Below are 72,089 nucleotides of genomic sequence, written 5' to 3'. Positions count from 1 at the left end.
GTCACAAACCAACCCTGATTTCATTAGTCAGCTAAATGCTTTCTATACTTTGATATTCATCATAACACATCAAGAAAATTTAGGATTTTTAGGCATTAACTGCTTGTAGGTTCAACTCTAGTCAACATACCTGTTTGGGTTAAAGTAGGTTTTAAAGTAAGGACTTTGACTAATTTACTGTGTAATTGTACATTTTGTTTATTTTCAGCTATTCAGATGTGAACTTGTTTATGTATTAGACGTTTGACGTTTTGTACTATACTACTGCCCAACCTTTATAAACATCTGACCCTCCATACTCTGAAACAACACTGATCATATTATTACCTCAATAGCAGTTAGTTGTTCAGGTCCTGGCATAACAAAGCACCTCCACATCATCAACACCATGTTTTAATGTTAGTATTATACTTCTTCTACATTTTTAAACTTGAATTACCCTTCATTTATGTTATATTATTTAGTTAGACAAGTCAAATAACAAAAGCATTATGAGCTAGATTCTAACGTCACATGACTCCTCTGAGATGACCTGTCAGTGTCAGTAGGTGGCAGCATTTCGCTAATCCGAAAAAAACATCAAAGCACTACAAATATACACTGATCAGCCATAACATTAAAACCACCTCCTTGTTTCTACACTCACATATAGAAGCACTTTGTAGTTCTACAATTACTGACTGTTGTCCATCTGTTTCTCTGCATGCTTTGTTAGCCCCCTTTCATGCTGTTCTTCAATGGTCAGGACTCTCCCAGGACCATGACAGAGCAGGTATTATTTGGGTGGTGGATCATTCTCAGCACTGCAGTGACAATGACATGGTGGTGGTGTGTTAGTGTGTGTTGTGCTGGTATGAGTGGATAAGACACAGCAGCGCTGCTGGAGTTTTTAAACACCTCACTGTCACTGCTGGACTGAGAATAGTCTACAACCAAAAATATATCCAGCCACCTGTGCCCCATAGGCAGCATCCTGTGACCACTGATGAAGGTCTAGAAGATGATCAACTCAAACAGCAGCAATAGATGAGCGATCATCTCTGACTTTACATCTACAAGGTGGACCAACTAGGTAGGAGTGTCTAATAGAGTGGACAGTGAATGTATATTAGAGATGATAGTCACATAGAATGAAAAACAAGTAAAGACCTCCACTGTTTTTCTTAATCCTTACATCAAAAAACATGCCTACCCACAAACAATTATTAGCGAAATATCCCACACATGGAAGATTTAGCATAATGTGCTTTATTACAAATTATGATTTGCATTGCAAATTATGTTAAACTTATTACAAGTTCTAATTACATAATATTTAAAAGTTTTACATCAATACACTGTATTGTAAAGATTCCAAATAAAACAGTAATTAAATGAATGTTACAACATTCCTAGTTGTTATTCTATAACAATATACAAACCCAATTCCATTAAAGCTGTAACCTGAATTTACAGTGAATTGAAAACAAAAACTATCAACCATCCTAATTTGACACCTACAACACATTTGGGAAAATGTCTAACATGTGATGCTGTCAGGTTGTGTTTAAAAAGGAGAATTAACAAAATGTGTTTACGAACAAGGCTAGGTCAAAGATTGCTTACTGTGTTTTTATAAAAAAATTTCTCTTGTCCCAAAAAATCTGGAACTGGGGTTGTATATTTATTCTACATTTCATCTAGACAAGTCTTTCTTTACTGACTACAAAACTGGACGAAATGACCAACGGAGTAGGAATAAGAAACCACTCAGAAACACATCAATGTACCATAAAAATGTCTTATTAAGGTTTGCTTTTGGGTCATGAGGTTAAAGAGAATCAAGTCCTGTGTAAAACATGTTAATTCTCAACCATATTAATTATGTTCTCTGTAGTTTTAGGCTACTATTTACAAATATGTTGACCTGTTTGTGAATGCCACTATAAAACATGACTGTACTTTACTGTGTAATAAAACATTAGTTTTGTGCATTTATTTTCTGCAAATTTCACAAATGGTTTAAAGAAGCAGAGGAAGTTGTTTTCCTAGCCAGTGAAAATAATGACCTTTACTGATGCCACTTTTTCTACCAGAGTTTCTTGCAACTGAGTCACTGCTGTTTAAAAACAGAGTGCCCCTATTAAACAACAACTACCAATCTGGGAGGGTGACATACTTCATCCGAGACACAAGAAGTCAACCACTGATTTTCTTGGAGCCACATCCATGGAAAAATACTGCACAGATTAACACACTGTCAATGGAAGACTGGAATGTCACTCCCAGTGACATTCCAGCAGGGAATATTATTTTCACTAAGCTTCTGATTGACAGAAATCACAATGAGGCAGTGAAAAACAAGCCTCTTTTAACATTTTACATGCCTCAAATCACAAAGAAAACAAATCACAAGGAAAACAGTCACAAAACATTCATACAAAACAAATCTTGGACCAGTGGAGGCATGTTGGTGCTGTACAGCAACACGGTTCAGAATGTTTTGATTGTCACATTTGTTCCATCTGTGTGAATGCTTTTATGTTCACATGCATTTTTCCATACAGCCTAGTTTTTATCAACCTCCAAAAAACATGCAGCATGTAAAGTAGCTGTCTGATAATGAAGCTCTTGTTCTTCGGACTCCTCCTCTGTACTAGGGACACTACTGTATTAAAATACATTATTTGAGTCTCTTGACTGATCAGATGAAAAACTATTTTTTGTTGGTCTTATATAGTTGTCCAGTTGCAAATTACAGTTCATATTTTTGACCACAATTTGTGTTTTTAACTTTAACAGATGTAAAGTTATTATTACAAAACATACTCTATGTACTTAATTTGGCTTAAAATTTACTCATATTGGCCATTAAAGGTCTTAACTTACAAAGCCTGCTTTGCAGATTGCATATCTTTAAGAGACAATGTTAAAGAATGCTAATAAGTTAGTTGACAAGATGATGATTTACAACGTACAATTTTTTATTAAGAAGTACAAATAGTGTTTTTACTAATGAAAACTTAATAATATGCCCCATACTCTCTGCATCTTTCTCTACGTTATTTGTCAGTTTTTATTTTCAGAAAGAAGTCAGTACCACTTCACTAACTGTCATAACATAACACTGACATAACCATGTCATAAACATCTCACGTATGATGTCTTACACCACCCTGAGTTGCCATGACAATATTAATATGATTAACCTTTGTTACAATTCTCCAGCAGCCACATCATCATGATAAAGAGAAATTTAAAGGAGCCAGAACTCCTACTGCTGTTATTTTGGCAAGTGGTAGGAAACCAATGCAGACAGGCAAAGAACAGTAAACAGAGACTGGGGAAATCCCTGCCAACATGACAGCTTACATCACAAATAACTTTTGCTTAGTGCCTTCTTATAATGCATAATTCCATAAATGTTACAAATGCTCTGATCTCATAAAGCAACTCACACATCATTTAAAGATTATAATTATGACAGTTGGATGTGCTGTTGTAATGATAGAAATGCTGACTAGAGCTCCACTAGTGATTATTATCATTACTTAAGATGCTGTTCTCCTGTCATGAGTAGGCATTAAAGACAAAACACCTACCAATCATATGCTAAGTACATATGCTAACTCTAATCTGTCATGGCAGCAAATAGTAGGATTGCCCCTAGATGTGAGTGAGGAAATGGGTGTGATAAAATGCCTTTATTTGTCATATATACATATACACATGCTTGTACATATTCCAGCTTGTTTGGAAGTCAGGGTCAGAGTGCAGGGGCAGCCATTGCACTGGACAGGGATAAGGGCCTTGCTCAAGGGCCCAACAGTGGCTGCATAGCAGAGTTAGAATTTGAACCCACAACCTTTCAATTGATAGCCCAAATTACTAACTACTAGGCTACTACAGTCCCTTGTGATGCCATGTGATGGACTGGGTGCCATTAGGCTAAAGCTAGAAATAAACAATTGCTGTATAACATTATTATGATTTAAGTCAACATATCTTTAATGCTTTAAGGGTAATGGATGATCTTAACATATCTTATGACAGTTATTATAAAATTAATATAAAACTTAATATAAATTGTAAATAGTGTTGCATGGTGATAAACAAAGTTCTGACATAATGCAAAACAAGGCAGCTTTAAAATTATTCTTTCCTAATTTACCCAAGTGCCCAGCACAACAAACAACATAACACAAGAATGCTTTTGGTATTTTGGTATGTCTGAACACATTGTGGGCAAGTATTGTGCAATATTAATATCACAAATAGACCTTTGTGGTACAGTAACAAGGCCAAGAGACATCCCAAACACGGCTGGGTTAGTTTACAAAATCAGATAGTACCTAATATGTTAAAAAGGTTAAAAACATGGCTAACTGAATGACAAAAATCTAGAGCAATATGAACACTAGATAAAATCCTTTAAACCAAAAGGGTTTTATTTGTGGTAGGGACCTCCAAGTGTGTTTCAACATGTCCACTGGATGATGAAGCCTGTACAAAGGTGTACAATGGGATTATGATCAAGGCTCTGTTCAGGCCACTAAAAACGCTCGACCTACTGTTTGGAAGCCACAAATTTGGAAGCATAACTTCCTACGACAACCCCCCCCCCATTTTCTCCCCTAATCTAGTCGTATCCAATTTCCCTGGATGCGTTACACTTCACCTCTACCGATACAACCCTCCACTGCTGACTAAGGAGCTTCGCAAACTGACACAAACCCCCTCCGACACGTGAGCAGTACCGACTGCCTCTTTTCACCTGCATGAGGCAAGTTCACATGCAAATCAGCGGCCAAGACTTGTACACCTGTTAGTAGTGAGTGTAAAACACCTAAACAGGCTGTATTTTATATTAATGCAAGTGAACACAAAAACAAATTTGCTATACTTAAAAAATAATTGAAAACAATTTTTAAATTATGATCACCTGCATTTAGGATACTTCTGACTGTCACATCAAGACGTTTTTGTGGGTCTGTCTTTTTCACACTTATATAGCTTAGCTGTTCTTAAGCTATGTCTGATAAAGAAAAACTGCATTATAGAGGAGTAGCAAACTGTGATCTGCTGTGCCTTATCACTGTTTAGCATTTTTATCTGAAACTTTGATGAAGCATCATAATAATTTAATTCATAAAATCATTTATTTTTAGCCTCCAAATAAAATCAAAATGTCACTTTGTAATAAAAGTGAATATAACCTGTTATGACAACATGGCATCATCTCTTATGACAATTATGGCATGGTTATGAAGTGGTATAGTTTGAAGTTTAAAGTAATTTGTTATCTGTTCATTTGGCAGTACAAGGAACACTAGATTTTTGTGCCTTGTATTCTAGCTGCCCAGTTACAGTTCATGTTGACCTGGCGGTTATGTGGGTGGAAAAAGGAAACAAAACACTTTAAAAATGCTGAATGCTGCTCAGACTTTTGACTTCTTTCTTCTTCCTTCCTCTTTGTTGAAATCTGTTAGTTTTTTTAGGCTAGTCATTTCAGAAATGCTTTTATGAGTTCTTTTTTGAAGTTAGTTTGTTGTCCTTTGATCCTAAAAGCTAGCACCAATGCGCCACTTGCAATGCAATCCCTTTCTTCTTTCAAGTAGTCTCAATAATGTAGGTCTTCTGTGCTTAGATTTCTATCCCTTTAACTCCAATTCTAATCTAACTGTGTTTATAGCTACTGATGCATTACTGGCCATTCGAGAGAAGCCCAAAGGGCTATGTAAAAGTGCACTTGTATGAAATCTATGGTTTAGTCCTGTGTGCTTCAACAACATCTTCCCATCGGTGTAGAGTAAAATGCATTAAGAGCTTTGAGTTGTACAGGGTTTACCTCTGTCACGGAAGCTCATTGGAAGGAGTGCAGAGAACACGTAACCTCTAAAAAACAACAACAAGTTTAGATGTTATTAACCATTATAACTAGCAATAAAGAAATCCAGTCAGGAATAAAATGTACCTGTTTCAATGATCCACTAGTGGTGAGAAGAGCATAGATCATCCAAAGAGGAACCAATAGAGTTGAAGAAAGAGTGAACCACCAACCAATAGCGTAGCCCCACCAGGGGTATTCAATTGTATTGTTAAACTTCAGTGGCGTGAACTTCACCAGAGAAAAAACAAACGTGCCCTAAAGAGAAAGGTAGAATATATCTCAATAAAATCTCAATTCTACAAACTAAACTGAGTTTTAAATATTTAGTAGCATACGTATTGCTAAAACAGTGACTAAATTGTCAACCCAGACTTTCAGTTCTACAGGTACTCACTGTGCAGACTAGTGGAGTGATGTACTTCCAGCAATACTTTATTAAGCACACTGGCCGATAGCCAATCATGTCCTCGATATTATCATACAAGCGGTTTGCACCTAAGAAGAAGAAAAAGTCATTATTGATTAGTATGTTCAGTTGACATAAGCATAATTTATGTTTATGTGATTAATAATCAGTTCAAGCTGAAGAAAAACAGCCCCAAAGCATAATGCTGTCACCACCATGCTTCACTGTGGAAATTAACCTTACATGGGGTTAATCACTTACATTTACATTACATTTACGGCATTTTGCAGACACTTTTATCCAAAGTGACTTACAATACTGTGACAGTATACAGTCTAAGCAATTAAAGTTTAAGGGCCTTGCTCAAGGGCCCAACAGTAACAGCCGGCAGTGGAGGGACTTGAACCAGTGAATCTGATTACTAGTCTAGTACCTTGACCGCTAGGCTACACCTGCCACTTTAATTGAGGCAGATGTATACGAATTAAAATTTAATATGAGTTTGAAGGTGGTTGGTTAATTCTGAACACAACCACATCCCTGATTATTAGAGGGTGTGCACACTTATGCAACCTTATTATTTATTTTTTTTCCCTCTAAATGATTTCAGGTTTTTTTGGAATTGAATTGCATCTGAATTTATTTATTTTGGTCATTTTTTTTTTTTTTTTTTTTTTTTTTTTTTTTTACATCATTACATCATTTTTATTCATTGTATATCTATGGTTGCCAAAACAGCTCTGCATTAAAGGATTAAGGCACACCCATTGGAGACCTGGGTGTTACATTATGTGCAAAGCCATGTGATTTAGCACCTTTTCTGCCCTACTAGAGCCTTTCTAATAAGCTGCATCTTATTGTGAATGGGGTTCTCTGAACCGCGTATGCCTCGGTGCATAATAGAAGCTGTCGAATTGCTAAAATAGGAATGCTTTCATGTATTGGGCTAGGCCCCCTAGCTAAAGTGATGCCAGATTTAAATGCTTCATAAACAAGCTTGTGGAATGCTTTATCTGGTTATAACATGTTGCTGATTAGGGCCTGACCTGATTAGGGCTTATGCAGTTGAACAGAAGTTAATCATGACAGCAAACTTAATAGGTTGCTGTGACAGCAAATGAGGAACAAGCTTCTCCTTTTACTTCTACATAATATTATCGTCATCATTAATGTTTTACAAACAAATGCTAGACAACAATTTTTCTGCATTATGGACAAAACCACCATGGTGAACAGGTACTATCTAGTTTACAGGTCAAAAGTTTTAGTCTTACACTTATACAATCCCCCAAAGAAAGCTAGGCTTTAGTCTTTTTCAGTTAAATGGTACAACAATTGAAAAAAAGAAAATAAATGACATATGCTTGTAGAGTAGCAGGATGTTTTGTTAATACTGCCATGTCACAATTCTACCTCTACATAATATTGCTGATCTTTAAACCTACTGCTAGTTTGTATGACTCATTGTTAACTTACAACATGATTAAAACACTGGGAACTTAATAACAACCCTTTGCTTTAGTGCTGTGATGATGTTCAAACCCCATCCAGAGATTCAAGTGTTCAAGGTGTGTTGCGACCAGGGTGAAAACTAAAGAGCCATCACAAAAGCTGTGTGAGGAGATCGTTTTATTGTACCAAAAAGGCACTGGGAATTCCAAGACCTTAAAGACTACTAGAGAGACCACTGGGAGTTTTATATGGGAGTTTCAATAGCGCAGAAGCAAACCTGCTTAATCGTAAAATAAAGAGGACAATTTTGTAGAGACCTTAGCATTCTCATCAGGACAGAGATTAAAAAAAGCCCCCATGTTACTGCAAAAGAATGTCAGTATGACCTATGAAAGCTGCAAGAAATGTGTCAGTGGCACAGAAAGGGTCGACTTGAATAAACCAGGAGGAATTTAGATAATTTTGACTAATTTTGAGCATATTAATATAGTGGTGTAAAAAAGCAAATCATAGAAAAATAAATCAGAAGCTGCTGTTACACAGGTGTCACTGTCAACAATCAAGACTAAAAATAGGAACAAAGGCATCTTTCTTACAAAGCTGCCTCCAATGTTACAAATAAGTAACATTCTTTACAATTTATTTGGACACAAACAAGTAAAGCAATGAATAAAACCCCAAAACTGACCTCAATCATAAAACTGTAAATGTCTCATGTACTTACCATACACCCACCCTATACACACTGACTGCAAAATGGCAAACAGAAGAAGTGCCATCCCACTGCATGAATAGTAATCAAACAACTGAAAGATATACAAGCCGCCCTGTAGAACAAAAAACAACAGTAAGAATATGAGGTCCTAGCTCAGGAATTACAGTTTTTGAAAACTACTTTAGATTATGTAACATTTCTGAAATTGTTTTAAAGTACAGAAACAAGTGCTAACACTCACATGTTGACCTTAGTATCTACACACATATTTTAAGACTACATTTAGAATTTTTAGTTTTTAGTAATTGTTCAGTGTGAGCAGATTATTTTTTTCTGCAACAGAAACTTAACATTTTACAAAGATAATATAATGTGCAAGTTGTGAAGCAGTGAAGGTTTAAAAAAAAAGCATAATCACCTCAGTTACCATGACCAGGCCAATGAGGAAACTCACAATACAGATGAACAGCAGAAACACTTTACGGCGATGACCAAAGAGAAAGAAAGAAGGATACATGTCAGTTATGGCTGTCATCAGTCCCTCCAAACACACAAACTGTAAAGAAGAGTACAGGAAACAAGATATAGGTATAATAATAATAATATAATATAATAATAGTAAGTTGTATCGTTAAACATTTGCTATGCTCAAATATAATGTGTATATTTTCCAATCACAATACCTATAAAAATAATTACACTATAATTATAAAAATCAAAAATTAGGCGCCCAGGTGGCGCAGCAGGATATTCCGCTAGCACACCAGTGCTGAGATTCTAAACTCGGCGTCGCCATCAGTCGGCTGGGCGCCATCTAGCGGGCAGTGCCTGCAGCAAACACGTCTTTACTGCTAATTTAGTCTTTTCTCTGCCATATCCAAACTGTCGTAATTATGTAGTAAAAATGATTTACTAAATAATTTTTATGATATGTAAGTAATACATTTGCAGACTCATTTAGTAATGAATTTACCTGAAATAACAGGTTCTTTACTACTGTTAACATTATGATATGGAAATTGTGTCTTTACTGTTTGAGCTATGTAAATACAGTTTTCTGGAGTCAAACCTTTTACGTGGCTAAATAACATAAAACACCAAAATTAAGAATTTTTTTTACTAAAATTAAACTTAATGTCTCCTATATGATTTTCACAGCCAGATCACTAAACTATTACACACACTAAAGTCATGTAATTATAAATATTAATAAAGTAATACACTGCATTTGCACTGACCTCACTGTCCAGGCCCAGCAAAATGATCATAAGGAAGAAACAAATGGCCCAAAGTTGTGGAACAGGCATCATTGAGACTGCTCTGGGGTATGCAATAAAAGCCAAACCTGGACCTGTTAAAACATGCAATATTGTATTGAATGATGCATCAGATTTAGTGTATATCTGTTCTGGTTGAAACTTGACTAATAGGGTAAATCTCTAGTCACCTGATTCTGCCACTGTTGAGATGTCTGCCCCTTGTTCATAGGCCATGAAACCCAGCACTGAGAAAATGGCAAAGCCAGCCACAAAGCTTGTCCCACTGTTTAATAGGCACAGATACACACAGTCTCTGCAGAGAAGAGGGTAAAATAGTATTGAATCCTGCATATTCAATGCAAACTGTGTTGTTTATTTCATTGTTGTAAAGCATGGCAGAAGTACTTTGAGAATACACGTGCACTGTGAATATATATCAGTTTGGTGTACTCACTTATAACAGTTGTTGTTGTACTTATTGTAGCTCCCCAGAGCAGTAAGGCAGCCAATGCAGAGTGCGTAGGAGTAAAAAATCTGTGTTCCAGCATCCATCCACACCTACATGAGAGAAAGAAAGAGTTCTCAGTTCTCACTGTGAATTGAAGAGCAATAAACTGTCTAGTGATCCAAATACATTATAGTGATCCAAACAACCAGTTATGTTCAATTACAATAGCAGTAAAACTTGTTTTTGCACATAAAATATGGTCTGATATTGATTCAAGTCCTAATAACAGATAAATTCCAACTACACCCATAACACCCAATCAGTTGTACTTTACTTTTTTATAGAACATATATTGCAGAAATCTCTAGAACTGTTTGTTTATATTTTCACTCTAGCAAGAGTACTGAAAAAAAGAAACTAACTTTTATTGCCATGTACTTATACTGAGCAATACCAATTTGTATATCTCTCTCTTTATTAAAAAAACTGCTGCAGATACTGAATAAACAAACATGTTCTGTACAAACATAAGACAAAATCTATGTATGAGGAAAAAAGGCATGTGTAACAGGGTAGAAAAGGCATTAGGGATTTAGGCTGGATTGCTGCCCTTTAAGACATCTTGCAATCATTGAAGATAGAATTAATTACTAGTTTATTATACAATGAAGTAGTAAGGCCTTACAAAAAAACTGAAAAAGGCTGGATGCTGCAACAAGACACTAAACAAAACACACAAGTGAACAACAACAGAAGAGTTTAACTGTGAACGGGTCTCTAGTGAATGCAATGCTACACAGAGGTTTTAATATTACCCAATTTGTAACTTTTTAACCCCATACTTTGTACTTTGGAGTAAATTTTTGGAAAAATCAGAGGCTGGCTGTTTATCATTGGAGCCACACATGTTAGTGTTTGTGTGCAGTGAAGTTGTGAAATGGAATTAAAGAGCCACTGGCTTTTCTCTATAATGGAACTGAAACAAGAGAAACTGTTTTTTCAAATGTATTTTTCCTACATCATAGGATATACTCCTGATATTTATGTATTATTTATAATAGGAAGAAAGATAAATTATTGACTCATAGACCTTAAATAAGAAAAATGTCTGTGTTTTTGAAGGGCCAAGTTCAGACATTAAACCAACTGAGATGCAGCAGGCTATTAAAAAAACTCTAAAACCTCAGAAAGAGATATTTATGTAAGAAATCCCAGAGTGGTCCAAAATCCTAAATAATACCCCTAACTAACACCTTATTGCTGCTAAAAAGGTTCTACCAGTTATGACATACGTCTATGAAATACTACTTTTAAGTAGGGTGGCACGGTGGCTTAGTGGGTAGCACTGTCGCCTCACAGCAAGAAGGTCCTGGGTTCGATCCCCAGGTGGGGCGGTCCGGGTCCTTTCTGCGTGGAGTTTGCATGTTCTCCCTGTGTCTGCGTGGGTTTACTTCGGGTGCTCCAGTTTCCTCCCACAGTCCAAAGACATGCAAGTGATGTGAATTGGAGATACTAAATTGTCCAAGACTGTGTTCGATATAACCTTGTGAACTGATGAACCTTGTGTAATGACTAACTACCGTTTCTGTCGTGAATGTAACCAAAGTGTAAAACATGACGTTAAAATCCTAATAAACAAACATTTAAGTAACTTTTCACCTATAAATTTGAATGAATATTGAAAGTGTTACATAAAGACAGGAAAGGTATTATTTTGTGTTTTCAGGCAGAATGTACTTGTCTATTAGAATGTCTTCAATAAAAGTCCTGTCTACACATTTCTACCTGTGGGTCTGTAAGCCGTGAAGGATCTGGGTAAAGGTAAAAAATGATGCCGTCTGCAGCCCCAGGCAGGGTCAGTCCGCGCACCAGCAGAATCGCCAACATCACATAAGGAAAGGTAGCAGTAAAATAAACCACCTGTAAAACAAAAAGCTCTTTCATTGTCAAATCCAAGAAAAACAGCTTGATATGAAATGGTAAAACAAGACCTTTAGCAGTTACATAATCCATCATTAATCCTTTCAATGGCATAAAGTTCACACCTTGCCTGTGGATTTCACTCCCTTCCACACACAGAAGTAGCAGATGATCCAGGCCAGGAGAAGACACAGAGCCAGCTCCCACCTAACATTGCCCATCTCATATACACTGCCTGTGATATTTAGCACTCTCCTCCTGGAAAACACATGACAGTTTTGGTCAGGTGTGATCGGGCACACATAATAATCAAATATTTTTGTGAATTTCCAAGAAAAGAAAACTCACTCCCAGAACTCTCTGACAGGTGAAGTGACATTCTCTGGCATGCTTAAGTTCTTGTCCAACCTGTCAAATTCAACACAGGTTTCTGTATAGGAGAAAGGGTTATTGTATATATTTGTTTTGTAATACATTAATTGCAAATCTTTACTTTTACTAGTTAAAACATGTGATATATAGCCACATGTCTGATCCTTATTCATGTAATATATAATAATCTTTTAGCACTGCAAGTTGTATATGGTTGCAGGGTGCCCATTCCTAAGTGCATCAGCACTGTAATTTCTTCTATTTTCCAAGGGCCATGCATATATACAATTTGATCAAAGCATGGTCAAACAAGGATAAAAAGAAGAGCAAACGTAGACTCATTTTACAGGACATATTAGAGCAATATAATTAAATGGGATAACTCTGAATGTTGGAGAAGCCATTAGCCCGAAGGTTCAAATATTCTCAGCACAATAATGCACAATCGTTTTACATTTAAAGAAAACATGACATGATATGAATGGATAATATGAATAAGATGAACATATGCCCATTGAGTTTACAAACTTGTAATTGTATGTTACTTCTATCACAAACCTGTGTTCCAGGGATTACTGCAGCTAGCCCATGGTAGCTCAGACGTAAATGAGGAAAAGAGATAGAAGAATGCCCAGGCAAGAATAATTATATAGTAGATGCTGGAATACAAAACAACCACCTGAGACCCATAGCCCAGTCCTACAGAAGAAAATAAAACAATCTTGACGTCAGGTCAAATTTCTAACACATGTAACTATATAAATTAAACCAAAATTTAATTTCTTTCCTTGAAAGGCAAGAAATATAGTATCAAGAAGATATAATATATCTACTTCTGTAAAGAAATTGGCTTAAAAATTGAACAAACCAACAGTCCATTTAGCAATTAGCTGCTTTCTCACCCTAGCAATTAGCTGCTATTCCATAACCAATTTCATGTATACTGCTAGCCCAAACATTGCTGCAGTTCTGCATGTGATCTAGTGAAATTAAATTACTTAAATTAATTAAAGTGAAATTATACTTACAAAATTCTGATACTTATAGTCAGTATAAATACTGTAATACACTCTTATACTTACAGTTTTTTGCTTCAGTTTATACAATAATCTGTTTACAAGTATGCTTCTAACTATCAATATTACTAACAATAGTAAAAAGAAGCCTATATTGTGGGATTTTAGGATTAGGATTTGACTAGTATGGTACTTAAGGTGCAGTAAGGTGATAAAGTGCAATAGTAGCTTCATTTGAGATAAAAGTGCCGGTTAAATGCCATAAATTGTAAATGGTGACACACCAGATACAGAGGGTGCGGAACAGTGCCAGGATCCTGGTAACTGTGTTTTGACAGCTCCCTGTGTACAACTGGGATTCCTCCAGGTACCCTGATTTCTTTAATTCTCTGAAAACATTTCAGTAGCTGCAATGGCTACTCTAAATTGTTCATATGTGTGACTAAGTGTGTAAGAGTCCAGAGTGTATTGAGCAGTGTTTTTGGTTATACACTAACCGGACACAATGTGACCCTAATCAGGATGAAGGGGTTATTAAAAAGAAATGAATAAACATGCAATTAAAATGTAGACAATTCTGTGTTGAGCAGTAACATCAATATCAGTAACTGAGAATACTGTACATTTTCCAGTGCTGAGGTTAAATGTGTGTGTCTGCCATCAAGTCACCATTATAGGTGACTGGGTAAAGTCAGGATGTATGTTTAATACATGTGGTGTTCATTAATAATTAACTTGTAATACATCAATTATCAATAGATCAGACTGACTAAAAACAGCTGTTTACTTTTCTTTTTGTAAACATTTTAATGTTTTTAGTACAGACTTAAGTGTACAAGTGTCCAAAGGGTAAAAGCTTACCTTGAAACAGAGGGCAGATTCTTCTCCAACAGGTGATGCTACCCTGACTGGTGTACTGACCCAAAGATATCTCCAGAAGGAACAGTGGAATGCCACAGGCAAACAGGAAAACCAGATATGGAATAAAGAACACCCCTGAAGGACAAAGTAATAATTTTAGACCCATTTAAAACACAAATGATTTAAGGTGACAATTTATTTTATCCATACAGCTAACTCTGAGTACATTAACAAAGTACTGCTTAGTATTATACACTAAAGAATCAACCGTTTCTATTCCGTAATCCATACTTTATTTTATTTAAAATGTATTCTGTACACTTACCTCCTCCATTTTTGTAACACAGGTATGGAAACCTCCACACATTTCCTAGGCCGATGATCTGTCCAGCAACAGCCAAGAGAAATTCAATTTTACTTGACCACTGGCCTCTTTCCTTTTGTGTACTGGGCTTCTTGATAACTCCTGAGTCTGAATAAGACAATTTGAACTGCACCTCTGGAACATAATGCATCTCCATATCACTGTGAAAAGGTACAATTGTTTCACTGTCTGTACTTTATATGAAAACCTAACACAGAGTAGAAAATCACTCTGGGACTCAGGTCCCAGCATACGTAGTATGTTACTGGCTGTTTCAGATTTCTGAACCATTTGTTGCAAAGTGGGTCATTTTAGTTGTTGAGTTACCTTTATTTCTTTTGCTTCGAAATACCAGGCCAAAGTTCAAGTAACATTGTAAAAATATAGTTCCAGCTGCTACATTACACGTATAGGTAACATTAACTTTAGTCTGCATGAATTCAGTGCATGCTGGGTAAGGGTGAACAAAGCACGTGTCTATTTTAGCACCTCTTGACACCACACTCTGAAAGCCCAGCTTGTTATTTCCACTAGGTCTCAGAAAAAAAATCTTTGACACTGGACCTAAAAATTTCCATAAAATGTTGTTTACGTAATGTAGCTCTTTAGCGGCACATGTTGCTTGCCAACCGAATTCCTCAGTGCCCTGGAAGTCTGTGGTTTTAGAGATGCATCCAAGGCTGCATATTTTGGACTCCAATTCAGTTGTTTGCCATTTTAGTGCATAACCACAGACGACACATTAACTGAGGAAAAATACTGTGTTATTGTGGCTATTAAGTGAGTTCATAATGGTGACTAAATGATAACAATAATAAAGCCAGAACAGATGCTGAATTTTCTGACATCAAACTGGGTGATTAATCCAAACATGACTTTTTTGTCATGTTTACCAATTATCAGTAAACCAGTTAATACTTTACATCCCTAGCTAATCTGTCAGCTAAGCTGTCAAAACCATTTGGTAGTTTACTGAAGATTAATTTATATCCGTACAATTATCCAGTATCCAAGTAGTACCCAATTGCCACATTTAACATTCTGTGTCTGTATCCTTCCAGTAAAACGTATACCTGTGTGTTTGGTTAATGAACATTATATCTTCCCTTTTGTACATTATGTCTACGCCTTTATCTAGGGTATGCTGATATACTCAAGGTCAGTATGATATTCATGATGCATACTTAACTCATTAATATTCCACAATACACCATAAATTGTTTTTTGAACTCACTTGATACATGCTGATGAGATCAAACCTGAAGGCAGAGCCAACTGATCGAGAAAATGTTATAATTTACAACATCTAAAAAATGTATTACAAATTATCACAAGGTATTAGTTTAAGCTTGGTCTATTTTATGCACACACACACACCATGTTAGCATAAACTACACACAGATCAGCCATAACATTAAAACCACCTCCCTGATTTACACTCACTGTCCTTTTTATCAGCTCCACTTACCATATAGAAGCACTTTGAAGTTCTACAATTACTGACTGTAGTCCATCTCTTTCTCTACATATCTTTTTTAGCCTGCTTTCACCCTGTTCTGCAATGGTCAGGACCCCCACAGAACCACCACAGAGCAGGTATTATTTAGGTGGTGGATCATTCTCAGCACTGCAGTGACACTGACATGGTGGTGGTGTGTTAGTGTGTGTTGTGCTGGTATGAGTGGATCAGACACAGCAGCGCTGCTGGAGTTTTTTTTAAATATCGTGTCCACTCACTGTCCACTCTATTAGACACTCCCACCTAGTTGGTCCAGCTTGTAGATGTAAAGTCAGAGACGATCGCTTATCTATTGCTGCTGTTTGAGTTGGTCATCCTCTAGACATTCATCAGCGGTCACAGGACGCTGTTGGCTGGATATATTTGGTTGGTGGACTATTCTCAGTCCAGTGAAAGTGAGGTGTTTAAAAACTCCACCAGCGCTGCTGTGTCTTATCCACTCATACCAGCACAACACACACTAACACACCATCACCATGTCAGTGTCATTGTAGTGCTGAGAATGGAAAGTGAGTGTAGAAACAAGGAGGGGGTTTTAATGTTATGGCTGATCGATGTATGTGTACACTTGTGTGTTAATCCCCCTTTAAGCCTTTTGTGGAAGCACTCCTGTGAGTTGCTGTGGATAAGAGCATCCACTGAATGCCAAAAATGTAAATGTTAATGTTTTATCAGTTCGCTTTCTGATCGCAGTATGCTATTAGCTTTATTTTTTGGATGAAGAACTATTTTCTTTACAGCACTGACAACGAGTGTGACATGGCAGCTGGTAAAGTTGTGTGGCAGCTGACCCAGGTTAAGAGTTGTGTGCTTCTGTGTTGCCATTTTTGGCAAGTTATCATCCCATGTTAGCAGCTTTATTTTCCTTTTGTTTGCCAGCATTTCCCCCCATGGTTTTTTACCACTGCTCATGGTCATGGTGGATCGGATTTCTCCTGAATCACTGTGCAGTATGCACAGTGAATAAAAGGGTGTCAGTTACCCCCACCACACCTCCCAGACTTAACCAATCATGTCTTTATGAATCACATGTTCAACAGCACTGATGGATTCGAACCCTGTAATTTACTGTGTCACCCAAGTACCCTATTCCATTAGTGTGATGTAAAACTAAAATGGTTTAATTACAATTTTATTAACTTCTTAAACACAACCAGGGTCTCAGGGTTCAGCCAACCTGAAACACGGTACAAGTAAATTGCACAATATCACACACTCAAACATTCACTAGACCTATTTTAAACTGCCTATAGCCTACGTTGGATATATATTTGATTTGCCCACCACAAAAGTGCAAAGGTCAATAGATCAATAGATGGTGACTATGAAAGATTCTGATTCAGTTTTTGATGCAGATCATGATACATTTAGCCATCCTTGCTATAAGTGTCAAAATATTATTATAACCTGTATCAAGGGGGTCAAATTTTTTTAACACAAGGGGGTCTAAGAGAAAACCATAGGACTATATAGTTCAGTATCCTATCTTATTTAACAGACCAAGTAAGGCTTGTTGTGTATAAAATATTATAAATGCAAATGTTTAAAGGCCTGCTCCCTCCAGAAACTAATTTTACCCTTTTTGTATTACTATACTGTACACCGATCAGCCATATCATTAAAACCACCTCCTTGTTTCTACACACATTGTCCATTTTATCAGCTCCACTTATCATATAGAAGCACTTTGTAGTTCTACAATTACTGAATGTAGTCCATCTGTTTCTCTGCATGCAGCAATAGATGAGCGATCGTCTCTGACTTTACATCTACAAGGTGGACCAACTAGGCAAGAGTGTCTAATACAGTGGACAGTGAGTGGACACGGTGATTAAAAACTCCTGTACCTGATCCACTCATACCAGCACAACACACACTAACACACCACCATCATGTCAGTGTCACTGCAGTGCTGAGAATGATCCACCACCTAAATAATACCTGCTCTGTAGTGGTCCTGACTATTAAAGAACAGGGTGAAAGCAGGCTAAAAAGGTATGTAGAGATAGATGGACTACAGTCAGTAATTGTTGAACTACAAAATGCTTTTATATGGTAAGTGGAGCTGATAAAATGGACAGTGAGTGTAGAAACAATGAGGACAATAAGACAATGACATTAAGACAAGAATTTTACATAGTCGATATAATTGTATTCAGTATATTGATATTATAGCTTTATATCGCCAGAAATGGGAAACATGGTGACCCATTATTATTTTATTCAAATTTCACAAAGCGGGAACAGGGTTTTGGTTTGTTACCGTGAGGAATACTGGGCATATTAATCAAATATTTAAATCAGTATATATGCACACACAGAGATATAATACTACATTTAATTCACCTTATCACAACAATGAGTAATTCACAATGAATAACTATATCTATCTAGGCTAAACAGCTCCAATAGCGGAAGAAGCAGTGAGGAACTACACTTCCTTGTGCCCTTTAGCCTACATTTAGCCGCACAGACACACACTACAATAGTCTGTCTATTTACTTCCCAAACTTAGAATGATTCTAGTTTCCTGCTCATGAAGAACTACCAAAAATAACTGCGAGCACTTACAGACACAAAGCGACAGAATAATGAGAACTACCTGATGGAGGCAGTCGTTCAGAAGTTTATGGAGCCGCTCTTGGAGTTTGAATGCGCATTAAAACTGTGTCAATTATTATAAGACGCGCTTTAGTTTCCAGTTGTATTTATAACGTCGTTAGCCGGCGGTCAGTTTTTTTCCGCTCTGACCCCTTACCGAAACCATTGCCAAGTGTGAACGAGTATGCGCACTAACACGTGTGCTTATTTAAACATGTATGAATAATAGGGTGAAAGGGGGCGGAGCTAACGCGGTCCGTGACACACACACGCGCACACTCACTCACGCGCGCGCATGAATGCTTTCTCTCTTCAGCAGACTAAAGCGGCGTTATAACAACTTATTTACTGTTTATATAACAACATATATATATATATATATTTATATATATATATATATATATACAGGGGTTGGACAAAATAACTGAAACACCTGTCATTTTAGTGTGGTAGGTTTCATGGCTAAATTGGACCAGTCTGGTGGCCAATCTTCATTAATTGCACATTGCACCAATAAGAGCAGAGTGTGAAGGTTCAATTAGCAGGGTAAGAGCACAGTTTTGCTCAAAATATTGCAATGCACACAACATTATGGGTGACATACCAGAGTTCAAAAGAGGACAAATTGTTGGTGCACGTCTTGCTGGCGCATCTGTGACCAAGACAGCAAGTCTTTGTGATGTATCAAGAGCCACGGTATACAGGGTAATGTCAGCATACCACCAAGAAGGACAAACCACATCCAACAGGATTAACTGTGGACGCAAGAGGAAGCTGTCTGAAAGGGATGTTCGGGTGCTAACCCGGACTGTATTTAAAAAACATAAAACCACATCTGCTCAAATCGAGGCAGAATTAAATGTGCACCTCAACTCTCCTGTTTCCACCAGAACTGTCCGTCGGGAGCTCCACAGGGTCAATATACACGGCCGGGCTGCTATAGCCAAACCTTTGGTCACTCGTGCCAATGCCAAACATCGGTTTCAATGGTGCAAGGAGCGCAAATCTTGGGCTGTGCACAAGGTGAAACATGTATTGTTCTCTGAAGAGTCCACCTTTACTGTTTTCCCCACATCTGGGAGAGTTACGGTGTGTAGAAACCCCAAAGAAGCGTACCACCCAGACTGTTGCATGCCCAGAGTGAAGCATGGGGGTGGATCAGTGATGGTTTGGGCTGCCATATCATGGCATTCCCTTGGCCCAATACTTGTGCTAGATGGGCGCGTCACTGCCAAGGACTACCGAACCATTCTGGAGGACCATGTGCATCCAATGGCGGTGCCGTGTATCAGGATGACAATGCACCAATACACACAGCAAGACTGGTGAAAGATTGGTTTGATGAACATGAAAGTGAAGTTGAACATCTCCCATGGCCTGCACAGTCACCAGATCTAAATATTATTGAGCCACTTTGGGGTGTTTTGGAGAAGCGAGTCAGGAAACGTTTTCCTCCACCAGCATCACGTAGTGACCTGGCCACTATCCTGCAAGAAGAATGGCTTAAAATCCCTCTGACCACTGTGCAGGACTTGTATATGTCATTTCCAAGACGAATTGACGCTGTATTGGCCGCAAAAGGAGGCCCTACACCATACTAATAAATTATTGTGGTCTAAAACCAGGTGTTTCAGTTATTTTGTCCAACCCCTGTATATATATATATATATATATATATATATATATATATATATATATAATATATGTGTATTATAACACCTTCTGTACTGCGAGATCTACAGAACACCTACTGAAGCAGCATTATAATAATGTCTGTTATAATACGAGACCTACAGAACAACCACTGAAGCAGCATTTTAACAACTTCTTCACTGTTTATATAACAATATATATAATATATGTGTATTATAACACCTTCTGTACTGTGAGATCCACAGAACACCTACTGAAGCAGCATTATTACAACCTCTGTACTGAGAGCTCTACAAGCAGCATTATAACAACCTCTGTACTGTGAAATCTACAGAACAACTACTGAATCAGCATTATAACCACCTCTGTACTGAGAGACCTACAGAACAACTCCCGCAGCAGCATTATATGAACCTCTGTACTGACATATCTACAGGACAACTACTGAAGCAGCATTATAACAACCCATGCTATAATGCGAGATCTACTGAAACTACTGAAGGAGCATTATAACCACATTTGTCATAATGCAAGATCCACAGAACAACTACTGAAGCAGCATTATAACAACGTATGTTATAATGCAAGATCTACAGAGCAACTACTGAAGCAGCATTAGAACACTTTCTGTACTGCAAGATCCACAGAACAACTACTGAAACAGCATTATAACACTTTCTGTACTGCAAGATCCACAGAACTACTGAAGCAACATTATAACAACCTCTGTACTGCTGGATCTACTGAACAACTAGTGACGCAGCATTATAACAACCTATGTTATAATGTGAGATCTACATAGCAACTAATGAAGCAGCATTATAACAACCTCTGTACTGCTGGATCTGCTGAACACCTACTAAAGCAGCATTATAACAACCTCTGTACTGTGAGATCTACAGAACACATACTGAAGCAGCATTATAACAACCTCTGTACTGCAAGATCCACAGAACAACTACTGAAGCAGCATTATATCACCTTCTGTACTGCAAGATCCACAGAACTACTGAAGCAGCATTATAACAACCTCTGTACTGCTGGATATACAGAACACCTACTGAAGCAGCATTATAACAACTTCTGTACTGCTAGATCAACAGAACACATACTGAAGCAGCATTATAGCCACATGTCATAATGCAAGATCCACAGAACAACTACTGAAGCAGCATTATAACAATGTCTGTACTGAGAGATCTACAGAACACCTACTGAAGCAGCATTATAACAACCTCAGTACTGCAAGAGCCACAGAACACATACTGAAGCAGCATTATAACCACATGTCATAATGCAAGATCCACAGAACAACTACTGAAGCAGCATTATAACAATGTCTGTACTGAGAGATCTACAGAACACCTACTGAAGCAGCATTATAACAACCTCAGTATTGCAAGAGCCACAGAACACATACTGAAGCAGCATTATAACCACATGTCATAATGCAAGATCCACAGAACAACTACTGAAGCAGCATTATAACAATGTCTGTACTGAGAGATCTACAGAACAACTACTAAAGCAGCATTATAACAACTTCTGTACTGTGAGGTCTACAGAACACATACAAAAGCAGCATTATAACAACCTCTGTACTGCAAGATCCACAGAACAACTACTGAAACAGCATTATAAGGTAACCAAAAGGTACTGGTCTAGTAGCCGAAAGGTCGCTGGTTCAAACCCCACCACAGCCAGGTTGCTGCTGTTGGGCCCTTGAGCAAGGCCCTTAACCCTCAGTTGCTCAGACTATAAACTGTCACACTACTGTAAGTCGCTTTGTATAAAGGCGTCTGCCAAATGCTGCAACCTCTGTACTGCTGGATCTACTGAACAACTAGTGAAGCAGCATTATAACAACCTATGTTATAATGTGAGATCTACATAGAAACTAATGAAGCAGCATTATAACAACGTCTGTACTGCGATATCCACAGAACAACTACTAAAGCAGCATTATAACAACCTCTGTACTGCGAGATTTACAGAACAACTACTGAAGTAGCATTATAACCACCTATGTTATAATGCGAGATCTACAGAACACCTACTGAAGCAGTATTATAACCACCTGTCATAATGCGAGATCTACAGAACACCTACTGAAACAGCATTATAACAACCTCTGTTATAATGTGAGATCTACAGAACAACTACTGAGGCAGCATTGTAACCACCTATGTACTGAGAGATCTACAGAACAGCTACTGAAGCAGCATTATAACAACCCAAAATCGACAGAGCAACTACCGAAGCAGCACTGATATGACGTCAAGCATCACAACTACCCACCCAACAATTAAAAAATCTAAACAGTCATTTTAAGCATCTTAACCCTAAAAGCATCTTAACCCTTAAAAGAGTTCATTAGATGAAATGCTTACAGCACCAAAATGGCATGATGCCAGAAACAAAAGTCATTGCAATGGTAAGATATCTGGCAAATGGAAAAATGCAATAATGCAGCAGTGATGACTTGGCTCTGTCATAACCCTCCATCAGCAGAGTGATAATGCAAACAACTATATGCACCTATTATTATTATTTTTATTATTATTATTATTAATATGATTATTATTATAATTATTATACAATTAACCATAATACCTTTATAGTTATTCACCAACACATGAGTTCATCTTAAAGCATTTTAAATTATTCATTTTATATTGTGTTGCTATTTAAAATGCTATTTTTTGATAGAGTAGGTGGTACTTGTAGATAAGTGTTTACATCAACACTTTCAAAGCAAGTACGGACATGTAAACCTTTCTTGTTTAGCTAGCCCCATGAGTACTAGCAAATATGAAATAAGGCCCTAAATAAAAGTACAGCAATTAAAAAATTGAGAATCGTATCCAAATACAAACTAAGTCGGAACAAGCTGGCTTTTATGAGCACTGGCTATGCCAAGTAAAGTAGAGCTGATCTTTCTAACAGAATGTTAAAAGTACAATTATTAAATCATTCATTCTTCTGATTGCCTCTAGAACTGCATCATTTGTTAGTGGAACACAATGTGTGCTGTAAATAAGCAGCACAGTACAACCTTCCTTACCACAATTTAAACAGTGATTGACCACACACACACACACACACACACACACACACACACACACACACACACGTGGTGGTAAATTCAGTTCATTTTATGGACTCGAGTCATTCAGTAATGTGATCCAGTCAGTAGAGTCACTGACATTCCGATTGCGATTGATTTACTGCATGAAAATGCATCCAAATATCACTTGTCTTGCGTGCACTCATCTTCTGTAAATAAATCCTTCTCTCTTAATTCTCTTGGCACCTCACACTTCTCTTTTCAGTGGAATCTTGATCATGCGGGAGAGGGGGGTGGACTCACCTACCAATCAGATGGATATATTAATGGGTCAAGGGTTTAAATTTACCATAGGGGCTGTGATACTCCTTAAGTGGTACAGTACTAAAGCCTGTAAGCATTTGCATTTCAATAATAATATAACTATATTTTGTTGTTTTTTTGCTTACAAGAAAATATGCTGTATTACTAATCTATATCTTGACCACTGATAATAATAATAATAATAAGAAGAACAATAATAGCATGTGCATAAAATCAGCCACATAACGAACACCAGTGTGTTTAACCACTTGTTTATTGGAATATTTCACTTATTACTTAGATTCACGGATTGGAGTAAAGTCGGTTCAGCCAAATCATTTGAGTCCATGGTGTTTCGGTGAACCTCCTCACTCGCCTTGTGTACTTAGCAGCAGCCAGTCAGAGGAGTCATGGGATTCAGGTTAATTGAGATTTCGGACTTGTGATTCCTGATTCAGTACAAAGATTCGCATCATTAACCCAGGTGATTCAGGGACCGCCCAGCTCTAACCCTGTTATAATAGATAGACAGCTCATTATATTTTGTAGTTATGTTCCTTTAAATAGTTCTTATTCAATTGTCCACATACTTTTGGTCAGTGTATTTATACCGATCAGCCATAACATTAAAACCACCTCCTCGTTTTTACACACATTGTCCATTATATTGGCTTCATTTACCATATAGGAGCACTTTGTAGTTTTACAATTACTGACTGTAGTCCATCTGTTTCTGTACATATTTTTTTAGCCTGCTTTTACACTGTTCTTCAATGGTCAGGACTCTCCCAGGACCACTACAGAGTAGGTATTATTTGGGTGGTGGGTCATTCTCAGCACTGCAGTGACACTGACATGGTGGTGGTGTGTTAGTGTGTGTTGTGCTGGTATGAGTGGATCAGACACAGCAATGCTGATGGAGTATTTAAACACCTCACTGTCACTGCTGGACTGAGAATAGTCCACCATTCAAAAACATCCAGCCAACAGCGCCCCATAGGCAGCGTCCTGTGACCACTGATGAAGGTCTCTGACTTTACATATACAAGGTGAACCAACTACATAGGAGTGTCTAATAGAGTGGACAGTGAGTGGACACAGTATTTAAAAACTCCAGCAGTGCTGCTGTGTCTGATCCACTCAAACCAGCACAACACACACTAACACACCACCACCATGTCAGTGTCACTGCAGTGCTGAGAATCATCCACCACCTAAATAATACCTGCTCTGTAGTGGTCCTGTGGGGGTCCTGACCATTGAAGAACAGGGTGAAAGCAGGCTTAAAAAGTATGCAGAGAAACAGATGGACTACAGTCAATAATTGTAGAACTACAAAGTGCTCGTATATGGTAAGTGGAGACAGAATAACTGAATTACTGATAAACATGTGTTGCATATTTGATAAGGCATGTGTTGCATATCTCTGAGACATTTGAAACATAAGGAATGGATGATAGGGATACATTTGTAGTGAAATACATGGATGAAAGTGTGTAAAAAAGAACCAATATTTTTGACATCAGTGTGTAAAGCATAAGCATACAAATAAATTGCCATAGACCAACACTATTTGTTCTCTTCACTAGTTAAGAAGCATAAGGAAAAAAATAAAAAAGTCAAGGTAAAGAGCAGGTTTTTTTGATAGATTTTTAAACTGTTTATTAAATTGTATTTTAGTGTTTTTATATTATATTATTGTTTTATATTATATATCTTCAGTGTGTGTCAAAAACAACCCCATTATTTTACATTAGCCTAAAATATATGCAGTTCCACGGGACCATGGAACGCATTAACAGGCTTCCCATACATCCTTATGGGAAAAAATACCTTAAAACTCAACGTCTTTGAAACTTAACGCCACTCCCAGAACCAATTGAAGTTGAGTTTCAAGGTACTTCTGTATTTGGCAAATTAAGATGTTAATAAAGCGCCATTTCAACAAATATGCAATTAAAGTCAAAGACTTTATTGTAGTCGGGGTTACACTGGATTTGGCACTGCCTGGAAACACAAGACAGAAACCAAACTACTATATACAGAAAGTGAGCAAAGGTGAGGATTGAACTCAGGTCCTCAGGTGCCCAGTTTTTAAATGAAAGCCCTTGGGCTCCTTAAACACAACCTACTTACTGATATCATAAAAAAGTTTAACGTTTTCGTAGCTGAAACCTTCCCTTTGCTAGTCCATACATAATTAGGCCATATTAGGAAATGGTTCAGTATATATATATATATATATATATACAGTGTATCACAAAAGTGAGTACACCCCTCACATTTCTGCAAATATTTCATTATATCTTTTCATGGGACAACACTATAGACATGAAACTTGGATATAACTTAGAGTAGTCAGTGTACAACTTGTATAGCAGTGTAGATTTACTGTCTTCTGAAAATAACTCAACACACAGCCATTAATGTCTAAATAGCTGGCAACATAAGTGAGTACACCCCACAGTGAACATGTCCAAATTGTGCCCAAATGTGTCGTTGTCCCTCCCTGGTGTCATGTGTCAAGGTCCCAGGGGTAAATGGGGAGCAGGGCTGTTAAATTTGGTGTTTTGGGTACAATTCTCTCATACTGGCCACTGGATATTCAACATGGCACCTCATGGCAAAGAACTCTCTGAGGATGTGAGAAATAGAATTGTTGCTCTCCACAAAGATGGCCTGGGCTATAAGAAGATTGCTAACACCGTGAAACTGAGCTACAGCATGGTGGCCAAGGTCATACAGCGGTTTTCCAGGACAGGTTCCACTCGGAACAGGCTTCGCCAGGGTCGACCAAAGAAGTTGAGTCCACGTGTTCGGCGTCATATCCAGAAGTTGGCTTTAAAAAATAGACACATGAGTGCTGCCAGCATTGCTGCAGAGGTTGAAGACGTGGGAGGTCAGCCTGTCAGTGCTCAGACCATACGCCGCACACTGCATCAACTCGGTCTGCATGGTCGTCATCCCAGAAGGAAGCTGACGCACAAGAAAGGCAGCAAACAGTTTGCTGAAAACAAGCAGTCCAAGAACATGGATTACTGGAATGCCCTGTGGTCTGACGAGACCAAGATAAACTTGTTTGGCTCAGATGGTGTCCAGCATGTGTGGCGGCGCCCTGGTGAGAAGTACCAAGACAACTGTATCTTGCCTACAGTCAAGCATGGTGGTGGTAGCATCATGGTCTTGGGCTGCATGAGTGTTGCTGGCACTGCGGAGCTGCAGTTCATTGAGGGAAACATGAATTCCAACATGTACTGTGACATTCTGAAACAGAGCATGATCCCCTCCCTTCGAAAACTGGGCCTCATGGCAGTTTTCCAACAGGATAACGACCCCAAACACAACCTCCAAGATGACAACTGCCTTGCTGAGGAAGCTGAAGGTAAAGGTGATGGACTAAACCCAATTGAGCACCTGTGGCGCATCCTCAAGTGGAAGGTGGAGGAGTTCAAGGTGTCTAACATCCACCAGCTCCGTGATGTCATCATGGAGGAGTGGAAGAGGATACCAGTAGCAACCTGTGCAGCTCTGGTGAATTCCATGCCCAGGAGGGTTAAGGCAGTGCTGGATAATAATGGTGGTCACACAAAATATTGACACTTTGGGCACAATTTGGACATGTTCACTGTGGGGTGTACTCACTTATGTTGCCAGCCATTTAGACATTAATGGCTGTGTGTCGAGTTATTTTCTGAAGACAGTAAATCTACACTGCTATACAAGCTGTATACTGACTACTCTAAGTTATATCCAAGTTTCATGTCTATAGTGTTGTCCCATGAAAAGATAATAAAATATTGGCAGAAATGTGAGGGGTGTACTCACTTTTGTGATACACTGTATATATATATTATTATTTTTTTTTTTTACACCAGGGGGAGCAAGAGGAACACTAATGGCATTAGCTTACTCCATAAAAAAACATAGGGCTTAAAAAGGTGCTGAAAACAGGACTTTAAAACTTATCAGCTGTAATTTTTTATCTACTTATAATTTCACAATGAACATAATTTCACACCCGACTAATAATGGCCAGTTTGTGTTGGAGGGTGAAGGTTAGATTGAAGAAGCGCGCCCTCTGCTGGCGGTAAAAAACCTTCAGGCCGTCCATAAATTCTGAGAGAACTTCATAATAGTGTTTCTGAGAGACCAATTTTAAATGACAGTAAAATTGACCAATCAATTCCTCCCTCTAAATGGGCAGGGTTTATAACGAATTTCGCCAATATTAGTGTAATAAATATCGAATTGTGAAAAAATATCTGCCTAAACCAACTGTTCAAGAAATTAAATAATTGCGTACAAAAAGAAGCTAAACAACAAATGAGTGGCTCATACCATGCACCATTCTGCTTTACTACATTGATGGACTGAAAAACTACGATGGTGTATAGGGCCACCGTAAAAAATCTTTTTAAGTTTTGATTTCAAAAATATAATCAAGTAATATTCTATTCCAAGAATAAAGTTGAAGTGATTATTAGAATAAAGCTGAAATTATGAATGACTTGTAATTATCTGTACTATTATGTGTATTGTGTGTACTACTATGTGGACTATTATGTGTATTGTGGGTACTACTATGTGGACTATTATGTGTATTGTGGGTACTACTATGTGGACTATTATGTGTATTGTGGGTACTACTATGTGGACTATTATGTGTATTGTGTGTACTACTATGTGGACTATTATGTGTATTGTGTGTACTACTATGTGGACTATTATGTGTATTGTGTGTACTACTATGTGGACTATTATGTGTACTATTATGTGTATCACCAAAGCAAATTCCTCGTATGTGTAACATATCTGGCGAAATAAAGTGATTCCGATTCTGATTTTGAGATTAAAGGTCAAAATTATTGTGAGAATAAAGTCGAAATAGTATGGCCAAAGAGTGTGCAGCCATCATAGGCTTGTAAGTTCAGAGAAGCACCGGTCTCAGTACCTGGATCGTACCTTACTTTTGTGTGGTTGTTTGTATTGTATGCTTCCATCCACATGATATGATGACATGACGACTAAACCAGTCGATGCAACCATTTATAGCAATGCCATATGGCTTTAGTTTATCGTACGAGTACATAAGACTCGGTTGAAGTACTGGCGACGACGCAGACGCCGAGCACACCGGTGGCGCACATTCTTCTAAATAAACACAGTTTATTGCAAAGCCGTTTCAGCTCCCTTATGCTAATAACAAACTGGTGCTGATGTGCCAGGAGATTGGGGATTTCTTTATTTGTGAAACCGATATGAAAGTATAACTTTACCAAATCATGAACATCCCTCATTTTAACACAAGGAGGTTGCTATGGCCATAATATTTCGACTTTAATTTCGAAATTATTTCGACTTTAATCTCAAAATCATTTTGACTTTAATCTCGTAATCATTGTGACTTTATTCTCAAAATCAAAACTTATACAACTTTATTCTTGAAATTATTTTGACTTTATTCTTGTAATCGAAACTGAAAAATGGGCACTGAACTAGTAATCAAAAGGTTGCTGGTTCAAGCCTCACCACTGCCAGGTTGCTGCTGATGGGCCCTTGAGCAAGGCCCTTAACCCTCAATTGCTCTGATTGTATACTGATTGTATACTGTACTGTAAGGCGTCTGCTAAATGCAGAAAATGTAATGTAAATGAAACTTTTTTTTTTCTAAAGTGGCCCTGATACTCCGTCGTAAAAAAATCCATCTTATTGGTTATTTATCTTTGTTATTTCTCTTGAACCTCTATTTAACTGACAAAAATACAAAGAAATTACTTTTAATGTTTTGGCTGGCCAACTTGATTGTATTTTGTAAATATGAAAAAAATGGATCAGATGCAAGCAAAGTTTAAAGCCCTGTGATGGACTGGCACTCTTTCCAGGGTGTTCCTGCCTTGCACCATGAGTTTCCTCTGCTGTGACTATGAGCAGATAAAGTGGTTGATAAAAAAAAAGTAATGAAAGTAATTAAAACTTGATTGTTCTTTGTAAATATAAACAACACTTCAATTTGATCCCTGTAACACACTTAAAAAAGTTGGGACGGGGCGAAAATGAGAAAAAAATGATAGAATATTCAAGTTACACCATTTAGAAACATTCCACAATAAGCAGGTAAACTGGTAACAGGTTAGGGTGTTATGATTGGATAAAAAGTAAGATCAAACAAAGGTTTAGTGTTTTCAAACAAAATGGGCTGTGGCTCACCACTATGTTCTAAACTTCTTGAAGTAATTGTCAATAAGATTATAAAATTTCTCAGTACAAGAATGCAAATAATTTAAGTTTTTCACTGTTTACTGTATATAAAATTGTGAAAAAATTGGGATTTTATAGAAATAGTCGATTGTATAAGACAAGGCTGACAAGACCTTAGACAGCATTGCATAAGAGTACATAAGGGTGGGGAGACCATGAGAAAACAGTCATCACTGTACACAGTCTGGAACTCTATTACGCAGAAAAAGCCATAAATCAATTCTATGAGTGAAACAAATAAGCGTCATGTTCTCAGTGCCAAAGACTGTTATCATCAAAAGCTGCAAAAGCCAGCATCTGTCATTGGATTGGTGTGCATCAGTGTCCACAGCATGGGTGACTTGCAAATATGTGAAGGTACCGCTGAGGCAGATGCATATAAAGGAATTTTAGTGAAGGTGCTTTTTAGTTTTGAGTTTAATACAAGTAAGCAAACATCTTTAACAAATAGTATTTCATACAAACAGCTGTGTGGCATCACAATTTGATGCTGCCTGAATGGACACTGCAAGTGTTTTAATTGCTATTTAATGTATTTGATGATTTCCGTTCATATATTTTTTGAATGGCATAAGAAACGTTTATTATGCTAGCACAACTACAGACCTAGTATTACACCTGTAGTTAAAGTTTTTGCATTAAAGAAGATAATCTAAAGCATTTAATAACATTGTCATACTGTGGAACCAGAACATGCAGTATTATTTTATTCTCTCTTAGGTTTTTGCTTGTCCCCTTTGTAATGTACACATGTAAAAATACCTTTTCTTCTCTTTGCAGGAAGATGACGATGTACGCTATTCCAGAGGAGCAGATGAAGCTGTCCCATCCAGACTCAGAAAAACTTCATAAAGATCCCAGTGCTCAAAATGAGAGGGACCAGTGGTCAAGTAAAATGGATTTTTTCTTGGCTGTTGCCGGACAAATCATTGGACTTGGAAATATGTGGAGGTTTCCGTACCTGTGTTATAAGAATGGAGGAGGTAAGTGCACAGATACAAGCAAAATTTGTTACAAATATGTTTATGACATGTGGATCATTACATAACTATTTATGTCATAAGTCATATTATTATGTTAGCTTTCTCAGAACCCAGCAACTTTACCTTTCATTTTTTTCTACGAAAATATGTTATAGTAAAAAAGCTCACTAAAATAATTACTTTTGGGCCCTACTGCAGGCACCCATTCCACATTATAAAATCAGACCTTTTATATTGGTTAAAGTAACAGTAACAATAATAATTTAGGGCAGATGGGATGCCTTTATTTGTCATTTATACATAGACATGTGTACAGTACAATGAAATAGTTTTTCTGTATATTCCACATTCTTTGGAAGTAGCTTTAATATAAGTATAAACTGGTGTTAATAATAAAGTAGCTACAATTTATGAAGTCATCAAGTTTAGTAAAACCTTGTAATGTGAATTACGGGAGCTTAATTTGGCAACAGGCCACTTTAATGTTTACCCTAATTTTTGGCATGTTACCAGCTTATTTATTATTTCCTTATAACTGATTGTCAATAGTTATTACCTAAATAAATTGTATTTAAGGGATAAAATCAGTTATTTCCATTCTCCTTAGCATTCAAACTGCAGGTTTTTACCATTTAAGAGAAAGACATTTGTTTTTACTTCTTAAAACTACTTTAAATATATCTTAAATATAAACTATATATAGTTTACCATTTTATACCAATATTTGTTGTTAGCAGAAATTCTTACAAAATACAACACAACCATCCCTGCAAAAAAGAACATTGTTTATTTAGTCTTTATGTAAAATATGCAGTATTTCACAAAATATGTAATCTGTACGTTAATTTTAAATAGTCATAATATAAAAATATACATAAAGGATAATAACCAGTTAGTAGACTTCTTAGATTTCATTAGATTGTGATGTTGCTAGAACAACTAATCCATTCCATGACTAAGTCTAAAATGATTTAGGAGAGAAATGAATGGGTTTTCTTTTCTCCAGGGGTGTTCCTAATTCCATATCTGGTGTTCTTGTTTGCCTGTGGCATTCCACTGTTCTTCCTGGAGGTATCCTTGGGTCAATACACCAGTCAGGGTGGCATCACCTGTTGGAGAAAGATATGTCCACTGTTTCAAGGTAAAATGTTACTGTTTATCTAAATAAACTGAACCTGGTAAAGAATTAATGACATTATATGTTATCTAGTTTTTATATTAAATACTAACTGGAAGCTATTGCATCTGTTTGTTTTTGTAAGATATATAAATGTATGATATGTAAATTGACTCGATTGTCTTCTTTCCATACAACCCTAATAAGCTATAGTTTTGTTTTGTGTTTCTGTGCAATCATACACTCCTTTATCAGTGGGCAGTTTTATACAGTATGTCTCAATAGTACCAGTGCCACATACTAGCATGTCAGAACCACTGCTGAAATTACGATTTCTATAATAATTAAATAATTCCACTTCACTTAGTTCCAGAACCTGAAATGTATTGTTCTCATTGTATAATATTCTCATGTCTTGGTGGTTAATTAAATTAATCTCACACTGAACATTTGAAAAAATTACTATTACAGCAATTTAAGTAAACATATAAAAGATAACTAAACAAGTTTATTTAACTGAAGCAAATAATCATTTATATTGCAATGTTGGGGTTATTGGGAACACACCCACCAGACTGTGAGTAGGCCTACTCAGGGAATAATACCTCTTGACCACGGTGGCTAAGTAGGTAGCACCGTCGCCTCACAGCAAAAAGGTCCTGGGTTCGATCAAGTCCAGGACCTTTCCGTGTGGAGTTTGCATGTTCTCCCTGTGTCCACGTGGGTTTCCTCCGGGGGCTCGGGTTTCCTCCCACAGTCCAAAGACATGCAAGTGAGGTGAATTGGAGATACTAAATTGTCCAAGACTGTGTTTGATATAACCTTATGAACTGATGAACCTTGTGTAATGAGTAACTACCGTTCATGTCCTGAATGTAACCAAAGTATAAAATATGATGTTAAAATCCTAATAAACAAACAAACAAACAAGAGGCTTGACTCATATGATTGCATTTGGTTGCTTGTGAATGGTTTGGTTCTATGGCTGATATACTACATGTGCAGTAAACCTGTCTGCTTAAAAGAGTTATCAAATAAAAAATAACCTAAAAGAGGTATCTCCAATTCACCTCACTTGCATGTCTTTGGACTGTGGGAGGAAACCGGAGCTCCCGGAGGAAACCCATGCAGACACGGGGAGAACATGCAAACTCCACACAGAAAGGACCCGGACCGCCCCTCCTGGGGATCTAACCCAGGACCTTCTTGCTGTGAGGTTACAGTGCTACCCACCGAGCCACAATGCCACCCTAATCTTTATTAAAGGGTGATACCAAGAGAAGACCCAAAGTTTCGGTGATTTGAAGCAGTGCTATCATATTCCTGGCAATGGATTTTCCAGTCTGATCAACTATTATAAAAAGACTTGTTGTTTTGCTGGTAAATGGAAGGTTGCTTTTGTTGTTTTTTATTGATATTGTTTCTATTTTTTTATTTCTACTATTTTTGGTCTGTTAATGAACCACATTGTTGTTTTGTATTGTTTTGTTTTCTGTTCCAAATGTGGAAATACATAATTCTAGAGCATTCTGTAAGCTTAGGTGAAGGATGGAAGTTAGGTTAAATGTTGTAACGTTTTGGTTTGTTTTTGCACTTCTCCTACAGGGCTGGGCTTCGGTGCTCAGGTGGTTGTGTTCTATTCTAGCATCTACTATATTATAATTCTTGCCTGGGCATTCTTCTATCTCTTCTCTTCATTTAGCTCTGAGCTGCCCTGGGCTAGTTGTAGTAATCCCTGGAACACAGGTGTGTTACAATAATTACATATATCACATGTTCTTTCATGCCTGGTCATTTGCTGTATTAGAACATAATTGTTTAGCATTTTTTCTCTTTTACAGAAACTTGTGTTGAGTTTGCCAGTACAGATAAAAACTTAAGTACACTGCACAATGCAACATCACCGGTCTTAGAGTTTTGGGAGTGAGCCATTTAATTTCTGATGCTACAGTTAAACATATTATTACATGTTAAAAAGTACACTAGCTAAAACCTGCTGTGTGTTTTAGGAGAAGAGTGCTAAATATCACTGGTAGTACAAATGAGTTGGGAAATGTAAGGTGGGAGCTGGCTCTGTGTCTCATTCTGGCCTGGATCATCTGCTATTTCTCTATCTGGAATGGAGTGAAGTCTTCTGGAAAGGTTTGAGCTTTAGTAGATTACTGATGACTTTAAATGCTTTAACAGTTAATGCCAAGTGATTTTCCTAATCTTGATTGTTAAAAACTATTTTTCCTTATAGGTGGTTTATTTCACTGCTACCTTTCCTTATATAATGCTGGTGGTACTGCTGGTGCGTGGACTCACGCTTCCTGGAGCAATTGATGGCATCAAATTTTACCTCTATCCAGAGCCTTCACGTCTATTGGATCCGGAGGTAAAAATATAAAGACATATTAGACCACGTTACACATTGAGATTTTAAAACAACCTATGAAGAATTTCCAGATTTCCAGACCAAATAGCGGGAGACCAAATGATAAGTACATGAGTAAAGAAAATTATTTTATGTTTTAAGTGCATCAAACAGCATCATAAAAATCAAATAATGTGGCACAGCGAGATATTCCTCTAGCACACCAGCGCAGAGATTCTGAACACCCCGGTTTGAATCCTGGGTCTGCTACCAGTCAGCTGGGCACAGTTGACAGTGCCTGCAGCAGACACAAATTGAGGAAATGACTGGACTAACTGATTGGGGTCTTCAATCGCTGTACAAGGACCTTCATCAGCGGATAGAGGCGTCTGTGCAGAAGCACAGGAGTAAAAGAAGGGGTCCGCTAGGACTGTGCACACGTTGAAAGGGAAGGGAGCAGCAATATACTCCTCTTGAACACAATCAGGGATCCACATCAGCAGAAGACAAACTGACTATGCTAAAGCTGGAGAAAAAGCATAAAAACAAAATTTAATAGGGGTCAAAGCTTACTGACATAAGTAGACAACATCTTTGAGGATAGTTAGTTCTTATTCCAAAATTGGAGTCTCAGAATAATCCATAATACTGTAAACTGTAGTACTGTTTTTTCTTGCTTTGCCTTTAATAAACATCTAAGAGTGAACCTTTGTCTGACGATTTTCTTTATCCCCTAAAAACCTGGAAAACATTTTTGATGAACTGACAAATTCCTACTACATCCATTCAGAATTTGTTGACTTTTCAGAAAGATGTGGGGCCCTATTCCTAATTAATTCCATTATAATTCATTTTAATCATATCATTATGTGTAAAGCTGTGTTGTATATAATTTTTTGAGGGGTAGAAACACCTTTTTCAAACAACTTTTTTTGTTTTTTGGCTGCTCTGTCAATAAGTTCTGAAAGTGCTTTTTATTTCATGGCATGCAGGTTTGGCTGGACGCTGGAACACAAATACTTTTTTCTTTCTCTGTCTGCATTGGGTGCCTTATTTCTCTAGGAAGCTACAACAAGTACAACAACAACTGTTACAGGTGAGTGAACAACATATGTTTAAGTCGTAATTGTATTGGGGTGGGTTGTGCCTTGCGAGTGAAGCAAAAGGTAAAGCCCCCCACCTGCAAGTATAGAAAATGAATCCAAGTGCAGGATGTTTGACCACAGTAGAGCAATACTTTGACTAAAAAGCCACTAACAAAAAGGGCACAGTCACAAATAAATAAGGTGCCCAAAATACCAAAGTAACAAATGAAATGTCAAAGTATGTGACAGGAAAGTATAGAAGGCAGCAACAGATGTGTTAAAAAATGTGGGGTAAATCTTTTTGGGTAAATCATACAAATCATAATTGTTATAACAAAAATACATGTTTATTGTAAAGCTATACACATTAACGTTAGATAACATCAGCTGTGTAAGAAACTGATTTTTACTTTTTCAGGAAAATGTTGCCCTAAAATGCCATCAGAGTAATTCAGCTATATCCAGCTAATTGTAAATCATAGTTCTTGATGGTTAAAAATTATGATTTTTGGTAGTTTTAATTTACATAAAAACACTGTTTCTTTTTATACAATTATCTGACAATTTTGTGGAACGGTGCACTTTGAATTACCAGCGTTTCTATAACATTGTCACAAAAATGAGGTGCTTATTGATAACATGTTGGCTACTTTACTTTGCAGAGACTGTGTTTACCTGTGCCTGCTGAACAGTGGGACAAGCTTTGTGGCTGGATTTGCCATCTTCTCAGTGCTGGGTTTCATAGCTTATGAACAGGGGGCAGACATCGCAACAGTGGCAGAATTAGGTGACCTAACATCTAAATTCTCAGTCAATTTGCTTAAACTGCAGTATTACACAAGAGTACAAAAGTACAAAGAAAATATCTCCAGCTTCCACTTTTCACAGACCAATGTAATTGTATTTTGTGAATATAAATACATTTAGAATTTGCTTCCAACAAGAGACGCAAAAAAAGTTGGGATGAATTGATGTTTTCCAATTGTTGTTTTCCAAATGTTAATCACCCTTAAACCACAAATTTGAATCATTTGGAAACTGAGACACACTGATACACACTTTGCCCTGTCACATTTTAACCGTCTCACATGCAAATTTTGAATTTGTTTATATTTACAAATTATAATTAAGTTGGTCAGTGACATTAAAACTTATTTTTTTGTTCATTTGTCAGTTGAATAAAGTTTCAATAAGTAAAGAAAAAATTACAGATTTTTATTTTTAAAGCATTTTACAAAATGTTCCAACTTTTTTTTACAGGTCCAGGATTAGTCTTTGTTGTCTACCCCAGAGCAGTCGTTATGATGCCTTTTTCACAACTTTGGGCTGTTTGTTTCTTTGTCATGGTCATTTTGCTGGGCTTGGACACTGAGGTCAGTGTAAAATTGTTACTCACCATAGAAATGTCAACCGTATAAATTTCTTCTGTGTTTAATGTAAATTCTCTCCCATGGTTCCAATTGTAGTTTGTGGGTTTGGAGTCGCTGATGACAAGTATAACAGACATGTTTCCCTCATTCTTCAATTCTGCTCGTCGACGCAAACTACTACTGCTTTTCATCTCTGTTGTCTGCTTTTTCATCGGTCTGGTTATGGTAACTGAGGTAATTACAGTTTCTTCATCTCCAATGATTTACATTTTATCACTTTTATTATATTTTTACCAAAGGTATTTCAAAAGGTATGCAATTAAATTTTTCACTTCTGGTTTTGTTCTGCAGGGTGGAATGTATATCTTTCAGTTGTTTGATTACTATTCTGGCAGTGGAATAACAATTCTTATATTCGGCCTTCTAGAATCAGTGTGTATTGGGTGGGTGTATGGTAAGTACTTACATTATATGCTTACACATTAAAGAAAGCTGTCTATACTTTAAGTACTACTTATACTGTAGATTGGCATATTCTGTAAATACTGTAAATCACTTTATTCATCCCAGAAGGAAATTCATAAAACTTATTGTTGTAGTGCTAATAACAAAAAAACATTTACTGATTTTACTACTCCTATTCTAGAAACCTTTTATTATTATATTGTGGCGCCGGCGTCAGGGCCGCAAGTGAGCTGCCTTTGGCAGTTCATTCAGTGGTTTAGGGACAGACACCCATTCATACACACATACATTCATACAACAGACAAACATATAAGCTACTTACCCAACCCTCACCGCAGCCACCCCACTCCCAACAACGGGATACACGGCTACGGTGAGCTTAGACACCACTGCTGCAAGGCTTTCTGGGTAAAGCCTGTGCCGACGCTACACTGCCCCCTCCCTAATGGTCAACCGTCCCGGTGACCTACTCACCAGCGTCCACTGGGTGGCTCCTTGGCCAGACCGCACCCCATTACACTGCCGAGCCGCTCTTCCACCCACTGCTGGACCGGGCACCCTGCCCCTACAGCCACCTGGGCTAGCGCACTCAGACAGACCGGACATATTGGCCCACTGTACCACCAGAGCCACCCAAATGCCACAATCCCACTTCTGACACCAATATGGCGCCGGCGAGTAGGAAGGATAGCGTCAGGGCCGCAAGTGAGCTGCCTTTGGCAGTTCATTCAGTGGTTTAGGGACAGACACCCATTCATACACACATGCATTCATACAACAGACAAACATATAAGCTACTTACCCAACCCTCACCGCAGCCACCCCACTCCCAACAACGGGATACACGGCTACGGTGAGCTTAGACACCACTGCCGCAAGGCTTTCTGGGTAAAGCCTGTGCCGACGCTACAATATTTTACTCTGAGCCCATGCATTGATTTTGCAAAAATGGGTAATAAAGTATATTAAATGAGGTTTAATAATAAATGAGGAAATAGTAAGTCTTTTTCCCTACTGGATGTCGACTTACTTATTTCAAGCTACCCCTTAAAAGCCACAGAAAAAGCGCATCACACTGGAGAGCCCAGTCCTGAATATTAGTGCCCTGATCTGAACACATGAAACACACACACACACACACACGCACACACACGCACACACACGATCACACACGCACACACACCTGACTAGAAATAAATGTGACTAACATTACTTTTTAACGGGTATATGGTGTTAATGATAACTGGTTATCTTTTTATTTTAGGTGCAGACCGCTTGTATGATAACATTGAGGACATGATTGGTTATCGTCCAATGTGCTTTATAAAGTATTGCTGGAAGTATGTAACTCCACTGGTCTGCATGGTGAGTTCATGTTTAATGGTAAAACACGCTAGCACACCAGAGCTGACATTTCTTATTTGTCGGTTCGAAACTCAGCTCTGCTACTGGCAGGCTGGGCACCTACACGAACAAGGATTGGCTGTTGTTCAAGGAAGGAACCTCAAAACTGATGCAATTATGACCTCTGCTGGCTGATTGATGGCGGTTGCACAGAGACGGGGGATAATGTGTTGATCAGCGTGTGGCTCTCCGTACACAATGCTGATCTGCATATAAACTCGCCTCGTTCAGGTGAAAAGATAATGCAGTCAGGTAATTTGATACGACTAGATTGGGAGGAAAATTGGGAAAAATGCAAAAAAAACACAAAAAAACAATTAGTAAAACAAACCATCAAACGAACAAGCAAGAAAACAAAAACCTACGTACTCACTAACATATTAGTTCCTTAATATTTATTTTTATACAATATATTCTATTTAGGAATTCTCCTCTTTTCTTTCCCTAACTGCTGCAGACCCTACCCTGACCAGAGGGTCATACCTAACACACGTCCCCTCAAACACATGCAGTTGTCAAATGCTTGTTTTACCCTGCCAGAAATAAGTACAGCTACCCTAACACATTTCTGTATTCTGTACTTTTTAGGGCACATTTGTCTTCTCTCTGGTGAAGTTCACTCCACTGAAGTTTAACAATACACTTGAATACCCCTGGTGGGGCTATACTGTTGGTTGGTGGTTCACTCTCTCTTCAACCCTGCTTATTCCTCTTTGGATGATCTACGCTCTCCTCACTTCTAGCGGCTCACTAAAACAGGTACGTTTTATTCCTGACTAAGCTGTAATAAATAGCTTTTTGATAGTAAAAATACAAAACTCAAACCAATTGTAGATTGTAACATTTAACTTTTTTTACTTTCCATAGAGATTATGTCTTCTCTGCACACCAGCAAGTGACCTTCCTTTGGACTTTAACACAGGAAAACATCATGCAACTGAAAAGTACATTGACCTCATTGCACTAAAGACAGAAAAATACATAAATGAAGCACAAACGTGTGTCTAATTTAAAGTACTTCAAAACTGTACATTTCTACTTTTAAAATAAATTAAATACTGTTTATTGTACAAACTCTGTAATGTTGGTGTATGATATAATAAATGAATATTTACATTTTCCAAAGTAGTCTTTTATTCTTAGTACTTTTTTGTTTTTATTCGGTGCAGCAGGAGATTTGTAAGAGTAGCTCCACTTATCTTCTACACTGCAAAAAATGTGGAGTATTATTTACTTAAAAAAACTTTTTCCACGTAAAAACTGCTAGTAAATTTAACAAACCATATATTCAAGTAAAGGTTACTCACAATTCTATCTGGATTTCACTAGAAATTCTTCAGTAAAGGTTACTTTGCAACACCCTGCATCAAGTATATTTTAATAGCTGCATCTTAGTAGATTTTACTTAAACAATGCAGCACTATATTAAAACATGGCTTTTAAAATGCTATATTATAAAATGCCAAATATTTTTACATTATGGAATTCATTTAATTCAACATCGATGATTACCATATACAAAAGCCACTATAACATTGACAGACAACATTTTTTGTCAAACATTTTTAATTGTTTTGCTCAATTAATGGAAATGCATTTTCACTTAAACAGTTCAGTGGACAAAATGTCTTCTAAACAGTGTGTTTGCAAAGTCTCACTTGCTACACAAAAGTAAAAACTGTAAATGGAAAACAAACTATAAAAGTGTCACAGTGTAAGGACAAAATCAATATCAATAACAATCAAACTTTTTTCTACAATCTTGCAGCAAAAATAAAAAATAAAAATAGATGCAAGTAAAAGTGCAAGAGAAACACTCACTCCAGGTGGACTGTAGTTCATTATAAAGTTTATGTAGACCTCAGAATGTTATGTTACATTTTATGATTCAATTTTACTTTCTCAAGGTTTGCTCAAAGGTCGCCTAATAATGTGAATTTATATTTGAAAGACCCGGGACTACAGCCTCATAGCCATTTATCTTTAAGTGGCAAAAATGGGCTTTCGTAATCATGCACAAAATAACTATTTGAGAACCAACATTTTTAGTCCATGTACATTAAACGGAACATGTTATCACTATTAACATAACTACATAACATTAATTCCGCGATACTAACGGACGCTAATTTGGTGCCAAGAGTGTAGAAAGTTAAACAACATTTTAAATATTAATAAATGGCATGGTAATATATTTTCTTAAAACAGTCCCCTTTGGCCAAAGTATGTCCCAGACAACCAAAAAACGTCCAAAAAATGCACTCTGTGTGTGGAACATGTCCGGACCTGCCAGGCAATCGCAATGCGCATGCGTAGAACGTATAGTAATGTTTACTAATAGTTTTCAGTTTTGCTTCACTTCAATCCAAGAAATAATAAAACAGTAAATTTTACTTTGGTATTTAGAATAAAATTTACGAATGTATTTGATGACAAATAGTTACAAAGAAACACCAAGCAACACACTGAATTATATGTGAATTTCTTAAGTAGCAAGGCTGTGCTAGTATATTCTTGTAGAAAGTACTTCAAAAATCTTCACTCTATTTATACAAAGTCAAAAAATCATTTTTTTGCAGTGTACCATTTCTGATGCTAAAATCATTTTTACATTGTGAATGTCTTTCATGGGTTAAATGATTTTTGGTAAGTTTTCATGACTTTAATATTAACACATTTTTAAACAAATTTGTCACTCCATACAAATATATATTGTGCAATATTTTTCAATATAAAAAACAAACTAATTTTGCACTGAAAATATAAGGATGAATTATTTATTTAACATTCTAAAAGCACATTGAAAGTCTAAACTGGCTTTTCTTTGCCACTGGTTTCACTTCTCCCCCTCCAACTCCACTAATTACCTCACCAAAAAAATCTAACTTTTGTTTTCAGAGACTGCTCAAACTAGTCATGCTTTAAAAAATATTGGGTTGTTTTGTAAAATGCAATAAAAACAAAAATCTGGGATTCATTCATTCTCTTGAACCTTCATTTAACTGACAAAAAGTGCAAACAAATGTTTTTTTTGTAATGTGCACACCTACAAACCTTTGTGTGAACCTACAACCTAAATCGGGTATAAATCAGGGCAATGAAATAAAACAATCCTAATGGATTTACAATGTTAGGACCATAGTGGCCCCGCACAAACCTTGAACCTTCCTAAACTTGGCTGTCTGGCCAAACTGGGCATATAGACAAGAAAGTCTTTGGCAGAAAAGTAAAAAAGGAGCTTAAATGTACTGAGTTGAGATGGGATATCATGTTTTACTGACAGTAGAGTAATAAGTATATAAATAAGCCTAGTAGTATAAAGTAGGCTGTGATGGATTGGCCTGTCCGGGGTGTATTGCTGCACTTGGAACCAGAAATTCTGGGGAAACTGGACTACTCGTGATTCTGAACAGGAGGTAAAACATAAAAATGAAATGAAAAAAAGACCAAACAACAAACAAAAACTAACAGTTTAGTTTAGATGTTTTTATAGTGGCGATTCGGTTTACCTGACGAGCTCCACCAATGTAAACAGCACACCATTTTGTTCTGTAACGTGATCTGTTGGCTCTGGGCTGTGGGGCTTGAAAACAGAGTCAGAGGAAACATAAATAAGTTGTTGTAATGAGAACGGGTTGTAATAAACCAATTATGATGATCTGTTTACTTAGACAAACCGAACCATATGGGTAACATGCTAATTGTGGAGTTTGTGGTTTATTCACCATGACTGTGTTGTTAAGTGTAATTGGGGACCCTGCCCCATTTCGTGCATGTATACAGCCTCGAGTAGTGGTTTTCTGTACCTGTTCTTCCGCCCACTGATTCACATCAGCAAACGAGTCAGTTCTTTTTAATAAAAAGAGCGAAATGATTCCTTCTGTCTTGACTCAGTTTGTGTCAATGCTACAACAGCTTACATATTTAAGAGGCTATCAAAAAAAAGATAAACTAATACTTGCACAATGCTGAACTTTTGCTCACAGAATTCATTATTTCTCTGTGAATTTTAAAAATATCCTGACTGTTTTTAAGAAAAGTAACATCAAACATAACCTTTCATACTTAACATTAGCTCACATTAAAATGCTATTAAGAGAAAACTCATGGTTTCCATGGTTTAAATTATGGAGAGGATTGGGAATGGGGGATCTAACCCTCCTAATTAATACTTGGACCCCACAAAAAGAAGTAAGAACAAAGGTTGGGGCTGGTCATTAGTTGGCTAAACTGTAAATTCAGGCAGGCTTAGAAACTAGCTGATGTTCGTATACATCAATATGCAGTTGACACAATCTAATTCAGAAACTTACAAAGCAAATAAAGGTATTAACATTAACAGCTACTTAAGTAAATACACTTACCTAAAGGCTTGTATACACTACAGAACTGAACTGTCAACCCAGCGCACGCACGCACGCACACACACACACACACACACACATTTTTTTTTTTTAATCCTTCTGCATATTTGCACAGTTTTGCACACACATTAAAATTTTATTGCATTTACCACAACTACTGCACTCTTGTACATGCCTGGGGAAAAATTGTGGAACATTTTGAACTCCCAGATAGTGTTAATTTAAGTTTCATACAAAACATTTAAATGTTTTGAATTTATCTTTGCATACAAAAACTGATTTTTCCTATTTCAGATATTGGCATGGTCCCTTGGGTGCATTTTTTAGTTCTTGGTAAGTTGCTGACGAATAATATGTTGTAAGTACCATTAGAAGGAATTTTGGGTTTGACCCAATTTTTCCCCAAGGGTGTATTTCTGTTCTGCTTTTTTCCAAATGTTTCTGTGGATGTGTTGCTGCTAAATACTGTACTACTGATGTAAATGTTGTAGCCATTTTAGAATTTCCAAGATGCACTGCTGCTTGCTCAGGTAGCTCAGGGGGTGTGGTCCTCACAGTAGGCCGCGGGCTACCATCTAAAATGGGGAAAGAAAATGTAAAGAGTGTTTAGTGAAGGTGTGTTTTGTTCCCTGCTTTTTGTTTCCTTGTAGGACAGTTGCAGCCTAGCAGTTAAGGTACTGGACTAGTAATCAAAAGGTCGTTTTTGTTGCTGTTGGGCCCTTGAGCAAGGCCCTTAACCCTCAGTTGTACAGTACTGTAAGTCACTTTGGATAAAAGCATCTGAAAATGTTGTTCTTTAATGTAATTGTTTTGTGTGTATGTGTTTGAATCGTCATCCTTGACAGAGGTTTCCTGTCTTTTCTCCACCCACTGATTCTGTACTCATCGCTGACTGTGTTAATGACACATGGTGTCAGAAGTGGGATCACTCCATGTAGCTGGATGAATTTATTTGCAAGTTCAACCAGCTGCTTTGACGACAGCATGAGATTAAAAGGCAGCTGAAGATCAATGATGGCATCCCGAGCATTACAGCTGCCCAACCCTGCCTGACGCAGCCAGTGTTGCATGCTCAAGTTTCATGTATTTTGTCCCTCGTTTCTTGTACTTTTATGTGTGTGAATCCTACAAGGTGCAGTTTTAGCTGGTAACATGGCATTACGGATGGACGGCAGAGACCGAGCAGCAATGCTAGAGGGAGAGGGGCGACGTGCTATTTCATGTGCTGGTGGAAGGGCAACCAATTTGAAAAAAAGTGCTGTAGACTAATTAATTAATAACAAAGTTATTTACATTTAGGCCATTTAGCAAATTTTCTTTATTAAAAAGTGATGTACAACTGTGACCGAATACAAGGCAAGCAATTAAGGGTTAAGGGCCTTGATCAGGTCACCTGCTCCTACAAAAGGACAACATTCCAAAACATACAGTATAGGCCCAGAGGTATGTGCTAGTGATGGTGGTGATGGGGGGATCATAGTTGATAATTGCCTTGATAAAAACCATGCAAGTATGATATTTATATTTAATCCATAAACCATTTCATAAACCAATACAATCATAATCATCATAATGGACACGTTATGCACAATAATTGCACACAGAACACACATACACACACACATACCCACCCACTGAATTTTTGTAAAAATTGCTCTGCACACTTCACACTTTTGCACACAAACAGGAACATACATTTTTATGTTAACTCTTCTGTATATTTGCACGCTTTTGCACAAACAATAAAAATTTTCATGGTATTTACGACAAAGAACATGTTTGGGTTATAACCCAACCCAACAAACATGAGTTGTAAATATTTTACCCTTATAGTCCACATATGTTGAATGTCAGCCTGTGCTAGCATTAACACATTTTGTAATAATATGAAAATTAATGTATAAAAAAATACAACAATTAAAGAAAAAACAGGATGTTTTCACTCTTTTAACTTTGCATAGCTTAATATTTCTTGACCAAATATTAATTCCATTTGGCCAAAAGTACATGAACCCTTTTTCCAATGTAAAGATGTTTCAGCCACACAATTACTTACAAGTGTATAATTTCAACTATAAATAATAAATTATATGCTACTAACTTCATGGTTAGTCATGGTTTCACAATCAAATGTCCAACAAGTTCATGGTGAGGAGTTTATACATGTTTGTTCATGTAGTGTACCATTTTAATATTAATCCGTTTTTCTTCTACTTGAACACAACTTGAACACAACTACTTGAACAACAGGACATTTTGTATAATGTACATTATAAATTGGAAAATAGCTTTTGTAAACATGAATATATTTGGTGGTATATAAATAAAAAAATAAGTAATAAAAACTGGATATATACAACATTTTCCACTACTAATTATGATTTTGTTGCAGTTTTGCATTCAGTTACTGTTCATATACTACAGTTTAAGTACTTCTGCTACAGAATCAACAACCGGAAGTTTGCTGCTGATCAATTTGGTTGATGATTTTGTGGTCAGGTTAAACAAAGATTGAGAATGTATTTCATAGTGAAAGTCAAGGGCAGTCTATTTCTATTCATGTAGATTTACTAACTGCTTCTTTCTGTTTAGGGATGAAGTGGTTCCAGCACCAGGAACACATCTTTGTCCATGTGGACAGCAACAAACATGAGTTGGTTATTCAAGTTTTTGAACAATTGGCAGTTACAGAAAAAAAAACTCCCTACTCATGACCTAAATATCCTCTCCAAGTTTATGTAATCTTTTGACCTTTTAAACACATAGCTTTACCTGCTAATTTAAAATCAAAAGGTTTTAATATTCTTACGTTTAGCACCTCGAATAAAATAATCAGGATCAATTTAAATTGGGCCCCTGGGCAATTACATAATAAATAAATTAGGCTTTAAATGAGGCTCTTGACTCCCTAATTGTTTCATTTTGCAAATGTTTCATCTTGACTCCCTAAATGTTTTATTTTGCACTGGTGCTTCTAACAAACAGTCGTGTTCAGATTCAGTCTACCTTTCAGAAAACAAGGAAGAAAAACATTTCCAAAAATCTCAGGTACAGTTTGATTATGTTTTTTTCCTCTTTATTGTAACGTAGGTAAAAAGGGAGTGTTGCAAGTAGTCACTATTTCAGTCAGATTTCTGCTCAAAGGATGAAACAGGATAAAACTACAGATTAAAATTGTATCACGTGGAATGATTGATATACAGAATGTGTGGATCTGGTTAGAAAACTACAAAGAGGTGAAGAAATGTTTGTCCTAGGTGTGGGATTCATTTTTATATGGTATTATATGTTGTATCCATATATGTTAACATATATATTTAATTTATATATACAGTATGCTGCATGCTAACATATATTTTTTCTTATTTTCAGGCATTCATGTATATGTTTTATATTTAAATGTTGTGTAATATCCACATATATTAAGGATATACATGAAAACAGCTTAATTTAGTGAAAAGTTCCAGATCTTGCAACAATGCTGTTGATAAAAATTTAATTCATCCAATAAAACACATTTAATGCTTCTACACGTTTTTTATTTCATTCAACATCTTTTAAACTAATCTCAACAAGCTCTTCAAAATCTGCTTGAACTTTGTAGACTTCAGAGCAATATTGATCGAGTTGGCACGACTTATATTTGTTTAGTTTAAATTTGGGCAAAGAGGCATGCTGCAACACAAGCACCGAAACCCTGTTTTGAGTTGACTTTGTAATAGATAGATAACATTTACCTTTTTCCCCTTGATCGACTGTGGGTTTAGCATCATCCAGAAACAAAATAATTGGAAAAATAAGAAATTATTTTAGGTGGCCAATGACAAAGGGTAGATGCTGTTTGTACCATTTTACGTTTGTAGATGCTGCACAGCAACATTGATTCTGAGAATACAGGTGTAATTCTCACCTCCAGTTACTATCTGTACAGAAGGATTTTCTCTCTACATCCTTATTAGTTTGCTCAGTCTTCCAGTTTTCATCTGAGTGTGTAAATAAATGTGTGAAGGTTTGTTCACCTGCAAGGGACTGCAGGACAATCAAAGTTTATTTCCACCTACATGGCAATAGATTAAGAAAAGTTTTCTGTTTCGTCACAACTGGATGTGTAGGAACTTCAGTGATAGTGAATTGTAACATTAATTGCAGGTCAGGCGGGTCTCTTCTAACATCAGAGCCAATGCATACAAATGCTTGTTTGACTGAATAGGCACAATTTCCCAAACACACTCCAAAATCTTGTGAAATCCCGTCACAGAAAAATGGAGGTTTTTATAACCGTAAAGATGGGCCAAATCCATATCAATGTTCATAGTCTTTAAATAGGATGGAAAGAAAATAAAGCATTAAAAGGCAAGTAATACACTAGTGATAGGGCAATAGAGTTAAAGAGCATGAAAAAAATGTCCCAGGTGTTCCTATAGGTACACAGGAGAGTACAGGTTGTGATAGATTTGTTACATCAGTCATGATAAACAGTTCATGTTCTGTAAATATGCAGTGCGTGCAATTACAATTTGGTTAAGAAGGGCGATGGCCCTGGTAAAGAAGAGGTATCACTGCCTAGAGGTATGAGATAGATAGGGTGGAAGGGGGAACAAACTGAGACAGGGGTTTTTGTACATTAGCTAATTATCCTTGTAAGAGTTATTTGGCCAGCAACTGCTATACCAAACTCTAATGCAGTATGTCAGGATACTTTCCATGGTAAAGCAATAGAAGGTCACCTTACCAAGCATAGCAAAGAGAATAGGGTAAAGCAAAACGTAATATTTCTAATAATTTAAGAGTTTTGAAAGTCATTAAGCTTGGTACTTTCATCAGACACAATAGAAAAAAGGTAAAGAAACAAACCTGAATAAAATTAATTACATTTGATTTACCACAATTAACCTAACACTTAATTATGCCAAAACCTAATTAAGTGTTGTTTAATGATAGATGATTTTTTTTTCATTATTTAAAACTTAAATAGCACTGGAATAACACCAAAGTAAGCTGTGAATGGTACAGAGAGGTGGTAATAATCACATAAAATTTTTTTAATGAGATGCCAGTTTAATAAATGCACTAATACCCAAAGCATCAGCTAAATGTCATGAATGTAAATGTAAAAAAAGGTTAAAAATTAAAATTCCTCTTCATCTTTTTTTATCAGAGGCCTGAAGGTTTTATGTTAAAACCCACTGATATTTGATTTGTAACTGTTCATAATTTCCTCCAGTATGTTCCAGCTTAGTAGAAAAACAGCTTGGTATCATCAGATCATAAAGTTTTTCAAATGCTTTTGACAGATTTGATGCAGGTTTTGATATGTGTAACCAGACTTGGATGTTTTTTCTTTCTTTCCACACTACCCCACAGCCCAGTCAACCCCAAATCAAAAAAAGTTGGGACAGCATGGAAAATGGTCTGCAACACCTCCCAGAAAGTTGGAACAGTAAAGCATTTACCACGGTGTAATGAGGCCATTCCTTCTCACAACACTTAAAAGACATTTTGGCACTAAGTATTACAAACAAGTGTTTTAGGTGTTATTTTGTTCCTTCCTGCAACAGTTATCATTGTCACATTTTTGTTTCGAAATTCTTTACACATTCTCTACAGGGGACACATTAGGGCTGCAGGCAGGTTAGTCCAGTATCTGTACCCTCTTGTTCGGTAGCCATGCCTTTGTAATGTGTGCAGCATGTGGTTTTGCATCGTCTTGTTGAAAACTTCATGGACGTCCCTGGAAAAGATGACGTCTTAAAAGCAGCATATGTTGCTCTAAGATCTCAATGTACTTTTCTGCATTAATGCTGCCATCACAGAAGTGTAAATGACCTTCGCCAAAAGCACTGATACAGCTCCATACCATGACAGACCCTGGCTTTTGGACTTGTTGCTGATAACGGTCCTTTTCATCTTTGGTCCAGGACATATGGTGTCTATTTCTTTTAAAAATGATGAGAAATACTGTTTCTCTGACCATAGTCCATGACAGATGCCAGATGCCTCGACGCCTTGACGTCTCTTCTGGAAATGGTTACCACAAGGCTTCTTTTTTAAAACAATTTTAAGTGCCATTTGTGAATGTCTATGCTCCTTAAAGACTCATCCTTTCCAGCTATTTATGTACCAAATCATTATTAGATCATTATTTAGTTTTTTATTTAGATTTTTTAACCTCATTACTAGCCATAAACAGTTATCCAGAAATCCAAGAATGGACATATATTAACAAATAAAAATTAAGCTGAGCAGACAAAACATGAAATATCTTGGGTTCACACTGTCTGTAATCAAATACAAGTCAATGTGAATGTAAGAAACACTGCAGGGTTTTTTTAATATAAATGTAAATTTTTTTTAGGGTTGTATTTACTGCTGGCTACAGGGAAAATGTAAACCACGATTTAATGCTTTGCCTGGTTTCTACACAGATACATAGTTTGCATGCTATTTGACATTTGAACAGACTTATTTTCATGTGCCTCTTTGTAGGAAAATGATGATGAATGCTGATACAGAAGTGCAGCCAACGCTTCCACAGCCAGACTCAGAAAAACTTGCTAAAGATGTTAATGTTCAAAATGAGAGAGGCCAATGGTCGAGTAAAAAGGAATTTATTTTGGCTGTTGCCGGGGAAATCATTGGTCTGGGAAATATGTGGAGGTTTCCATACCTGTGTTATAAGAATGGAGGTGGTAAGTGCACATATTCAAGAAAAGTTTGTAACAAATGAACTTATTAGATGCCATTACATACATACAATAAATCATGTTAACTGTTAGCTTTCCGGGCGGCACTGTGGCTGTAGCACTGTCGCCTCACAGCAAGAAGGTCCTGGGTTTGATCCCCAGGCGGGGGTCCTTTCTGTGTGGGGTTTGCATGTTCTCCCAGTGTCTGCGTAGGTTTCCTCCGGTTGCTCCAGTTTTCTCCCACAGTCCAAAAACATGAAGTCAGGTTAATTGGAGACACTGAATTGCCCTATAAGTGAATGTATGTGTGCGTGTGTATGTGGGTCTGCCCTGTGATAGACTGGCGCCTTGTCCAGGATGTTACTGTGTGCCTTGTCCCCGTCGAAAAGCTGGGATAGGCTCCAGCAACAACCCCCCCCCCCCCACCCCCCCACCCACCCACCCGCGCGACCTTGATTGGATAAGAGGTTAAGAAAGTAAGTGTTGGCTTTCCCAAACCCAGCAACTTTGCCTTACTGAAGGCCTTAATTTGAGCTTTTGAGACCTTTGTGCACATAATGAAATTGGGTGTTTTAAATGAAACAAGACATCTGCACCATGAAATAGTCCTAATACTTTTATTTTATTTGCTTTTAATGGAGCCCTGGGGGTACACAAAATCCTTTAATGTGAAATACAGATTCTCTTAAAATCCGCAATATATATATATCAGTGGCGGCTGCTGGTCTTTCAAAGAGGGGAAACTTAATGTCGGCTTACATTATAAAATTTGTCAATTTATTTATATATAAATCAGGACATTTTCCTTTTAAAGAAAATGTCCTGAAATGGGATGCAGTTTGTCTTTCGACTTCACTCGCAAAATCCGCGATGGGACTGAAGCTTTAAGTGATAGCCGTCAATCAAAACGGGATCCAGCCTTTCGACTGATCCTCCAATCATCTTGCAGAAACTCACATATACAGTGTATCACAAAAGTGAGTACACCCCTCACATTTCTGCAAATATTTTATTATATCTTTTCATGGGACAACACTATAGAAATAAAACTTGGATATAACTTAGAGTAGTCAGTGTACAACTTGTATAGCAGTGTAGATAGTCTTCTGAAAATAACTCAACACACAGCCATTAATGTCTAAATGGCTGGCAACATAAGTGAGTACACCCCACAGTGAACATGTCCAAATTGTGCCCAAAGTGTCAATATTTTGTGTGACCACCATTATTATCCAGCACTGCCTTAACCCTCCTGGGCATGGAATTCACCAAAGCTGCACAGGTTGCTACTGGAATCCTCTTCCACTCCTCCATGATGACATCACGGAGCTGGTGGATGTTAGACACCTTGAACTCCTCCACCTTCCACTTGAGGATGCGCCACAGGTGCTCAATTGGGTTTAGTCCATCACCTTTACCTTCAGCTTCCTCAGCAAGGCAGTTGTCATCTTGGAGGTTGTGTTTGGGGTCGTTATCCTGTTGGAAAACTGCCATGAGGCCCAGTTTTCGAAGGGAGGGGATCATGCTCTGTTTCAGAATGTCACAATACATGTTAAAATTCATGTTTCCCTCAATGAACTGCAGCTCTCCAGTGCCAGCAACACTCATGCAGCCCAAGACCATGATGCTACCACCACCATGCTTGACTGTAGGCAAGATACAGTTGTCTTGGTACTTCTCACCAGGGCGCCGCCACACATGCTGGACACCATCTGAGCCAAACAAGTTTATCTTGGTCTCGTCAGACCACAGGGCATTCCAGTAATCCATGTTCTTGGACTGCTTGTCTTTAGCAAACTGTTTGCGGGCTTTTTTGTGCGTCAGCTTCCTTCTGGGATGACGACCATGCAAACCGAGTTGATGCAGTGTGCGGCGTATGGTCTGAGCACTGACAGGCTGACCTCCCACGTCTTCAACCTCTGCAGCAATTCTGGCAGCACTCATGTGTCTATTTTTTAAAGCCAACCTCTGGATATGACGCCGAACACGTGGACTCAACTTCTTTGGTCGACGCTGGCGAAGCCTGTTCCGAGTGGAACCTGTCCTGGAAAACCGCTGTATGACCTTGGCCACCATGCTGTAGCTCAGTTTCAGGGTGTTAGCAATCTTCTTATAGCCCAGGCCATCTTTGTGGAGAGCAACAATTCTATTTCTCACATCCTCAGAGAGTTCTTTGCCATGAGGTGCCATGTTGAATATCCAGTGGCCAGTATGAGAGAATTGTACCAAAAACACCAAATTTAACAGCCCTGCTCCCCATTTACACCTGGGACCTTGACACATGACACCAGGGAGGGACAACGACACATTTGGGCACAATTTGGACATGTTCACTGTGGGGTGTACTCACTTATGTTGCCAGCTATTTAGACATTAATGGCTGTGTGTTGAGTTATTTTCAGAAGACAGTAAATCTACACTGCTATACAAGCTGTACACTGACTACTCTAAGTTATATCTAAGTTTCATGTCTATAGTGTTGTCCCATGAAAAGATATAATGAAATATTTGCAGAAATGTGAGGGGTGTACTCACTTTTGTGATACACTGTATATATTATATAAATATATATATATATATATATATATATATATATATATATATATATATATATATACAGGGGTTGGACAAAATAACTGAAACACCTGTCATTTTAGTGTGGGAGGTTTCATGGCTAAATTGGACCAGTCTGGTGGCCAATCTTCATTAATTGCACATTGCACCAGTAAGAGCAGAGTGTGAAGGTTCAATTAGCAGGGTAAGAGCACAGTTTTGCTCAAAATATTGCAATGCACACAACATTATGGGTGACATACCAGAGTTCAAAAGAGGACAAATTGTTGGTGCACGTCTTGCTGGCGCATCTGTGACCAAGACAGCAAGTCTTTGTGATGTATCAAGAGCCACGGTATCCAGGGTAATGTCAGCATACCACCAAGAAGGACAAACCACATCCAACAGGATTAACTGTGGACGCAAGAGGAAGCTGTCTGAAAGGGATGTTCGGGTGCTAACCCGGATTGTATCCAAAAAACATAAAACCACGGCTGCCCAAATCACGGCAGAATTAAATGTGCACCTCGACTCTCCTGTTTCCACCAGAACTGTCCGTCGGGAGCTCCACAGGGTCAATATACACGGCCAGGCTGCTATAGCCAAACCTTTGGTCACTCGTGCCAATGCCAAACGTCGGTTTCAATGTTGCAAGGAGCGCAAATCTTGGGCTGTGGACAATGTGAAACATGTATTGTTCTCTGATGAGTCCACCTTTACTGTTTTCCCCACATCCGGGAGAGTTACGGTGTGGAGAAGCCCCAAAGAAGCGTACCACCCAGACTGTTGCATGCCCAGAGTGAAGCATGGGGGTGGATCAGTGATGGTTTGGGCTGCCATATCATGGCATTCCCTTGGCCCAATACTTGTGCTAGATGGGCGCGTCACTGCCAAGGACTACCGAACCATTCTGGAGGACCATGTGCATCCAATGGCGGTGCCGTGTATCAGGATGACAATGCACCAATACACACAGCAAGACTGGTGAAAGATTGGTTTGATGAACATGAAAGTGAAGTTGAACATCTCCCATGGCCTGCACAGTCACCAGATCTAAATATTATTGAGCCACTTTGGGGTGTTTTGGAGAAGCGAGTCAGGAAACGTTTTCCTCCACCAGCATCACGTAGTGACCTGGCCACTATCCTGCAAGAAGAATGGCTTAAAATCCCTCTGACCACTGTGCAGGACTTGTATATGTCATTTCCAAGACGAATTGACGCTGTATTGGCCGCAAAAGGAGGCCCTACACCATACTAATAAATTATTGTGGTCTAAAACCAGGTGTTTCAGTTATTTTGTCCAACCCCTGTATGTATATATATATATATATATATATATATATATAGAGAGAGAGAGAGAGAGAGAGAGAGAGAGAGAGAGAGAGAGAGAGAGAGAGAGAGAGAGAGAGAGAGAGAGGTATATATACAGTATATATATACATATATATATACAGTGGGGTCAAAAAGTTTTTAGTCAGCCACTGATTGTGCAGGTTCTCCTATTTAGAAAGATGAGAGAGGTCTGTAATTTTCATCATAGGTACACTTCAACTATGAGAGACAAAATGAGAAAAAAAATCCAGGAAATCACATTGTAGGATTTTTAAAGAATTTATTTGTAAATTATGGTGGAAAATAAGTATTTGGTCAATAACAAACAAGCAAGATTTCTGGCTCTCACAGACCTGTAACTTCTTCTTTAAGAAGCTCTTTTGTCCTCCACTCGTTACCTCTATTAATTGCACCTGTTTGACCTCGTTATCTGTATAAAAGACACCTGTCCACAGCCTCAAACAGTCAGACTCCAAACTCAACCATGGCCAAGACCAAAGAGCTGTCGAAGGACACCAGGAAGAAAATTGTAGACCTGCACCAGGCTGGGAAGAGTGAATCTACAATAGGCAAGCAGGTTGGTGTGAATAAATCAACTGTGGGAGCAATTGTAAGAAAATGGAAGACATACAAGACCATTGATAATCTCCCTTGGGGTCAAGATCTCATCCTGTGGGGTCAAAATGATCATGAGAACGGTGAGCAAAAATCCCAGAACTACACGGAGGGACCTGATGAATGACCAGCAGAGAGCTGGGACCAAAGTAACAAAGGCTACCATCAGTAACACACTACGCCGAGAGGGACTCAAATCCTGCAGTGCCAGGCGTGTCCCCCTGCTTAAGCCAGTACATGTCCAGGCCCGTCTGAAGTTTGCCAGAGAGCATATGGATGATCCAGAAGAGGATTGGGAGAATATCATGTGGTCAGATGAAACCAAAATGGAACTTTCTGGTAAAAACTCAACTCGTCGTGTTTAGAGGAAGCAGAATGCTGAGTTGCATCATACCTACTGTGAAGCATGGGGGTGGAAACATCATGTTTTGGGGCTGTTTTTCTGCAAAGGGGACAGGACGACTGATCCGTGTTAAGGGAAGAATGAACGGGGCCATGTATCGTGAGATTTTAAGCCAAAACCTCCTTCCATCAGTGAGAGCATTGAAGATGGAACGTGGCTGGGTCTTCCAGCATGACAATGATCCCAAACACACCGCTCAGGCAACGAAGGAGTGGCTCCGTAAAAAGCATTTCAAGGTCCTGGAGTGGCCTAGCCAGTCTCCAGACCTCAACTCCATAGAGAATTTGTGGAGGGAGTTGAAAGTCCATGTTGCCCCAAAACATCACTGCTCTAGAGGAGATCTGCATGGAGGAATGGGCCAAAATACCAGCTAGTGTGTGCAAACCTGGTGAAGTCTTACAGGAAATGTTTGACCTCTGTCATTGCCAACAAAGGTTATGTTTCAAAGTATTGAGTTGAACTTTTGTTATTGACCAAATACTTATTTTCCACCATAATTTACAAATAAATTCTTTAAAAATCCTACAATGTGATTTTCTGGATTTTTTTTCCTCAATTTTGTCTCTCATAGTTGAAGTGTACCTATGATGAAAATTACAGACCTCTCTCATCTTTCTAAGTAGGAGAACCTGTACAATCAGTGGCTGACTAAATACTTTTTGGCCCCACTGTATATATTGAAGTTCTGAGGTAAATATCATTACTTCCATTGCATTTCTGTAGATCAAAATTTAGGAGAGAAATTGAATAAAAATGAGTGTTTTCTGTTTTCCAGGAGTGTTCTTCATTCCATATCTAGTCTTCTTATTTGCATGTGGTATTCCACTGTTTTTTTTGGAGGTATCCTTGGGTCAGTACACCAGTCAAAGTGCCGTCACCAGCTGGAGGAAGATTTGTCCGCTGTTTCAAGGTAAAGCTTTAACATGTAATAAGTTGCTAATCAAGTTAAAAGGCATTCCAAATGATCCAGTTTTGTGCATTTGTTATTTGTTAAGAAATGCTATTTGAATATCAAAAATATATGTATAATATTTTCTCTTAAACAGTCAATAAATGTTTTATAAATAATTAAACTTCTCTTTTACTGTCATGTGAAATACATCTCTCTTTGGGGATGACCTTACTTACTTTTAACTGTGTTGTTAAAAGCTTAAGTTTTGTAATTACAGTTATACTTTTAGCATTAAAATGTATTAGTAGCACAACATAGCTACCAGAGCTGCAAAGCTCCAGGTACCACCAAGTATTGTGGTATAATAAAGATTTTTAAAAAATCAAAGTTGACCTATTACCAACCTATAATTTTACATATGCACAAGTCAGATTGACAGTAAAACACCAAAGCCATTAAACAATTCCCAAAAAATGTAAGCAGTGACACTAACAATATAAATAAATTTTAGTATATGCCATGCTAGTACTAAGACATCAAGCAAGATCCAAGTTCAAATCGCAGTGGTGCTATCGGCTGACCAGGCATCTACACAGTCATGATTGGCTATATGTTTGATGGGTGGGGTATGTATTCTTGTGCCCAGTGTCTCCCAGTGAAACCAGACACAACACAATTAATGGTATCCACTAAATTAATGGTATCTACTAAATTGCTTTTAACTTATATACCTGAAGTAGGGTTGCATTTATATTTTACTTTTATGGAAAAGATGCCCAGATCCAATATTAAAGCAATAATTAACATTTTTACATTTACTGCATTTAGCAGACACCTTTATCCAAAGCCACTTACATTACAGTTACAGTATACAGTATACAAGCAACTGACGGTTAATGGTCTTGCTCAAGGGCCCAACAGCAGCGGCCTGGCAGTGGTGGGGCTTGAACCAGCAACCTTCTGATTGAGCTAGTCCAGTGCCTTAACTGCAAGGCCACAACTTGAGCTGTAATAAACCATCCAGGAGGCTAAATGAGGGGCTTCTTTGTTGTTGTGTTGGTAGCAAAGAGAAGTGTGTCATGTAGTTTTGTTAAAACGTTATTTTTAACATGTACTATATTCAGTGTAAATGATTTAACCACAGAGGCAGTTTTATTATTGCTTTAACTCCATAAGTTTCAATAGAGGATTAAAGTTAAGTAAAATGTCCCAAATTGATTTGTGTTTGTGTTTCTCTGACAGGGTTGGGCTTAGGATCTCAGGTGGTTGTGTTCTATTGCAGCATCTACTATGCTGTTATTCTTGCCTGGGCATTCTTATATCTCTTCTTTTCATTTAGTTCTGAGCTGCCCTGGGCAAGTTGTAGTAATCCCTGGAACACAGGTGTGTTATAACAATTACATATTACATGTGATTTAATGCCTGTACATTTGCTGTATAAAAACCATGTTCTGCAATTTTCTCCCCCTTCACAGAAACTTGTGTTGAGTTTGTCAGTATGGGTAAGAACTTCAGTACCCTGCACAATGCAACATCACCGGTCTTAGAGTTTTGGGAGTAAGTCATTTATTTTCTGAAGTTAAAATGAAATGTATTATTACATGTTACAAAGTAGCTAAACTCTATTGTGTTATTAGGAGAAGAGTAGTAAATATTACAGGTAGTATGAATAAGCTGGGAAATGTAAGGTGGGAGCTGGCACTCTGTCTCCTTCTGGCCTGGATCATCTGCTTTTTCTGTGTCTATAATGGAGTGAAGTCTTCAGGCAAGGTTTGAGCTTCAGAAGTTTACTAATTATTTTGAAAGCTTTACCAGTTGATGCTAAGCAATTTTACTAAACTTAACTAATAAAATATTTTCCCTAAGGTGGTTTATTTCACTGCTACATTTCCTTATCTAATGCTGGTGGTACTGCTGGTGCGTGGACTTACGCTTCCTGGAGCAACTGATGGCATAAAATTTTATCTCTATCCAGATCCTTCACGTCTTTCTGACCCTCAGGTAGAAAAATGAAAACATGTTCGAGCACCCTACACACTGGATACAGAGCATATTTATCTTTAAAGCTATTAGCCATTTGGTTAGATTTTAAATTAGCATTTAAAAAGCATAGTTAGATGTGAAATTTTAAAGATGCCAAATAGTGGGTAAGGGAACTGGAGTTGCATGAGTCAAAAAAGAAAAGAAAGTCATATTCATGCTGGGGTGGGGGGCTTGGGTGATATGGCCTTTAAATAATATCACAATATTTTGAAATATTTTTGCGATAACGATATTCACTAGCGATATATAACAACACTTTCTTAAAAACACAAAACAGTTCAGTTTGTAGTTCTGATAAATTCTGACTGATTTACAGTGTTTATATTTTGTATTATTACAGGCTATATTTGTATTCATATTGACAACATTTATATTAAACAAACCAGCAGAATCTCACAATCACATTTATACTGTATCCGTTTTACTTCAAAAAAATGAACATCAAAAAAATCCCGAAAACATTTAATATTTGATCATGCTTTGCTATCATTGCAAAATGAAAGCTTACTGTAAACAGCAGCACCGCGACCCAGATCAACCAAAAAGCAGTATAAAATTATAACGGCAGCTTACCTTGGAGGCCATCTTGTATATTTCCAGAATATTTCCAGAATATAAAAATCCATATGTAACTGTGTTTATCCACCTAACTAATGAAAACCGTCTTAGACCATTTAACCTAATTGATTCTCTCGGCTGCTGCGGTTTAAAGCTGAAACTGGTAATTCGTTCATTTATCTGTCAATTATACAACAACCAATGAAGAGAGAGCTTGAAATTCCGCCCAAAATTTTAATTCAAAGCTCTGATTGGTTTATACATCTGAATCTCTTGAATCAGAGTCAGCCCCGGTTCTGGACTGCTTTGCTTGGGGGGGCAGTAAAACCTAATGAGGGGGCATGTTGATAGTCATGTTTTTGAAGCCAGAAATATATTCAAGGCTTGATTTGTGCATGAATGATGACAGCCAAGCTATTGATACTGGCTTAAAGTGATGTATGAGGTAAAGAAATAAAAATGCATGTTTTCGAACTTAAACTTAAAACCCAATGATTAAAAAATACATGTTGATTATGTAAATGGAGAAAAAAGATTATCTAATTGTATTTCATTTTAATACGCCCCCTTAATTAAATTGCCATTAGTTCATTAGCCTAACCGCTAACGGCTAATAAAATAATGTAAGCAACACCTATGTAAGAGGTAAGTAACATTAAAGCAACGAAAAACCACAGTTAAGCAAATATTACCATGTGGAAGTCAGTTTAAACTCAGAAGAGTGTTTACCAGTATACCTGCCTCTCGCTCACACTAACAGAACATATACTGCCGAACTGAACTGTTTGGGGCAGTCTGCCGATTTTTATATGACTCAAAGAGCCAATCAGGAATAAGCAAGGAAATATCTTCACACTGTAAAACAAAATGCATTTTTGTGATTGGTTCAGAGATAATTTTAAAAATAGCCGTTGCTTGCATTGTGCTTGGGGGGGGCAAAGACACAATTTGGGGGGGCAATGCCCCCCTCATTTCCCCCCTAGCGCCGGCCCTGAATATCAGAGTTGTTTTGCCCACAGTGAGCAAAACTAATGAATCTTTAACATAGATAGGAGCACATTTTTCTGATTCGATTCCAATGAATAATTCGTCTGAAAAGAGTCAATTCTGACTCATTGACTCAGTGATTCAGTTTCCATGCTCATACGCGAAGGAAAGCGTTCCGCTCAGCGCTTTTGTGTTTTAAACGTTCTCAGATGGTAACCTGTGTATTCTGTTCGTTCACTGACAAAGTTTTTGGCCTCACATCATTCTCGGACTCACGCAGTGACTGACACTCCTCATACTCACGCGGGTGCTTTTGCTTTAGGTGGTGAAATAAATTTGATATGTTGCCACCATTTGTCATCACAGTATTTCTGCACGTTTTGCAAATTGCAGTCATTTGTTTGGAGTCTGACCTTCTGTATCCGAAAACCTTCCACAGTAGTGATGTAGCTCCCCTTTTAGGGACTAGTTTGTCCTTAGTCTTAACTCTGGTACTACTCTCTGCATTGGTCACCATTATTTCACTGTTACGCGCTTGAGAGCGAGTGACGCGTGTTTGCTAACAATAACGTGATATGGCAAAAATCATATCGAATTTATAACTATACCGGTATTATCGTGAACGACATTATATCGCCCACTACTAATTCATGCCAGCATATGTAAAATACATGACAAACAGCATCAGCAAATAGAAACATGGGTTACAAATCCAAGCTTACTGACATAAATACAAAAAAGTTACAAAATATTATAACCAGAGACCAGAGGTAAACGATGCAAACATATTGAATCATCAAATTTATCAGTACACTGTTATGAAATGTTTTAGAGTGCATAGTTAGTTTATCAACCATTTAGATTGATCTGGGTCCAAGTTTGAATCTCCGCTTTACCTTCTTCATCATTTAAAAAACTGAACACCTTTATTAAGAATTGTTCAATATATACTACAACTTTTTTTAAGCTGTTTTCAAAGTTGAACTGCCCTACTCATAATTGAAATATATATTGTTATATATTTCTATGTACAATGTTGTCTTGTTGATGATTTTGCAAATATAAATACTTTAGAATTTGTTTTCATTTGTTTTATTTGTTCAATATGTTTTATTTGTTTTGTTTCTTTGCTTGACTGTCAGTAGGTTCTGATGGTACTATTTTATTTCATGTCATGTAGGTTTGGATGGATGCTGGAACACAGATATTTTTTTCTTACTCTGTCTGTATGGGTTGCCTTATTTCTTTAGGAAGCTACAACAAGTACAACAACAACTGTTACAAGTATGTAAACTCAATATAAAATGTGTTATAGAGGCAGTTTGGGGCCATTCTTTATACCCAAAATCTAATATCTTTAATATCTAATAATAAGTCAATCCTTTGAGGGTAAAGTTCTATTATTTAACAAAACACAATATTTCAGTAGATATTTTAGATTAGGGGTCACCAACCCGGTGCCCGCGGGCACCTGGTCGCCCACAGGGACCACGTGAGTCGCCCACAGGTTCTAAAAAAGCACTAGTGACTATAGAGCTCCGTCTAAAAATTGTATTTGTGATGCTGTTCTTTTTGAATCAATAACAAGACTTGCATTGATGTAGATTTATAAATGACAACACTGAATATAAAATTTTAAACACAAAAATGTTGTATGTTTATATGAGCTCTGATCTTGTCTGGGTGCAGAGTTTTATATCGTGCGCATAACGCTGAGACAAGCAAGCTACGCATGCGCAGCTATGATGAAAAAAAACATACAAGAAAAGAAAACTTAATACTTTCACAATGATTGGGAGGAATGTGGAGAGACACCAGTACATGTCACAAAAACTTCCATGTACATCACAATATATCTCAGCTTTGTTTTTTAAATCGTACGTAACTGATCATTTGTACAAACATGGGAACGAGTTCATGATTTGTTCTAAAATGTTGCAAAGGAAGTGATCAGTACAAACGGGAGTTGAAGATGTGACTGTTGATGATTTTCTAAAAAAATGGTACAGAAGTGATCACTTCTGTACAGAAAATGGTGTGATTTTTATCAAAATGCTACAAATGTGCTCATTCATACAAAACTGTCAAGAAAGATATTTACAAAAATATCAGAGATGTGATAGCTCTGACTTTCAAATATTGAAACAGATTTAGATTAATAGAGATAAATAATGTTACATGTTGAAATATATGTTTCCTACCATGGTAAATCGTTGTTAATAATTTTTCTGAGGAATCATTAACATTAACATGATCAGACAGTCTCTTCATATATATGAATATTGATAATAATAATAATAATAATAATATCATTAAAGGTGAACCGTGCAACTTTATGTTATTCAGGAAGTTTGTATCGAACAAGTAGCCCTTCGTATTATTCACTACCCTTGAAGTACCTCTCGGCCTCGAAAAGGTTGGTGACCCCTGTTTTAGATATTTCAATAAAAAAAGTTGTATAGTTCAAATGCAATTGCTGTCACAATTCTTTACCAAGTAAAAGGTCAGCAAAGTATAGAAGACAGTTACATACATGTGTTTGCATTAGATAAATAAGAATAAATCCTACTGTAGTTTTAGTTTCACAAATAAATGTTTTCTTTTTTCAAAACACCACACATAGGGATTAGATAAGAGTTGATTTTACAAAACACTAACACCAAGTTTATTTAGAAGTTGCTTTTAATCTTGCTTTAATCCCATTATAATGTTCTTTCTTAATATATTACTGTTTTTGATAACACTTGATTATCAAAATACCACTACCTTTTCTTGTAATCAAACATTGCTAAAACAACCCCAATATACTGATGTAAATATACAGTACATTTTCACCTACTGGCTTTGCGTAATTTTAGGATCCATCAGCGTTCCCATTAATTGCTAATATGAGAGGAATGTTTTAGAATGACAAAAACCACCCCTCTTTGGTTGATTTGTGCCCCCCCCCCCCCCCCCCCCAACTCATGAATTAATAAATAGAGCTTTGAAAAGTTGTGTACTAGCAGCAAACCAAATGAATATAAGGAATGTACAGCAGTGATCTTGACAACACATTATTGCAGTTAATTAAGAATGTAATCACAATATATATTGTGTTACAAGGGATCTTCAAAACGTTTTGTGTTTTGGTTGGTAGCAGTGAGGGCGGGAGGAGGAGTAATTGGTCGTGTCTGAGAGACTGAGAGACGTTTAATATAGGATTTAGCACCATCTGATTTCTACCTTTTTGGACACTCAAAGAAGCTTTAAGGGTAAAAAGACTTTCATGTAATGATGGTGTGAAAGCTGCAGTGCATCAGTGGCTACGTGCTCAACCAAAAACATTTTTTGCTGATTGCATTAAAAAGATGCTGGAAGATGCTGGGAAAATGCATCAGAAGCTGACATTGTATAAAAGTGATTTTTTTTGTGAATTCTTTATAGATAGTTTTAAAAAGTGCAGACACTCTTTGAAGAACCCCTATAGAATGGCCCCTTCTTCTCCAGTAGATTTGGCCTACCCCAAACCACCCTTCCCACATTGTACGGCCTTGTTGTTCTTTTTTTCACAGTAATCCAGCTTTACACAGCTAATTGGAAATATTATAATAATATATTATAATAATATTATAATAACAGTAATATGAAATAAGCAGACTTGCACTTGAGTGTTATGAGTTTTGTTTAGTTGTATAGATTATTTTCCTGGACTGTCCATTTTCAATAACCAGCCTATTAATTACTTTGTCACAACAATGAGGTGGTTAGTGATAACTCTTTGACTACTTTCCTTTGCAGGGACTGTGTTTACCTGTGCTTGTTGAACAGTGGGACAAGCTTTGTGGCTGGATTTGCCATCTTCTCTGTTTTGGGTTTCATGGCCTATGAACAGGAAATAGATATTTCAGCAGTGGCAGAATCAGGTGACTTCCGCTCTATTGTTCAGCAAGATTACTCAAACCATTACACATGAATAACTATAAAGCTTGATTTGTTGAATATTGTAAAATTTATTAACAGTATTGTTTGTTATGACAGGTCCAGGATTGGCCTTCATTGCCTACCCCAGAGGAGTCGCAATGATGCCTGTTCCACAACTATGGGCTGTTTGTTTCTTCATCATGGTCATTTTGCTGGGCTTGGACACTGAGGTCCGTGTAAAAAAAAACACTTTCTTACATATAGGCACAGGAAAACATGAGGAAGGGAGCGCTAAAGTGCTCAAGAGAGTGAAAACTGAAGAATTGGAATATGCAACAAATTAAACAGATAAGAAGCATCACATGCACATAGGAGCAATAAACTTGTATTACACTGTACAGTGAGCTGTTGTGTCTCAAATACCTTCCTATATACTAACTAGTGTGCAAAATTAGATTTTGATAAATATTGAAGCTACTATTCTAATTGCACTATAGCATTTTGTGTGCAGATTGAGACACAGCCCTCCAGCAGAAGCTGATCATTTCTGTGCAGCCTAATACATCAAGTTTACTAATACAGCAATATTACACCCAAATAGTTCAGTGCTCAGTTATTGCACAGCTATAAAAAATATTTTAAGGATATCATTTGGACGATTTTGGTGACACTCTCACCTTTACGATTAAGCCCCGATTAAGCACTTTATAAACAACCAGTAAATTCTGCTCTCTACATTTTCTGAACATCTGATAATCCAATTTGCATAAATACTTCTTATGGCTTTCTTGGGTACTGGCAGTTATTTCTTTTTCTTTTTCTTATGTATTGATTAAATATTTGTTAAAAAAGCTTATTATTTAGACAGTAGATTGGCCAACATTCAGTTATCACATTTCTGTCAGTGTTGCAACCACAACCCAGACTTTTTGTGGCTGATTATGAAGAAACATTGATTATAAAGTATATCATAATTTAATAAATTCTGTCACAAAACATCTGATGAAACATGAGATGACTGATAACACTACCACCATACAGTGAGGGTTTGATTAATCAGCACCTGTAACAGCAAGGATAAAGTCTATTAGCTGGTAACATTACTGCCATGCACTGTTTGTGTATGTCTGAGCACACACGTCATTTGAATTGCGTTGCTTTACGCATTTATATTTAGTTAGCATATTCCTGTATGTCTGTTCTTTTGTATGAATGGTAACAGTGTAACATCATACATTTAAGGTAAATTTCTGTTCTGTATTTTGATTCTTATTTTAGTTTGTGGGTTTGGAATCACTGATAACAAGCATAGTGGACATGTTTCCTTCCTTCTTCAGTATTGGTCATCGGCGCACACTGCTTCTGCTCTTCATCTCCATTGTCTGCTTTCTCATTGGCCTGGTTTTAGTAACAGAGGTAATAATGATATCCTTGTTACTCTGCACTTATATTCTGTTATTAGTGTCTAACATCTAAGCTTTCATTCATAAAATATTAAAGTGGTTTTTCTGGCACTAGACCAGGGCTGCCCAATTTGGGGCCCGTGGGTCAAACTTGGCCAGCCGTCTCTTTTTTTGGGCCACCTCGCTAGATCAAATTAGGGCCTACATTTGTCAGTAGCTGAGAATTTCATAACATCCGTCAGCATTACAAAACAAAGTACTCAAAGTACAATGGCGAGGAGAGAAAGGCGAAGGCAGGAGACATGCTGGCTAAACTGAATTCTCAGCAACGTTCTTTGTTGCAGCCATCATCAGCACAAGAAAATGCAATTCGAGCAGGTAGCGCAACAATTAAAAAGGACGATTTTCTATCATCCGTTGAAATCAATAAAAGCACTGTTAATTAGAATAAACAGTAGTGTTTTAACACTGTTAATTAGAATAAACAGTAGTGTTTTAACACTGTTAATTAGAATAAACAGTAGTGTTTTATAAAACAATAAAAACGTGATATATTTTAATTGAATGCAATATTAAAGTAACATAACCTTTTAGTTTTGCCCGTGGCCCTTAACTTTTGGCACTTTATAAGGAATTATTTGGACACCCCTGCACTAGCCCTTTTGACAAAAGGCTCCAATAAATGTTTACATTGTGCACCAGCACCGAGTTTCTGAACTCTCGGGTTCCTGGCTCGGTGTTGCCACCGGTCGGCTGGGCGCCATCTGGCTGGCATAATTGGCAGTGTCTGCAGCAGATACTAATTGGCCACCATATCTGCAGGGTGTGGGCCGGACAATGTGTGGGTGGGTGGGTCTTCATAGGCTGTGTAAGGACCCTGATTGGCAGAAGAGACGCCCGTGCAGGAAGCACGGACGAGAAGAGGAGGGCTGTTCACGTGTAAAGAAGGCGTGGGCAGCGGCATGCTCTCCTTGGATGCAAATCTGGAGTCTGTCAGCAGCGGAAGACAAAATTGGATGCGCTAAATCTGGAGGAATAATGGGGAGAAAAATGCATAAATAAAAAAAATAAAAAATAAAAAAATTCACATTGTTTAGCACAAGAATCGTAAAAGCCATGCTTCTGCTGCAACCTATTTTCACTGCTGGTTTTGTTTTGCAGGGCGGCTTGTATATTTTCCAGTTGTTTGATTACTATTCTTTCAGTGGGGTTACAGTTCTTATATTTGGCCTTCTAGAATCAGTGTGTATTGGGTGGGTGTATGGTGAGTACTTACAGTATTGCAGAAAACTGTCTATACTATTAACACTACTAATACTGTAGATTAGTGTATTCTATTTAAGCACAAATGTTATTAACAGTAGTGTAATCTTTATAACTGAGATGTATTAAGCTAGATCTTGACTTACTTATTCCAATGCTGTCTTAAAACCCCCCGAGGGTGGCACGGTGGCTCAATGGGTAGCATTGTCGCCTCACAGCAGGAAGATCCTGGGTTCCATTCCCAGGTGGGGCGGTACGGGTCCTTTCTGTGTGGAGTTCGCATGTTCTCCCCGTGTCTGCGTGGGTTTCCTCCGGGAGCTCCGGTTTCCTTCCACAGTCCAAAGACGTGCAGTCAGGTTGATTGGAGATACAAAATTGTCCATGACTGTGTGACATTGAACTTGTGAATTGATGAATCTTGTGTAATCGTTTCTGTCATAAATGTAACCAAAGTGTGTAAAACATGACATTAAAATTCTAATATATAAATAAATAAACCCCCCCAATCCCAATTTTGAATTGGACACTTGACCTTAAACATAAACACATAGTAATGCAAGTAGGTCTAAGACTTACGTAAGTGGCTATGTTGGGGTTCATGATAATATGATATTCTTTTCTCTTAGGTGCAGACCGCTTATATGATAATATTAAGGACATGATTGGTTATCGTCCAGTATGCTTAATGAAATATTGCTGGAAGTACATCACTCCACTAGTCTGCATGGTGAGTTTATGAGTAACTAAAAATTTATTCTGACATTTTGTTAAAAAAACCCAAAACAAAACAAGAGCCGCTCAGGTGGCGCAGCGGTAAAATACACTAGCACACCAGAGCTGGGATTTCGAATACATGATATCGAATCTCAGCTCTGACATTCAGCTAGGCTGGGCGGCTACATAAACAGCGATTGGCTATTGTTCACAGGGTGGGACAAGCCGGACCAGGGTTCCTCATAACTGGTGCAATTACGACCTCTGCTGGCTGGTTGATGGCGTCTGAGCAGAGTTGGGGAATAATGCTGATCGGGGTGTGGCTCTCCGTGCACAAGGCTGATCAGCATATGAACTCACCTAATGCAGGTGAAAAGATGCAGTCGGTACTGCACGTGTCGGAGGGGGGCGTGTGTCAGTTGCGAAGCTCCTCAGTCAACAGTGGAGGGTTGTATCGGTAGAGGTGAATCTTAACGCAAACCGGGTATTTGGATACGACTAGATTAGAAGAGAAAAAGAGGAAAAAAAACAACGAAACAATAATAAATCTCTGACACAACTGCAGCAACTCAAATCCAGTTTATAATTCTACATCTTGTCCTCTTAGGGCACGTACGTCTCCTCTCTGGTGAAGTTCACTCCACTGAAGTTTAACAATACACTTGAATACCCCTGGTGGGGCTACGTTTTCGGCTGGTGGTTAACTCTCTCTTCAACCCTATTGGTTCCTCTTTGGATGATCTACGCTCTCCTCACCTCTAGTGGTTCGCTGAAACAGGTATGTTCCATGTAAGTCGCACACACAGCGATATACAGTATATATATATATATATATATATATACAGTGTATCACAAAAGTGAGTACACCCCTCACATTTCTGCAGATATTTAAGTATATCTTTTCATGGGACAACACTGACAAAATGACACTTTGACACAATGAAAAGTAGTCTGTGTGCAGCTTATATAACAGTGTAAATTTATTCTTCCCTCAAAATAACTCAATATACAGCCATTAATGTCTAAACCACCTGCAACAAAAGTGAGTACACCCCTAAGAGACTACACCCCTAAATGTCCAAATTGAGCACTGCTTGTAATTTTCCCTCCAAAATGTCATGTGATTTGTTAGTGTTACTAGGTCTCAGGTGTGCATAGGGAGCAGGTGTGTTCAAATTAGTAGTACAGCTCTCACACTCTCTCATACTGGTCACTGAAAGTTCCAACATGGCACCTCATGGCAAAGAACTCTCTGAGGATCTTAAAAGACGAATTGTTGCGCTACATGAAGATGGCCAAGGCTACAAGAAGATTGCCAACACCCTGAAACTGAGCTGCAGCACAGTGGCCAAGATCATCCAGCGTTTTAAAAGAGCAGGGTCCACTCAGAACAGACCTCGCGTTGGTCGTCCAAAGAAGCTGAGTGCACGTGCTCAGCGTCACAGCCAACTGCTGTCTTTGAAAGATAGGCGCAGGAGTGCTGTCAGCATTGCTGCAGAGATTGAAAAGGTGGGGGGTCAGCCTGTCAATGCTCAGACCATACGCCGCACACTACATCAAATCGGTCTGCATGGCTGTCACCCCAGAAGGAAGCCTCTTCTGAAGTCTCTACACAAGAAAGCCCGCAAACAGTTTGCTGAAGACATGTCAACAAAGGACATGGATTACTGGAACCATGTCCTATGGTCTGATGAGACCAAGATTAATTTGTTTGGTTCAGATGGTCTCAAGCATGTGTGGCAGCAATCAGGTGAGGAGTACAAAGATAAGTGTGTCATGCCTACAGTCAAGCATGGTGGTGGGAATGCCATGGTCTGGGGCTGCATGAGTGCAGCAGGTGTTGGGGAGTTACATTTCATTGAGGGACACATGAACTCCAATATGTACTGTGAAATACTGAAGCAGAGCATGATCCCCTCCCTCTGGAAACTGGGTCGCAGGGCAGTGTTCCAGCATGATAATGACCCCAAACACACCTCTAAGACGACCACTGCTTTATTGAAGAGGCTGAGGGTAAAGGTGATGGACTGGCCAAGCATGTCTCCAGACCTAAACACAATAGAACATCTTTGGGGCATCCTCAAGCGGAAGGTGGAGGAGCGCAACGTCTTGAATATCCGCCAGCTCCGTGATGTCGTTATGGAGGAGTGGAAAAGCATTCCAGTGGCAACCTGTGAAGCTCTGGTACACTCCATGCCCAGGAGAGTTAAGGCAGTTCTGGGAAATAATGGTGGCCACACAAAATATTGACACTTCAGGAACTTTCACTAAGGGGTGTACTCACTTTTGTTGCCGGTGGTTTAGACATTAATGGCTGTATATTGAGTTATTTTGAGGGAGGAATAAATTTACACTGTTATATAAGCTGCACACAGACTACTTTTCATTGTGTCAAAGTGTCATTTTGTCAGTGTTGTCCCATGAAAAGATATACTTAAATATCTGCAGAAATGTGAGGGGTGTACTCACTTTTGTGATACACTGTATATATACACATATGATCCGACATCATTCTGATAGTGTCATTTTCTGCTCTCTGATAACCTGATAACGCTCCGGTCGTCTTAACGCACACAATGGGTAAATGTTCCAGCCAGCTTCCCATGTAGTAATGAAGCGTCGCTCCCTACTCCCTCCTTTGAATAAGAATCTCACTTAAAATGGTGGAATACTCTACGTAGTGCACTTCACAGTAACAGATAATGTGAATGGAACAGTCCTACAGAATTTGCAATAATGGCGATTTTATAATTTTTAGTAAGAAATGCTGTTATTTGCATTTATTTAGTTTGCAACGTCACACAGATGATTGTCAATGAATCGCTTGATTGACTTTCTAGTGGGTTCGTGTTTTACTTCACAACCAGGAAAAGTCTGGAGGTTTTTAATTATAAGCACATTTACACAATAACGGATTATATTCCTAATGGGACACACGGTTATGAATTTAATAGCGTCTGGAAGAACATAAGCTAAGGTAAGCAGTGGTTATGGATATTTTGCTGTGTTTTGGATTTTGGCTGCTGTGCCATAATTTGCAATGAAAACAAAACGTATCAGTTTAAGCTTTTAACTGGTACCTAGGAAAGTAAAGACACTAAGCAAAATACAGTTGTTAATCTGTTGCTGTTTTTTATCTGAACTTACAGATTATTTGTTTATTTCTACGCTACATTTCCAATATATGTTTTGTGAAGATTATATTGACTCGTGACTTGACTCGGACTCTAGCCTAATGACTCGTGACTCGACTCGGACTCTAGCCTAATGACTCGTGACTCGACTCGGACTCTAGCCTAATGACTCGTGACTCGACTGGGACTCTAGCCTAATGACTCATGACTCGACTCGGAATTGTATTTTGTGACTTGTGAACATCTCTGGTATGTTCTACTCCTGACTAAAAATGCTAAATAATGTTTGCACACATTTAGCTTTAATTAATATTTTACAGATAAAGAATACAAAACTCAAAACGTATACATTCACTAACAATTAAAAATAAACATTTTCTAACAATGATATATTTTATCTTTTTATCTTTTGACCTTACACAGAGACTACGTGTTCTTTGCACCCCTGCAAGTGACCTTCCTTTGGACCGTAAAACAGGGAAACATCATGTACCTGGAAACTACATTGGCATCAAGCCTGTAAAGACAGAACAAGACATCAGTGAGACATATATCTAGTGCTTGATTTTGAAACTGCATGTTTGCCTGCATGTTTTCTTTTGTCCTTCTGTTTTATTATAGCGTTAAAGTGTAGTTGTACTCTATTTTAAAACAGGTCTCAAGCTAAAGCTTATATCACATGTATTTATATATATATATATATATATATATATATATATATATATATATATATATATATATATATATATACTGTATATATATATACAGTGGGGCCAAAAAGTATTTAGTCAACCACTGATTGTGCAGGTTCTCCTACTTAGAAAGATGAGAGAGGTCTGTAATTTTCATCATAGGTACACTTCAACTATGAGAGACAAAATCAGAAAAAAAAATCCAGGAAATCACATTGTAGGATTTTTAAAGAATTTATTTGTAAATTATGGTGGAAAATAAGTATTTGGTCAATAACAAAAGTTCAACTCAATACTTTGTAACATAACCTTTGTTGGAAATGACAGAGGTCAAACGTTTCCTGTAAGTCTTCACCAGGTTTGCACACACTGTAGCTTGTATTTTGGCCCATTCCTCCATGCAGATCTCCTCTAGAGCAGGCTGTCGCTGGGCAACACGGACTCCACAAATTTTCTATGGGGTTGAGGTCTGGAGACTGGCTAGGCCACTCCAGGACCTTGAAATGCTTTTTACGGAGACACTCCTTCGTTGCCCGAGCAGTGAGTTTGGGATCATTGTCATGCTGGAAGACCCAGCCACGTTCCATCTTCAATGCTCTCACTGATGGAAGGAGGTTTTGTCTTAAAATCTCACAATACATGGCCCCGTTCATTCTTCCCTTAACACGGATCAGTCGCCCTGTCCCCTTTCCACCCCCATGCTTCACAGTAGGTATGGTGTTCTTGGGTTTTTCTTCTTCCTCCAAACACGACGAGTTGAGTTTTTTTACCAAAAAGTTCCATTTTGGTTTCATCTGACCACATGATATTCTCCCAATCCTCTTCTGGATCATCCATATGCTCTCTGGCAAACATCAGACGGGCCTGGACATGTACTGGCTTAAGCAGGGGGACACGCCTGGCACTGCAGGATTTGAGTCCCTCTCGGCGTAGTGTGTTACTGATGGTAGCCTTTGTTACTTTGGTCCCAGCTCTCTGCAGGTCATTCATCAGGTCCCTCCGTGTAGTTCTGGGATTTTTGCTCACCGTTCTCATGATCATTTTGACCCCACGGGATGAGATCTTGACTCCAAGGGAGATTATCAATGGTCTTGTATGTCTTCCATTTTCCTCTGGGAGCTCCGGTTTCCTCCCACAGTCCAAAAACATGCAGTCAGGTTTACCTATAGGTGAATGGGTGTGTGTATGTGTGTCTGTCCTGCGATGGACTGGTGCCCCGTCCAGGGTGTTACTGTGTGCCTTGCGCCCATTGAAAAGCTGGGATGTAGGAATTATAAATAAACATATTCCACTCACTAGCTCTGTGTAATGTTCTGATTTGTCAGTGTTCCGAACAGTTGTTAATATGGTGGGAATGTTTTGGAATGTCCTACCCTGAATCCCGGTAAACTCCATCAGTACTGCCGTGTCTTATCCACTCATACCAGCACAACACACACTAACACACCACCACCATGTCAGTGTCACTGCAGTGCTGAGAATGATCCACCACCTAAATAATGCCTACTCTGTAGTGGTCCTGTGGGGGTCCTGACCATTGAAGAACAGCATGAAAGGGGGCTAACAAAGCATGCAGAGAAACAGATGGACTACAGTCAGTAATTTTAGAACTACAAGGTGCTCTTATGATTGTGACGGAGTGGTCGGCGTTTGGTTTGTTTAAAGTTGCTCGACAACGCCACCTA

The 72,089-nt window shown here is 37.8% G+C and overlaps 3 protein-coding genes across 3 annotated transcripts; 2 read left to right on the top strand and 1 right to left on the bottom strand.

Moving 5' to 3' along the window:
• Positions 1-5,154: 5,154 nt before the first annotated feature.
• On the bottom strand, positions 5,155-18,876 carry LOC134317155 (sodium- and chloride-dependent GABA transporter 2-like). The gene is made up of 15 exons (XM_062997887.1): positions 18,804-18,876; positions 14,644-14,843; positions 14,319-14,453; positions 13,000-13,140; positions 12,418-12,499; positions 12,195-12,327; positions 11,935-12,069; positions 10,156-10,259; positions 9,890-10,014; positions 9,681-9,793; positions 8,861-8,998; positions 8,452-8,554; positions 6,264-6,364; positions 5,954-6,124; positions 5,155-5,874 (listed from the first exon to the last, which is right to left on the bottom strand). Exons 2-15 carry the CDS (start codon positions 14,837-14,839, stop codon positions 5,833-5,835), a joined length of 1,719 nt encoding a protein of 572 aa, XP_062853957.1. The 5' UTR covers positions 14,840-14,843; positions 18,804-18,876; the 3' UTR covers positions 5,155-5,832.
• An 11,999-nt stretch (positions 18,877-30,875) lies between these two features.
• Positions 30,876-39,988, top strand: LOC134317154 (sodium- and chloride-dependent GABA transporter 2-like). Its single transcript, XM_062997886.1, has 14 exons — positions 30,876-31,066; positions 32,073-32,207; positions 33,789-33,929; positions 34,025-34,106; positions 34,193-34,325; positions 34,426-34,560; positions 35,532-35,635; positions 36,287-36,411; positions 36,885-36,997; positions 37,091-37,228; positions 37,346-37,448; positions 38,724-38,824; positions 39,452-39,622; positions 39,731-39,988. Exons 1-14 carry the CDS (start codon positions 30,898-30,900, stop codon positions 39,869-39,871), a joined length of 1,791 nt encoding a protein of 596 aa, XP_062853956.1. The 5' UTR covers positions 30,876-30,897; the 3' UTR covers positions 39,872-39,988.
• Positions 39,989-45,341: 5,353 nt separating this feature from the next.
• On the top strand, positions 45,342-70,270 carry LOC134317316 (sodium- and chloride-dependent GABA transporter 2-like). Its single transcript, XM_062998129.1, has 15 exons — positions 45,342-45,368; positions 49,808-49,916; positions 55,591-55,725; positions 56,950-57,090; positions 57,183-57,264; positions 57,372-57,477; positions 57,574-57,708; positions 60,476-60,579; positions 63,076-63,200; positions 63,316-63,428; positions 64,477-64,614; positions 65,763-65,865; positions 66,491-66,591; positions 67,186-67,356; positions 70,136-70,270. The coding sequence occupies exons 1-15, from the start codon at positions 45,342-45,344 to the stop codon at positions 70,268-70,270; spliced, it is 1,725 nt and encodes a 574-aa protein (XP_062854199.1).
• Positions 70,271-72,089: the final 1,819 nt, after the last annotated feature.

Source organism: Trichomycterus rosablanca, chromosome 6, assembly GCF_030014385.1.
Source record: "Trichomycterus rosablanca isolate fTriRos1 chromosome 6, fTriRos1.hap1, whole genome shotgun sequence".
NCBI lineage: Eukaryota > Metazoa > Chordata > Actinopteri > Siluriformes > Trichomycteridae > Trichomycterus > Trichomycterus rosablanca.
This window is presented reverse-complemented; position numbering and strand designations above follow the sequence as displayed.

Bases quoted from the DNA above. Each gene is read 5' to 3' on its own strand.
- LOC134317154 (XM_062997886.1), top strand. From the start codon at position 30,898: ATGAAGCTGTCCCATCCAGACTCAGAAAAACTTCATAAAGATCCCAGT. The intron at 34,326-34,425 runs GTTTGAGCTTTA...TTTTCCTTATAG, and splicing joins GAGTGAAGTCTTCTGGAAAG to GTGGTTTATTTCACTGCTAC. The intron at 39,623-39,730 runs GTACGTTTTATT...TACTTTCCATAG, and splicing joins CTAGCGGCTCACTAAAACAG to AGATTATGTCTTCTCTGCAC.
- LOC134317316 (XM_062998129.1), top strand. From the start codon at position 45,342: ATGGTTTCACAATCAAATGTCCAACAA. The intron at 49,917-55,590 runs GTAAGTGCACAT...TCTGTTTTCCAG, and splicing joins GTGTTATAAGAATGGAGGTG to GAGTGTTCTTCATTCCATAT. The intron at 57,265-57,371 runs GTAAGTCATTTA...TATTACAGGTAG, and splicing joins CCGGTCTTAGAGTTTTGGGA to TATGAATAAGCTGGGAAATG.
- LOC134317155 (XM_062997887.1), bottom strand. From the start codon at position 14,839: ATGGAGATGCATTATGTTCCAGAGGTGCAGTTCAAATTGTCTTATTCA. The intron at 12,500-12,999 runs GTTTGTGATAGA...TCTCCTATACAG, and splicing joins CAGTAATCCCTGGAACACAG to AAACCTGTGTTGAATTTGAC. The intron at 10,015-10,155 runs GTGAGTACACCA...TCTTCTCTGCAG, and splicing joins TACAACAACAACTGTTATAA to AGACTGTGTGTATCTGTGCC.